At 41.0% G+C, this 72,089-nt stretch overlaps 2 protein-coding genes across 2 annotated transcripts; both read left to right on the top strand.

The window, feature by feature from the left end:
• The first annotated feature begins 28,977 nt into the window (after nt 1-28,977).
• On the top strand, nt 28,978-31,978 carry LOC137266211 (transmembrane and immunoglobulin domain-containing protein 1-like). Its single transcript, XM_067801742.1, has 5 exons — nt 28,978-29,269; nt 29,601-29,900; nt 30,941-31,204; nt 31,663-31,788; nt 31,959-31,978. Exons 1-5 carry the CDS (start codon nt 28,978-28,980, stop codon nt 31,976-31,978), a joined length of 1,002 nt encoding a protein of 333 aa, XP_067657843.1.
• A 1,026-nt stretch (nt 31,979-33,004) lies between these two features.
• On the top strand, nt 33,005-38,084 carry LOC137289314 (uncharacterized). The gene is made up of 5 exons (XM_067820853.1): nt 33,005-33,054; nt 35,555-35,599; nt 36,403-36,482; nt 37,246-37,314; nt 37,547-38,084. Exons 1-5 carry the CDS (start codon nt 33,015-33,017, stop codon nt 37,748-37,750), a joined length of 438 nt encoding a protein of 145 aa, XP_067676954.1. The 5' UTR covers nt 33,005-33,014; the 3' UTR covers nt 37,751-38,084.
• Nucleotides 38,085-72,089: the final 34,005 nt, after the last annotated feature.

The raw sequence follows: 72,089 nt of genomic DNA on the forward strand, positions 1-72,089 counted from the left end.
GTAAGGATCATGGTGGATATGAGTCTCTAGGAATGTGTTGTGGTGGTGTGCGAGGAGCATGGTGGATATGAGTCTGTAGGAATGTGTTGTGGTGTGTGAGGTGCATGGTGAATATGAGTCTGTAGGAATGTGTTGTGGTGGTGTGTGAGGAGCATGGTGGAAATCAGTCTGTAGGATTGTGTTATGGTCGTTTGTGAGGAGCATGGTGGATGTGAGTCTGTAGAAATGTGTTGTGGTGGTGTGTGAGGAGCATGGTGGATATGAGTCTGTAGGAATGGGTTGTGGTCGTGTGTGAGGTGCATGGTGGATATGAGTCTGTTGGAATGTGTTGTGGCCGTGTGCGAGGAGCATGGTGGATATGAGTCTGTAGGAATGTGTTGTGGTGGTGTGTGAGGACCATGGTGGATATGAGTCTGTAGGAATGTGTTGTGGTCGTGTGTGAGGTGCATGGTGGATATGAGTCTGTAGGATTCTGTTGTGGTGGTGTGTGAGGAACATGGTGGATATGCGTCTGTGGGAATGTGTTATGGTCGTGTGTGATGAGCATGATGGATATGAGTCTGTAGGAATGTGTTGTGGTGGTGTGTGAGGACCATGATGGATATGAGTCTGGAGGAATGTGTTGTGGTCGTGTGCGAGGAGCATGGTGGATATGAGTCTGTAGGATTGTGTTGTGGTCGTTTTTGATTTCATGGTGGACATGAGTCGGTAGGATGGTGCTATGGTGGTGTGTGAGGACCATGGTGGATATGAGTCTGCTGGATTGTGTTGTGGTGGTGTGTGAGGTGCATGGTGGACATGGGTCTGTAGGAATGTGTTGTGGTGGTGTGTGAGGAGCATGGTGGATATGATTCTGTAGGATTGTGTTGTGGTCGTGTGTGAGGTGCATGGTCGATATGAATCTGTAGGATTGTGTTGTGGTGGTGTGTGAGGACCATGGTGGATATGAGTCTGTAGGATTGTGTTGTGGTGGTGTGTGAGGATCATGGTGAAAATGAGTCTGTAGGAATGTGTTGTAGTGGTGTGTGAGGAGCATGGTGGATATGAATCTGTAGGAATGTGTTGTGGTCGAGTGTGAGGTGCATGGTGGATATGAATCTGTAGGATTGTGTTGTGGTGGTGTGTGAGGAGCATGGTGGATATGCGTCTGTTTGAATGTGTTGTGGTGGTGTGTGAGGAGCATGATGGATGTGAGTCTGTAGGAATGTGTTGTGGTGGTGTATGAGGACCATGATGGATATGAGTCTGTAGAAATGTGTTGTGGTCGTGTGTGAGGAGGATGGTGGATATGAGTCTGTAGGATTGTGTTGTGGTCGTGTGTGAGGTGCATGGTGGATACGAGTCGGTAGGATGGTGTTATGGTGGTGTGTGAGGACCATGGTGGATATGAGTCTGTAGGATTTTGTTGTGGTCGTGTGTGAGGTGCATGGTGGATATGAATCTGTAGGATTGTGTTGTGGTGGTGTGTGAGGAGCATGGTGGATATGAGTCTGTAGGATTGTGTTGTGGTCGTGTGTGAGGTGCATGGTGGATATGAATCTGTAGGATTGTGTTGTGGTGGTGTGTGAGGAGCATTTTGGATATGGATCTGTAGGAATGTGTTATGGTGGTGTGTGAGGACCATGGTGGATATGAGTCTGTAGGATTGTGTTGTGGTCGTTTGTGAGGTGCATGGTGGATATGAGTCTGTAGGAATGTGTTATGGTGGTGTGTGATTACCATGGTGGATATGAGTCTGTAGGAATGTGTTGTGGTCGTGTGTGAGGTGCATGGTGGATGTGAGTCTGTAGGATTCTGTTGTGGTGGTGTGTGAGGAATATGGTGGATATGCGTCTGTGGGAATGTGTTGTGATCGTTTGTGAGGAGCATGATGGATATGAGTCTGTAGGAATGTGTTGTGGTGGTGTGTGAGGACCATGATGGATATGAGTCTTTAGGAATGTGTTGTGGTCGTGTGCAAGGAGCATGGTGGATATGAGTCTGTTTGATTGTGTTATGGTGGTGTGTGAGGACCATGGTGGATATGAGTCTGTAGGATTGTGTTGTGGTCGTGTTTGAGGTGCATGGTGGATGTGAGTCTGTAGGAATGTGTTGTGGTCGTGTGCAAGGAGCATGGTGGATATGAGTCTGTAGGATTGTGTTATGGTGGTGTGTGAGGACCATTGTGGATATGAGTCGGTAGGATGGTGTTGTGGTCGTGTGTGAGGAGGATGGTGGATATGAGTCTGTAGGATTGTGTTGTGGTAGTGTGTGAGGTGCATGGTGGATATGAGTCGGTAGGATGGTGTTATGGTGGTGTGTGAGGACCATGGTGGATATGAGTCTGTAGGATTTTGTTGTGGTCGTGTGTGAGGTGCATGGTGGATATGAATCTGTAGGATTGTGTTGTGGTCGTGTGTGAGGAGCATGGTGGATATGAGTCTGTAGGATTTTGTTGTGGTCGTGTGTGAGGTGCATGGTGGATATGAATCTGTAGGATTGTGTTGTGGTGGTGTGTGAGGAGCATGGTGGATATGAGTCTGTAGGATTGTGTTGTGGTCGTGTGTGAGGTGCATGGTGGATATGAATCTGTAGGATTGTGTTGTGGTGGTGTGTGAGGAGCATTTTGGATATGGGTCTGTAGGAATGTGTTATGGTGGTGTGTGAGGACCATGGTGGATATGAGTCTGTAGGATTGTGTTCTGGTCGTTTGTGAGGTGCATGGTGGATATGAGTCTGTAGGAATGTGTTATGGTGGTGTGTGAGGACCATGGTGGACATGAGTCTGTAGGAATGTGTTGTGGTCGTGTGTGAGGTGTATGGTGGATGTGAGTCTGTAGGATTCTGTTGTGGTGGTGTGTGAGGAACATGGTGGATATGCGTCTGTGGGAATGTGTTATGATCGTTTGTGAGGAGCATGATGGATATGAGTCTGTAGGAATGTGTTGTGGTGGTGTGTGAGGACCATGATGGACATGAGTCTTTAGGAATGTGTTGTGGTCGTGTGCAAGGAGCATGGTGGATATGAGTCTGTTTGATTGTGTTATGGTGGTGTGTGAGGACCATGGTGGATATGAGTCTGTGGGATTGTGTTGTGGTCGTGTGTGAGGAGGATGGTGGATATGAGTCTGTAGGATTGTGTTGTGGTCGTGTTTGAGGTGCATGGTGGATGTGAGTCTGTAGGAATGTGTTGTGGTCGTGTGCGAGGAGCATGGTGGATATGAGTCTGTAGGATTGTGTTATGGTGGTGTGTGAGGACCATTGTGGATATAAGTCGGTTGGATTGTGTTGTGGTCGTGTGTGAGGAGGATGGTGGATATGAGTCTGTAGGATTGTGTTGTGGTCGTGTGTGAGGTGCATGGTGGATATGAGTCGGTAGGATGGTGTTATGGTGGTGTGTAAGGATCATGGTGGATATGAGTCTCTAGGAATGTGTTGTGGTGGTGTGCGAGGAGCATGGTGGATATGAGTCTGTAGGAATGTGTTGTGGTGTGTGAGGTGCATGGTGAATATGAGTCTGTAGGAATGTGTTGTGGTGGTGTGTGAGGAGCATGGTGGAAATCAGTCTGTAGGATTGTGTTATGGTCGTTTGTGAGGAGCATGGTGGATGTGAGTCTGTAGAAATGTGTTGTGGTGGTGTGTGAGGAGCATGGTGGATATGAGTCTGTAGGAATGGGTTGTGGTCGTGTGTGAGGTGCATGGTGGATATGAGTCTGTTGGAATGTGTTGTGGCCGTGTGCGAGGAGCATGGTGGATATGAGTCTGTAGGAATGTGTTGTGGTGGTGTGTGAGGACCATGGTGGATATGAGTCTGTAGGAATGTGTTGTGGTCGTGTGTGAGGTGCATGGTGGATATGAGTCTGTAGGATTCTGTTGTGGTGGTGTGTGAGGAACATGGTGGATATGCGTCTGTGGGAATGTGTTATGGTCGTGTGTGAGGAGCATGATGGATATGAGTCTGTAGGAATGTGTTGTGGTGGTGTGTGAGGACCATGATGGATATGAGTCTGGAGGAATGTGTTGTGGTCGTGTGCGAGGAGCATGGTGGATATGAGTCTGTAGGATTGTGTTATGGTGGTGTGTGAGGACCATGGTGGACATGAGTCTGTGGGATTGTGTTGTGGTCGTGTGTGAGGAGGATGGTGGATATGAGTCTGTAGGTTTGTGTTGTGGTCGTGTTTGAGGTCCATGGTGGACATGAGTCTGTAGGATGGTGCTATGGTGGTGTGTGAGGACCATGGTGGATATGAGTCTGCTGGATTGTGTTGTGGTCGTGTGTGAGGTGCATGGTGGATATGAATCTGTAGGATTGTGTTGTGGTGGTGTGTGAGGACCATGGTTGATATGAGTCTGTAGGATTGTGTTGTGGTGGTGTGTGAGGATCATGGTGAAAATGAGTCTGTAGGAATGTGTTATGGTGGTGTGTGAGGAGCATGATGGATATGAATCTGTAGGAATGTGTTGTGGTCGAGTGTGAGGTGCATGGTGGATATGAATCTGTAGGATTGTGTTGTGGTGGTGTGTGAGGAGCATGGTGGAAATGCGTCTGTTTGAATGTGTTGTGGTGGTGTGTGAGGACCATGGTGGATATGAGTCTGTAGGATTGTGTTGTGGTGGTGTGTGAGGACCATGGTGGAAATGATTCTGTAGGATTGTGTTGTGGTCGTGTGTGAGGTGCATGGTGGATATGAATCTGTAGGATTGTGTTGTGGTGGTGTATGAGGACCCTGGTGGATATGAGTCTGTAGGATTGTGTTGTGGTGGTGTGTGACTATCATGGTGAAAATGAGTCTGTAGGAATGTGTTATGGTGGTGTGTGAGGAGCATGATGGATATGAATCTGTAGGAATGTGTTGTGGTCGAGTGTGATCTGCATGGTGGATATGAATCTGTAGGATTGTGTTGTGGTGGTGTGTGAGGAGCATGGTGGATGTGCGTCTGTTTGAATGTGTTGTGGTGGTGTGTGAGGACCATGGTGGATATGAGTCTGTAGGATTGTGTTGTGGTCGTGTGTGAGGAGGATGGTGGATATGAGTCTGTAGGATTGTGTTGTGGTGGTGTGTGAGGACCATGATGGATATGATTCTTTAGGAATGTGTTGTGGTCGTGTGCAAGGAGCATGGTGGATATGAGTCTGTTGGATTGTGTTATGGTGGTGTGTGAGGACCATGGTGCAGATGAGTCTGTGAGATTGTGTTGTGGTCGTGTGTGAGGAGGATGGTGGATATGAGTCTGTAGGATTGTGTTGTGCTCGTGTTTGAGGTGCATGGTGGATATGAGTCTGTGGGATTGTGTTGTGGTGGTGTGTGAGGTGCATGGTGGATATGAATCTGTAGGATTGTGTTGTGGTGGTGTGTGAGGACCATGGTGGATAAGAGTCTGTAGGATTGTGTTGTGGTGGTGTGTGAGGATCATGGTGAATATGAGTCTGTAGGAATGTGTTCTGGTGGTGTGTGAGGAGCATGGTGGATATGCGTCTGTGGGAATGTGTTATGGTGGTGTGTGAGGAGCATGATGGATATGAGTCTGTAGGAATGTGTTGTGATGGTGTGTGAGGACCATGATGGATATGAGTCTGTAGGAATGTGTTGTGGTCGTGTGCGAGTAGCATGGTGGATATGAGTCTGCAGGATTGTGTTTTGGTGGTGTGTGAGGACCATGGTGGATATGAGTCTGTAGGATTGTGTTGTGATCGTGTGTGAGGACCATGGTGGATATGAGTCGGTGGGATGGTGTTATGGTGGTGTGTGAGGACCATGGTGGATATGAGTCTGTAGGATTGTGTTGTGGTCGTGTGTGAGGTGCATGGTGGATATGAATCTGTAGGATTGTGTTGTGGTGGTGTGTGAGGAGCATGGTGGATATGAGTCTGTAGGATTGTGTTGTGGTCGTGTGTGAGGTGCATTTTGGATATGAATCTGTAGGATTGTGTTGTGGTCGTGTGTGAGGTGCATGGTGGATATGAATCTGTAGGATTGTTTTGTGGTGGTGTGTGAGGAGCATGGCGGATGTGTGTCAGTAGGACTGTGTTGTGGATGTGTGTATGGATCATGGTTGATTAAGTCAGTAGGACTCTGTTGTTGTGGTGTGTGTGGTGTGTGTGTGTGGGGGGGCATGGTGGATGTGAGTCTGTAGGACTGTGTTGTGGTGATGTACGGGGAGCATGGTGGGTGTGAGTCTGTAGGACTGGTATGTTGTAGTGGTGCATTTGAAAAGTGATGGATGTTTGTATGTAGGTTCTGTGTTATGGTGGTGTATGTGGAGAGTGATGGATAGAAGTGTAGGACTGTGTTGTGGTGATGTGTGTGAGGCATGGTGAATGTGAGTCTTTAAGACCGTGTTGCAGTGGTGTATTTGGAATGTGATGAATGTGAGTAGGACTGTGGTGTGGTGATGAGTGTGGAGTGTGATGGATGCAAGAGTAGGACTGTGTTGTGGTGATGTATGTGGGGCATGGAGAATGTGAGTCTTTAGGACCGTGTTGTAGTGGTGTATGTAGAGTGTGATGGATGTGAGTAGGACTGTGTTGTGGTGGTGTGTGTGTGTGGGGGGGGGGGGGTTGGGGGCATGTTGGATGTGAGTCTTTAGGACTGTGTTGAATGAATGAATGAATGTCTTTATTTTCTCCAAAATACATTCGAAGATTAAGCATTTATGATATCAGTTACATATATGCATATGATATTAACAAAGCACGGATATTAACAACGGATGGATATGAGTGACAGTTTAGAAAGTATATATCAAAGAGTCTTTCAAGGAACTGATATAGTGTGAAAAGTGTAATTTGATGGTTTGTCATGCTGCTTCTTCAAGGCCAGGGATCTGAAGTTTGGCACCACAAAAGAGCACAAGGGCATCTTCGTCATCCAGCATTTCAGTTAATACATATACATCTATATCCAGTATGTCAAGTAGTGTCATATACAAATGATTTTATATGTATAATGAATCTTGCAGTCCATACGGGGTGGTACTTAACAGTGACGTGTCATCGGCTAACAGGCTTGATGGCACGTCAATACCATATGCACATATAACATTGTTACTGAGTCTTAATTCAGGTAATAAAATCATTAATAAGACGAGAGAAAAACATGCAGACAAGATTCTACCTTGCCCTACACCTTGTTTTACTCCAAATGATATCTGAGCTGTTTCCGTTGTACATTACAAAAGCTATGGTAGCTATGATACAGCAGCTTCCACGTTTTCCCCGTTATACCCAACTTGTACAGTTTTAGGAATAGACCGTTATGTCAAATGCGATCAAAAGGTTTTCTCAATATCGAGGAATGCTGAAAAGACTTGTGAGCCACGTTCAACATAATATGTTACGCAATCATTGAGCATGAACGTTGACATAATGGCACCATGGTCTTTTCTAAATCCAAATTGTAAAGGGTCTGGAAAGTAAGGATTAATATCATTGTCTTATATAACATTGTAGACGTGAGAGAAATAGTTTTTCAAATAGTTTTCCTACACAGGAAGTAAGGATGATACATCTGTAGTTTTTGGGATCGTATTGTGAACCTTTTCCTGTATAAAGTGGAACAATCATACCCAATCTAAAGATACTGGGAAAGTAGACAGCTTTCATAATTGCGTTATAGAAGACGCCAAGCTTTTCGACCAGCGCGTCACCTCCATAGATAAAGTGTTCGTTGTTTACATGATCTGGTCCAGGGGATTTGTTACGATTTAGATTGACCAGATGTTGTTTTAACTCTGAAGACTGGATATCGGTATATAGTACAGCGTCAGCATGAGTAGAATCATTAGGTTGTGAAATTATATCTGCGAGTTTGTTATCTACAGATGCTTTAAATTCAGCATCAAACGTTTCAGCGTGGTGTTGTAAGGCAAGGTTAGCATAGTAAGCACCTCACAGGTTACAAATGGCCTCTGGTGTATCCGCATGGGTATTGTTAAACACTTATTGGTTAACCGTTGACCGCGGACTGGAGCATGGTGGAGCTGATTCTGTATGACTGTGTTGTGGTGGTGTATATGAAGTATGGTGGATGCGAGCATCTAGGACTGTGTTTTGGTGGTGTATGTGGGGCATGGTGGAGCTGAGTCTGTAGGACTGTGTTGTGGTGGTGTATGTAGGGCATGGTGGAGTTGAGTCTCTAGGGCTGTGTTGTGCTCGTGCACGTGGAGCATGGTGGAGTTGAGTCTGTAGGACTGTGTTGTGGTGGTGTATGTAGGGCATGGTGGAGTTGAGTCTCTAGGACTGTGTTGTGCTCGTGCACGTGGAGCATGGTGGAGTTGAGTCTGTAGGACTGTGTTGCAGTATGTATGTGGAGCATGGTGGATGTGAGTCTGTAGGTTCTGTGTTGTGGTGGTGTGAATGGAGCATGGTGGATGTGAGTCTGTAGGTTCTGTGTCGTGGTGTATGTGGAGTGTGATGGATGTGAATGTAGGACTATGTTGTGTAGGTGTGTGTTGAGCATGGTGAATATGAGTCTGTCGGTTCTGTGTTGGGGTGGTGTGTGTGGACCATGGTGGATGTGAGTCTGTAGGACTGTGTTGTGGTGGTGTCACTGTAGGAATGTGTAAGTAGTGACTGTGTACCAAGTGGAATATGAGGGGACATGCTTCTGGAGTCAGGATTCTCCTGATCCACCCCACCCACCACCCCACCACCCCCCTCTACACACGCATCTCTAGGTGGAAATAATTTGTAAACGTTATTGACAAAGACAAGCCAAGTAGTCATGTAGCTCATATTTCATGCTACTCTGTTTGTCAAGCTGCTAAATAAACATCTGCTCTCTTGGGGAACATGGCAACAAACTACAACAGGCCTAAGTAATCCAGATTGTGACAATGCCATATTCACATGAATTCACAGCAGTGTTTTAAATAATGCCACACTCATAAGTCATGGATTTGTCAGTTCATGTCTGCAGCTGCAAGGTTCGCTCCTTGTATCACTTCCTTTGTGACTTTATGGTGCGGAATTATTGACTCTCGGTTAAAGAGGGTTCTCTTGACACGCAACAATATCTCAAAAAGTTCAGGTCCCACAGTACTTTGTAATTGAAAGAGACTTCACTCCATTGTTATGGTCTCACCATCGGTAAAATGGAAGTATCGGGTTTCACCCTGTTGTCAAGCTGCCACCATAATGAGAAGAAGTAAAGTAAACAGTGTCCTGGTGAGATAAAGGTCTTCCACACTCAGAAGGCAAATAACAGGTGACATTATGAGAAAGATGCCTCACCATACTGAAAGGCAAATAACAGGTGTCATCATGAGGTAGAGATCTCCCCATACTCAGAAAGCAAATAAGAAGTGTCATTATGAGGAAGAGGTCTCACCACTTTGAGAAGGCAAATAACAGGTTTTACTGCATAGACAACGTCTAAATAAACTGAGAAGGGAAATAATAGGTTTTACTACATAGACAAGATCTCACCAAATTAACGAGTGAAATAACAGGTTTTACCACATAGACAGGATCACAATATATTGAGAAAGGAAATAACAGCTGATGCTGCAAAAGCAATGTCGCATTATAGTGAGAAGGGAAATAACAGACTGTACTATGCAGACAAGATCTTACCCATTGAGAAGGGAAATATCAGATTTTATTATCTAGACAAGGTCTCACTACACCGAGAAAGGAAAAATAGGTTTTCCTGTCTAGATAGGCTCTCACCAAACAGAAGGAAATAACAGATTTTACTGTCAAGGCAAGTTCTCACCACTCCAAGAAGCAAAGTAACAGGTTTTACTGTCAAGACAAGGTCTTACCACACTGAGAATGGAAATCAAAGCGTTTCCCATCACACTAAGATGGGAAATAAGGGGTTCTATTTCATAGACGAGATCTAACCATCGGGAAGTAATGGGATTCATGAATAAATAAAAATTCAGGGACACAAGAAATGTGCTTCACACATTACACCATTGTGGGGAACTGAATGTGAGTCTCTGTCGCAACCAACTCATGCTTTAACTATTAGGCTACCCCACCGCTCCTATATTTGTTGAAGCCATTGTTCAGTTGACATCTCAAGTGCAGAATGGCTATTCACATGCGATTTGCCAAGGGTTTTGCTGAATGTATTCCACCATTATATCAAATGAATAAAATTGAGTTTGTAAAGAGAGCACACCATGAAAAGCCACTCTGAAATCGCATTGGCCTTCATACATAGTGCTCTGAAAGCTGAGGAAATACTAGTGCCAGTTTAATGAATTTACGTGACAGTATCATCAAAATACGTTTTACATTTTCATACCACCAACTGAGAAATACTTTCTGATATAAAATCAAGTTAAGCTTCAACCTGTCGTTTTGTACTAACACAGTGCAGTATAACAAACTTCTAGAAATGACTTTCATAATATAGCCTGGATAATGGGTGCATGCACATGGTTTTCTGTTCAAGTTACTGCAGAAAGCTATATGTAGTGGATGAAACCAACTTTAAGCTTCATGACCCAAAATATCCTGTCTCTTAAAGAAATAACGGCAGGTGATAACTGATGAAAGGAACGTCTTGAGCAACTTTCAATACGTTATATCAATGTTTCATAAATAAATCCCACAGGTAGCCTAATGACTTTTATGCTACTACGGTTAAGAGGGTTCAAGCTAGTCAGTTGGCAAAAACAGTATGTCTCACAAACAATACCTCGTTATGAATGATCATTGAGAACATGAAGAAACATCGCTTCGATAAAATGATCAATAATATAAGTATATGACAAATCATATCGTATGACACAACATAGCTGGGTTGAGAAGACTATATACCTTGTGAAAAAGTGAATAATTTGATTTTGTGTTAAACCCAGACCCCTTTTGTTGGCCCAGTCTTATTATTATCGACAAAAAAATCCATAAAATCTTTCCTGCTCAAAAATATAATCCTAATGTTACGATATATGGGTGCAAGACTTCAACTATGCAAGGGCACTTTGTTCAAACTAAAACATCGGTATCTATTCTCAGAGACCTCAAACGATATTTGCATTAGAAATCAATGCTTCACGCACCATGGTGAATGTAAACTTGAAAAACAATGTCTTTGAAAAATGCTTTGACTGGTGATTTTACCCATCCACCCCCATGCCTTTAGGTTTTCTGAGGACAAAAACCTGTAAAACAGAAATTGTAATTGGTTTGGCCCAACGTACAGAAATTGTGCATTTGTGAAACCATTCCTTAAAGACATTTAACTTTACCTTACCCCGATAACAATTCATATACACCTATAGGGAGAAGCACTTTGTTCTTTTATCTGTTTTGCAAGGATTATTGCACCTGCCTGGTTAAAGCAGGTAATACTGCACAGGTAAGTGATCACTGTCACACTGCTACGCTGCACCACTACTGCCGCGGGCGGCGGAGCCGTGAGTGGCGGGTGACTGACATGAGTCTGAATTAGTGTGAGTGAAAGAATGGTGACCCGATTCATGATAACCCATGAAAACACCCCGACTAGTATACGTTACCACATACCATCATTAGCGCATGATGTTAGCACGAACAGCAGTAATAGTATCCAAACTGCAACACAACCAGTGAAAGACCGTCAATCACAAGACATCTGTTAGCTTTGTAAAGCAAAATAATTGCAAAGTCATATTTCATCGCATACCTAGCATGGGAAATAGAACTTTAAAAAGCTTTATGATAAAAAGCAGGTTTTCATTGCTGGAAAAGGCTATTTTCACACTCGACTTCGATGGCACTAATGATTGATGTCTATGTGGATATTGGGTGGTTACACATGTAAACGTAGGAAGGGATGATTGACAAGGTATCATTGATCAATTTAGTCGATCCGTTTTATTAGCCCACTCAAGTCCAGTGAGTAATGCATTCCCTATCAGTTAAGCTGTGTGAACAGCAACTGCTAGAAATCGGACCAAATCCGTTAAACAGCTCAGAGTATTACATAAAAATACATCTCAAAGTACAGGATAAAAAAAGGTCTGAAAATATTGAATAAGTATCAACCTCAAAGTGTCAGTTGAGGAAACATTTCAGACACATTCATCTTTAATATGAAAAACAATGTATGGCCATTTTGAGTTTTTATGTGGTCATTTTGACTTTTTGATACGGCCATTTTGACAAAGGGTTGTGGTCATTTTGACGTATTTATGTGGCCTGTTTGGGGGTTTTGTCCAGAAGGTCCTCATTTGAGGTAAGGGGTTTTTGTCCTAGGGCGCTTTGTCAACAGGGTGATTGTCATACAATTCGTTTAACAACTTAACCACTTGGGAATCTAGTAAGTATCACCTAATATTGTCACAAAACATGTACCAGTGTTGGAAAATGAAAGTGTTCATATTATAATGAAAATTTGTGTTATTTGTGATCAATCTTCCAAACATTATATGATAATGTAATTAACAACATGTCACGTGGAAACTATCCATATGAATAACACAACCATTCCACAATATAAACACCAATCATGAACAGCTAAACGATTTAAACCATTGCTGCATATCATTTCAACTTACGGTAATGTAAATTAACCTTTTTCGTCAGATGTATTACGCAAACAAAATGTAAGAAACAACTTTTCTAAATATAGTGAAACTAACATAACCGGCCTAAATCGAATTCGTTAAGTGCGGAAACCAATTTGTATTCGTGATGCTACCAATAATCCATAATCATGTGATTACGTAGATGCCTTACAGAGTCTTGTTACACATTTTAGATCTTCTGCTGTGAACTAGAATGAACAGCAATACCTCCCCACGTGTTTGGGATCAGACAACACACAGAGGATGTCTAAAAATGAAACCCAGATGGCATCTTCTTTTCTTGGCCACTTGAACTGATGGGCAACCTTGAAAGACGTCTTTTCCATGAAGGAGATTAAACAGTCACATTCAGATAGGTCCACGTTTGGTTTGGCCAGTATACCATTTCTGTTGGTATAGAGCTGCGACATAACTGGCCTCGTTGACAGTAAGGGTCATCTCCTTTCGTGTTTTCAGGATCAGCAGGTAGATTAGAGGCAGAATCTGATCCAGAGGTTCCAAGAGTAACATCTTTGGAGTGTATCTCAGCTTCATGTACATCATGTGTGGATTTGCTGGATGCCGTGCCTTTTCCAGTCAGCGTGATACTTGCTATCTAAGAACAGCATGCAATAACATGATGTTGTTCTAGAAAGGATAACTCCCGAAGATACGCCAACAACTGCATGGACATGTTACTTTTAAGGTGTTGACAGTCTTTGTGAGATCCTGAAGTTCTTCCCTTATTGGAGCAACGTCCTCAGCATTCAGGAAGTCGGAGTTATGGGATGAGCCTCTTGAAAGCATAAACTGTTCTAGCGTTGTGAAATCCATCATCAGACGCGAAGACATAGTTCTGGTGGGCCAGATCACAATCAGAAATGCAGCATGCTACAATGGGATGGAGAGTCACCATATCTGCATTCCAGTAGGCCTTTTGAACCTCATCGGCACATGAACAAGTAAAAGTTTGAGAAAGGTCCATATGAATGCTTTGTACTGGTCCCATAGCTTTCGGCCGTGGGAGCCGTGCCAATTTACACTCGTCAGAGGGGTACACAAAGTAAGCAGTCTAGACTACCAGTTGTCCGACTTTCATTTTGTGGAAGTCGCGGTGGCTGAGCGGGCTAGGCGGCTGACTTTGTGTGCTGGCGATTAGGTGCCTGACTCTGGGGGTGCGGGTTCGAATCCCGGATGGGAATCAACCGAAAAAAGTACTAGAATTTGTACTTTACTAAGAAAGTGAAATCCCAAATATGACATATGTTGCACTATACTAACTGACGAGGATATTCTTCAGGATTCAAGGAGACAAAAGATCCATGCAGTTCCACGAGGTTCAACAACAAGGTCATGTTTTGATGACTGACAGAGGCATTTGTTCCTTGGAAGAAATTTGTCAGTGAAATGTTCTTTTGGCGCAGTGACAAGAGAGACACTTTAAGCAAGGGATTTTCCTCTTCGACTTCAGAATAAGAGACCCGTGAAGGTCCCGGGGTAGAATAGGCCTTCAGCAACCCATGCTTGCCATAAAAGGTGACTATGCTTGTCGTAAGAGGCGACTAACGGGATCGGGTGGTCAGACTAGCTGACTTGGTTGACACACGTCATCGGTTCCCCATTGCGCAGATCGATGCTCATGTTGTTGATCACTGGATTGTCTGGTCCAGACTCGATTATTTACAGACCGTCGCCATATAGCTGGAATATTGCTAAGCGCGACGTAAAACTAAACTCACTCACTCACTCACTCAGAATAAGTTCTTCAAACTGTCATTGAGAATCCTCTTCTGGAGATGTTCACCCTGCAAAAGTTCTGAATCTTCTTTCCTAGGCATCTGATGACATGATATACAGATAAACATGATATACATAAACAGATGATTTCACTTGAATTATTTGTCTTCATTTCATGACAACCGAGCAGTCTTTTGAATATGAAAACAATGTTCTTCTATCCGTACCACAACCCCTACCCAGAGCTCTACGAAGTCTGTATTTTTTGGTAATTGATAGATAAACTTTTTGATTTAATATAAACGTTTTGCTCTGTCTATATCGCGTGCAGATTTCATTTCGTCTGACATGACGTTGGCAAGCAGCAATTTCTTCATCAGCCTTTTCGATGTTTTGGACGGGGAAATTCCACCATAACAAAGATCTCTAACAGTTCTTTTACTTGGTGTCAGTGTGTCGGTGTCATTTCGTGAACTAGAGGCATACTTTGTCTTATAAATCTGAATTTGTTTCACAGATCGTCAGTTTCGCTTGCAGTTCCTATTCAGTTTCAAATATTCGGGTGTCAGCTTCTCGATCTGCCTCCTTTGTTTACCAGTTATTCTGCTGTTCTTCTCATCCATTCAAATCATGAAGGTCAAAATGGGAACTTAACCACGAGTGAACTGCTGGTACTTCCAACATCTCCTAATGTGCTAAAGGCTCCATTGTTTTCCTCTGTTACTTCATCATCCAGACGTTTCTTCATCTGATTTTTCCTATCCCTTTTTTCTTCTCCGTGCTTGGCACCCGTTGTCGAACGTTTTCTTTTCTGACTCTGGCATCTCTTGGGTCTATCAACAATAGGCACGTAATATCAATTCAATCTCTGCCACTCCATTTCAAGAAACATTTCAGCTTCTTCTATTAGTTTTTTCGCCCGATAGTCTCTTTGTAAGTCTGCCCTGGTTTTTCCCCTAATTGTGATCTGAAAAGAAGCAGAAGGATGACTAATGGAAGTCTCTGGCATTTATCATCAGCATGTAATTTACGTTACTTGATGTGTTATCGACGTTACCAAATAAAACCAAGTTTTGAGTGAATTCTTTGATGAAAATTCAAGGGATGGATGGGCCAGAACAATGGGCAACAACCAAGATATTGTATCTAAAGAGGGCTAGCGATGATTTGTTCAGGTTTAACATTCTGCACTTGATTTAACTGCCCAAAATTCTGAACTCGTAATCTATGTTGCCAAAACATTTGATGCTCAAATCACAGAAATGTAAATAATTCCATAGATATGTATCAAACAAACACTTAATTAAGATCAGAAGACTCATTTAATCATACAAAACCGTGATCCGTTTAAAAATCTAAAGTTTTATTATGGTATGTAATTACGTTACTAAATCTCTACTACACTTAAATTCTGTCAAGGGCTCCATATCATAAAAACGTTGCAGGCAAATATTTGGAATAATGAGTGGTTGACTTTAGGAAGTCAAAAAACTTTACCTGCAGTGGGTTTCGACTCCAAAACTCATCCACAATATGTGAACTTCCTTTGCTTCAGTTTTGCATACAGACAATCGAATATAGCAGAAATTGGCACAAATATAAACGGATCATCTACAACTAACATTGTAAAGGGGAAAGAATTAATGCAAACCACCGAAAATACTGACATGAATTTATTTCATGGTATTGTAGGCTGCAGAATGTAAACCACATCAAACGGTTTGAATATGAACGTTTATTTCATTATAGACATTAGAGTGAATGGTTAGTCAGTATGCTACTACATTGCAACAATATGAGTTTCACTTGAAGTTGTGAATTAGTGACAACTGTTATGGTTAAGAAAGGTGTAAGAAATCCCCTGTGAACCAGCAAAACAGAACAAAAACAAGTCTATAGCATTCAAACATTGTATTATTTAGCAACGAGAGACAGTAAGTTATACAAAGTCAAACGTCAACTTCACAATGCTGATTACAAAATTCAATACAAATGAGACAAAATCTAAGGCAATGGGTCACAAGATATTATATAGCAAACTCACCAAAGTCTTAGTGTGAGAGAGAAATCAACTATGCAGAATGTAAACAGCAGATAATGTAGATTCAGGCGTTGACAGATTTTGATGATCAAGTGTTGGCAGTGATATCCTCCAGTTATGTGTGTCTGTGTGTGTCAACCCACGGCAACTTGCCTTTATATATACTTTTAGTCATTTCCCGAAAGTTCGGGCACTACTGCCATCTCCAACACCGTAGAATGGTCTTGAAACAGTCTCCCGGAAGTAAACAAACAGAAAACCAAGAGCAGATATTTTCCGGAAAACACTAAACATTGTGACCCAATAATAATTATTTCTTAGTTAACAACAAAATAGACAGAAAATACATACTCGTAGCACAACTAATATATACACCTGGACTTTAATTAAACACACACACACACACACACACACACACATCATATTTTCCTAATGATGAGAAACAAAACTTGGTATAACTTTTGTACTATTTTGTTGACAATGAAAAATCATTGACTGTGAATTGTGAATTGTACCATCTTTTGGCAAATGAAAAAGAGGAAAATTGAGTGAATTCCTGTAATGAAAAAGTATGGTTTAGCCAACATCAATGGTCAACTGTCTGACAAATTAACAATAAGGAAAGGCCATTTGTTGCCATCTCAAAAGTTTAGCTTCAGTATTGTGTGTATCCACCAGGTGCTCGGATGACAGTTTGCACTCTTCTCCTCATACTGTTGGTAAACCTCCTGATGTGATCACGTGGCAATCGCCGCCATTCATCATGTAAAGCAGCTTCCAAATGTGCAAGAGTCTGTTCAGGAGGTTCCCTCAACCTCACAAGACATCCAAGAAAGTCCCAGATATGCTCTAAAGGATTCAAATCCGGGCTCATAGTTGGCCATGGTAATGTGGTGATTCTGAAGATATGCCGTCACTGCACGTGAACGATGTTGCCTGGCATTGTCATGTCTGACTAACGGGCGTGTCGGCAACGGTTGATTATCAAAATGAGGTACAACAACTGAACGGAAAATATCCTGGATGTACTGTTGACATTGAGATTTCCATGGACAGTCACCATTTGCAATTTACAGTCATGGGAGAGGCAACCCCAGACCATAACTGATCCTTCACCATAAGGAACAGCAGGATGAACATTTCTGGGCACGTAATCTGTGTTACTATGCCTCCAGACTCTCATCTGTGACCATCTGTGACGTGGAGGAGGAACCTGCTCTCGTCTGAACAGTGAACCCTCCTCCATGACCTCAAGTTCCACTGTTGACGAGCCATACACCACTGCAGACGATGTCGTTTATGACGATCAGATAGAGTAGGACGTTTGATTACTCTTTTGGACCTCATACCAAGTGCCCTAAGACGTCTTTTGACTGTTCGGGTGGATAGAAGTCTGTGGTGTAACCATAGGTGTTTCAAAACCGTACTTGTTGCAAAGGGTTCTCGCCTTACCAGACGTGCCAGATTGTGGTTATTTCGAGGTGTTGTCTTTCTGGGTTGTCCAGACCTTGGACGATCTTTTACATGTCTAGTAGCTTGATGTTTTCGAACAAGCCGACTGATTACTGAGTGACAATACCCCAGTTGTCGTCCAATGGCTTTGAAGGACATGCCTGTTGCGTGCATGCCAATAATCTGCCACCTCAGGGATTTTTGTCACATTGAGGCAGTAACAGATTTCTTTTCTTGTACACAGAAAGTGTATCACAGAGAAAGTGGATTTTGAGAAAAGTGAGGGTTGCATGCTTCATGTGCCCAAAGCATGCTTTACATGGAAAGCAAAGGAACTTAATGACCTTTTTCGACTACTAGAGATGTGTCCTTATACAGATGTATGATAGATTTTTAACTTTATCTAACAATTGTGTTTTTATCATGATATATATTAGGGGGTGCTTAATTAAAGTCCAGGTGTATATATTGTTACGGGTAATAAATTGCAGTGACAAAATGGATCAGAAATCCCCTTTGAACCATCACATTATAACATGGAAAAGTCTAAAACATTCAATAACATACTGAGCAAACACTGAGACAGTTACAGTGAATCACAATACACATTTCTAGATGCAATGTAACTGAGTCACGAGCCTTCTACAAATGGGTCACAAATATTAAATGTTAATTCACCAGAATCTCCCCATTTTGCAGTTAGATCAGATATATTAACTGAAGTTTGCTTCCACATTGGGCAGTCAGGCATGCAAGGTCAGTTTTGAATATGATGCTGTTGGCAATAAGACGTTGATAGGCCAAGAAAAAACCCAAAAAAACCAGTAATTCCGAGTGTGTCCCTCAACGCTACAACCATCCTTTATATAAACCGACGTAGCGTCGGGAACATTCGGGCACAGCGTAGCGCTATCAGTATTCAGTGAGAATGTTCACAAACTGGAAATAAACAATAGATCGCCAAGGGCAGGTAACTGGAGCGCTATCAAATAGGCCCGCCGCTAAAAGTTCCATTGCCATTGAACATAAATTTAGCTGATAATAAAAGTGACTCACAATCCATATCTGAAACTCTAAACATTGAGACCCAATGATAACTTACACTTAATCAATGATAATACAGATTACAGAAAACATACAGACACACACAGACACAGACACAGAGATAGATAGATAGATAGATAGATAGATAGATAGATAGATAGATAGATAGATAGAGAGAGAGAGAGAGAGAGAGAGAGAGAGGTGGGGTGGGGTGGGGTGAGGGGTTGTTGCACATTGTTTCTGGAATGTTTTAGAAGATCATGCATGACCAAACGCAACCAGAATCTGTGTTATCAATCAGGATTGTCATGATGTGCGTGGATGCCATGCAGTACGAATATCAGGCACAATGATTCTTTCCACGTGCAGAGAATGAGTACAGCATGTGACTATAAAAAACCCTAGTGAATCTCACAATTTCATCGACGATCTTTGCAAGTACTGTACACCGCTGCCTGTCGAAATCATGCAACTGGACGATTGCAAGCTGGCGAATCAAAGAATGAGGTGGCAAGGATCTTCAACGTTCATCCCAGCACAATAACTCGATATTGGGATCGATTTCGTCAAACAAATTCGACAAATGACCTTCCACGATCAGGAAGACCTAGAGTCTCCACACCTGCCCAAGATCGGAACATCCGGGTAACCCACCTACGTGACCGCCATCGTACCGCCCGGAACACAGCACGAGAACAGTTCGAGAAGTAGGAATAGGTGCCAAACGTCCAAAAGTTGCCCCCTCCATGACACGACTACATCGACGTCGACGAGTGAGAGGGTGTAACACAGTGCTGCCATGGAACCTGGCAAACTGGAGGCACATATGGTTTAGCAGAATTTTCACCAGTTGCTCCACATGCTGTAGGAAGAATGGAGAAGGATTCCACAACAACACATCCAACGACTGATTCGATCTGTACCCAGGAGATGTCGGTCTGTCGAAGCAGCTGGAGGTGGTCATATGAGGTACTGACTTCAACACCACTTGGTGGGCAGCAGTAATGACTGTGATGACTGTTATTCTTATGAAATATGGACAAGATAGCAATGCATTGCTCCACAGAATTGTATTGATATATCATTGTTTTCCGTTGATGTACTAGCAAATAACACCAACTTTTCATTGATATTTTGGTTTTGGATTTCAATTTTTCGAGGAGTGTAACTTTGAAACCAGTTCAAATGTGACCCATCCTGTATGTATGTACGTACGTATGTATGCATGTGTGTGTGTGTGCTGCTACGAGAGTGTATTTTCCGTGATTTGAATTGTTATTAATTATTTTTGCGGTAGTTGTAATTGGGTCACAATATTAAAGGTTTTAGTGTTCGTTATTGTGGGTTACATTTCCTTCGGAAAATTATTTAAGTGATACGCCTCTAAGGTAGTATTTTAGAGGCAACACCATTGTTCTGGAAATTGTTCCATTGTCTGTGAAATGACTGAAGGGTATATATATGGGCTGCTTTCTGTGTTGGGATGGACACAGACACATTACTGGAGTTTACACCATCATCAATCGCTGCCAACGCTTCATCTTCATAGCCGCCGTCAGACCGCTTACTGTGTTATATTCTGCATGACTGTTTCTCTCTTGCACTAAGGCTTTGGTGTGTTTACTATACATCTTGTGACCCATTGCCTTAGATTTTGTCTCATTTATTGTATTTGAAATCGATATTGTATAATTGAATTGTGACTTTGTATAACTTGCTGTCTTTACAAAATCATACAAAATTTGAATGGTTTACACATGTCTTTGTTCTGTTTTGCTGGTTCACAGGGGATTTCTTACATCGTTTGTCACGGCAAATTCTTGACCGTAACAAAATTGGGGGCTCGTCCGGGAGAGAATTCATTTGACATTTGAGACCATTTGTGAAATTTATTTCAAATTTCTGCAATTTTGCAACAAGTTAATTTTGTATTGTCCCCTGACACTGAGACAATTGGTCAGTTGCGGAAATCAGATTTATTGCAAATTTCTTCACGTCTCAAACTTGATGCCAAACCTGCAATGAGGAAATTTCAGATTTTGAAAATTGTGTTGAATCACAATATTGATGAGGGAGGTTTTAAAGATGATGTTTTTAGAAATGGTCCAAGAGGAAGGTTCAGATCAATTGGAAACAAAGAAATTTCAAATTCAAAAAGAGGAAAACAAAAAACAAGAAGAACAGAAAAGGTTGGATATAGATAAAGTAAACGAAATGGAAATGAAAAAGTTTGAAATGGAGAAAGAAATACAATTGAAGATATTGCAAGTTTTCAAAACCGTTTTCAGCCCTCAGATTCTTCCTCTTTTGATGTTGCAAGGCATGCTAAACTGGTACCCCAATTTCATTAGAAAGGAGTAGACAAGTATTGTCTACATTTTGAGAGTTGCTGCAAATTGCAAGTGACCTAGGGAGTCTTGGACTATATTACTGCAAACTGTTTTGAAGAGAAAAGCTCAGGATGCTTATTCAGCTTTGTAGATACAGCAAGAGTACACTTTTGAAAGCTTATGAGTTAGTGCCTGAGGTTTATCGTCAGAAATTCAGAAATGCTCACAAAAGGGACAATGAGACCTCTGTTTGCTAGAGAAAAGGAGACATTGTTTGACAGGTGGTGTGGGTCAAAAGGAGGTCACAGATTTTGGTTTGAGTGTTCATTCTGACCTTAGGACTTATTTGGATGAACGAAAGGTTGATGACTTACATAAAGCAGCAATGTTGGCAGATGGTTATTGTTTGACTCAGAAGAGTTCTTTTAGGTTTCTGGGCAAAGTTTTCTGGCCAAAAGGACTTTACCCCGGTTAAGACTTCAGGACATGAAGGTTACAGTGGTGTTAGAACAGGTTCAAATTCTAGTGGCAAGCAGTCACATAATTTTCAGTCTAAGCCTAAGATTACCAGTGGTTCTGATCCTGTTTGTGTGTATTGTAAGAAGTCAGGTCTTTGGATTTCTGCATGTTACAAACTCCAGTTTAGAAATCAGGCTACAGGTTCCCTAAGTGCTTTTGTGTCCATCGCACCTAAGCCTTTCTTTCCAGGTGGTTCTGATTAGAGTTTTGTTTGGGAGAGTAAGTCTCCAGATTCTGTAGTTCAGAGGGAGTTTTTGCCCTTTGTTTACAAGGGAGATAAATCTACCCTACGACCCGTTATTATCTTGAGGGATACTGGAGCTCTTCAATCTCTGATTTTGAAGGATATTTTGCCTTTTTCTGATGAGCCTTCAGATGTTTTGCTTCAGGGTATAGGTGGTAATTCTTCTGCTCCTCTCCATTTTGTGAATTTGACTTCAGATCTGATTTCAGTTGAGGTGAAAGTTGGTGTTCTTGATTCTGTCCCAGTTCGGGGTGTCACTTTGTTGATCGATAATGATCTAATGGGGGCCAGAGATGGTGCTGATCCTATTGTCACTGTTTCGGAGGAGAGTTCAGTTAGAACAGAAAAGGTGGAGGATGAATTTCCAGGTATTTTTGCCATCTTGTGCAGTGACTCGTTCAATTATCTTCAAAGAGGACTTCTTGATAAGTCAGATAGTTTGTCAGGTGGTGAACACATTCTTTCCTGAAAGCAGTTTATTAATTCACAGGGTGAGGATGTTGAAGTGCAGAAGTTGGCTAGTAAGGTTGTTTCTTTTGAGGAGGTTGGCAAGGTTCCAGTTTGTTATTACTACAAGGACGGTGTTCTGATAGGAAAGATAGGTTGCCAGATGTTCCTGCAGAGGATGAATGGAAATTGTACCATCAAATTGTGGTATCAAAATTATTTCAAAAACATGTACTTTCACTGGCACATGAAAGTCCCATGGCAAGTCATCTAGGTGTAAACAAAACTTTAAAGAAAAGAAAATTTTGGCACATTTCTTTCGGCTCAGTTTGAGACAAGAAATTTTGCAAGACCTTTCATGCATGTCAAATTGTTGGAAAACCAAACCAGAAAATTCCTTCCGCTCCCTTGAAACCTATACCAGCTTTTGAGGAACCTTTCAGTAGAGTTATTATTGATTGTGTTGGTCCACTACCTAAGACTAAGTCTGGTATTTGCTCAGTATCATGTGTGCTTCTACCAGATTTCCTGAAGCAATTCCGCTTCATGGGATTGGTGCTCCTGTGACTGTCAAGGTTTTCACCTTTGTTGGTTTGCCAGATGTTGTTCAGTCTGATCAGGTCTCAAATTTTATGTCTAAGGTGTTTCAACAGGCTATGTACCGATTTGGTATTAAGCAAGTTAAGTCTAGTGCTTATCATCCAGAGTCACAGAGGGCGTATGGGGAGGTTTCATCAAACTTTGAAAAATATGATCAAGACTTATTGTTTTGAGACCGAGAAAGATTGGGATGAGGGTGTGCATTTGTTGTTTGCTGTCAGAGAGTCAGTTCAGGAAAGTTTAGGGTTTAGCCCCTTTGAACTTGTATTTGGTCACAGAGTGTGTGGACCACTAAAACACTTAAAAGAACAATGGCTCAATGACAGACCTGAGATCAATCTCTTAGACTATGTGTCTACATTTAATGACAGACTATCAAAAGCAAGTGAGTTGGCCAGAAAAACCTCGCAAGTTTCATAAGAAAAAAAGAAGCTAAACTATGACAGAAAGTCAAAAGAGAGAAATTTTACTTGTGGTGAGAGAGTGTTAGTTTTGCTTCCCATTCCTGGTCAGCCACTGAGAGCAAGATATCATGGTCCATATGTTGTTGACAAAAAGTTTAGCAACACAGACTATGTCGTCCTGAGGCCTGGTCGTGGTAAACAAAAGAGATTGTGTCATGTCAACATGATTAAGAAATATCATGACAGGTTAGAAAACAAACATGTCAATAGTATTGCCACACTCTCCCCAGTTACTGATTGTACTAAAGACAACTGCGAAAATGTTGACAACATTGGTAATTGTGTTAACAATGTGAAGTTTGATTATCTTAGTGATAATGTTTCACCAAAGTTGAAAAATTCTGATGTGTTAACTCACCTTGATGAGAAACTATCACATTTATCCTGAGCAGAGAGTTCAAATGTCAGATTTGCTTTATGAGTTCAAGTCAAGTCTTTTATTTCGTATGAAGGCCATCGACCCATATACAGTTATACAGATACATACATATATATGTTGAATGATACACAAGTACACCTGATATATGCTGTAGATCTTCAATCTGGGCCGGAGTTCTGTCACTTACTTCTTGATGTGCCTGGTCGAACTGATGTTGTTAGCCATGATATATATGTAGGTGATGCTCTGCCTGTAAAACAACACCCATATCGGATGAATCCAGTGAAGCGTGAAATTCTGCGGAAAGAGGTGCAATACATGCTGGACATTGACATCACTGAACCCAGTGACAGTCCGTGGAGTTCACCATGTGTTCTTGTGCCGAAGAGTGGAGGTGGTTGGCGCTGCTGTGCTGACATGAAAGCTGTCAATGCTCTCTCACGAACTGATTCGTATTCTATTCCGAGAATGGACGATTACATTGATCGCATTGGTCAAGCTAGGTAAATAAGTAAATGTAATAGGACGGGTCTGGCCATCAATGGACTTTGCGTTGTGTATTTTTATTAAAAGGTGTTCCATGGAAACTTTGATGGCCAAGCTCGTACTACTAACCCTGGTTCTTTCCACTTTTTGTTGCGGGGTGAATGACAACTGAACTCAATATAGTTTTAACAAAGATTATTTATTACAATAACATAGTGTAAATAATTGCACCTATAAGAACCTTAAAGCTTTATGAAAACATAACACAGAGGCAAGTCAGAAGCATTTCCCACAACTAATACCAACCTGACTAAGTTCTGCAATAAATACAATGTCTCACAGAAAACATTCACGAGTCAGGTCTGGTGCCCGCTCGATTCAACAGTAACATGCATCAACAACCCGCAACGTCTACATGCCACTTACTTAGAAGTAACCAACTAACTGCTATAACTCAATGTGAGACAACAACTCACGACTGCTACAAACTGTAACACGACTGATGCGAACTCAGCTAGGTTCTGCAGTAAACATCTAACTGCTACAAGTCAACGTGGGACAACAACTCACGACTTCTACAAACTGTGTCACAACTGATGCTAACTCAACTAGATTCTGCAGTAAACTTGCAATGCACCATGTTAACAAGAATAAAGGTGCTTAAAATCCTCCCGCAAAAACCCAACTAAATCAGACTCTACATACGACTTTTACTTTCCTACTTGCTCTAACCTCTACTATTTTATAACTAAAACGGAGTACATGGAGTCACTAAGCTGTCATTAATGAATCCATTCACTCTGTTGGCACTACATTATCTCTAACAATTACAACTTTATTGTTAATCAAACATATTAAGAGGGGGTGGGGAAAGGGTTTCGTTCTGATGCAGAACGTACGGAGTGGGGAGCTCTCACCTCCAACCAGTTACTGGTCGTCACGGACTCATTAGTGACAGGCGCTCCAGCGCTTATATACCCGGTCCGAGCGACTACCCGGATGAAGAAAGTTTGGCTATCAGTGATTGGCCTGGATAACTAAAACATGTGGCATTTAGCCACAACAGACGAACTGACGGACTGACCGACGGACTGACTGACTGAACTAGGAAAACATTCGAAGCACTCAACAACGCTACCGGAATACACGCGAGCTGCAACTCTCATCAGTGCCTGTAAGCATTGACGAGTTACAGAAGCCATAAAACCCTTTTTTATCGCATACGTTTTACTGAAGGACTTCTGGCAGATTCCACTCACAGACCGTGCAAGGAAAACATCGGCATTCGCTTCTCCAGATGGACTGTATCAATACAAAGTGATGCCGTTTGGTCTGAAGAACGCTCCACCAACGTTCCAGAGACTTGTCAACAATGTCACATCAGGCCTTGCCTGTGTCGAGCCTTACATGTATGATGTCATCGATTATTACGACATGGAGTGGGATGACCATCTGAAAAGTACTCGTGCTTTCTTCCAAAGACTGTCTCATGCGAAGTTAACTGTGAATCTCACCAGGTGTGAATTTTGAAGGCACAAGTTGAATTTTAGGGCATGTTGTAGGGCACGGCCAGGTACAACCAGTTCATGCTAAAGTTGAAGCAATTGTACATTTTCCAGTGCCTCAATCCAAGAGAGAAGTCATGAAATTCTTGGGTATGGCTGGCTATTACAGAAAGTTTTGTCAAAACGTCTCAGATGTTGTATCACCACTTACCAACCTTTTTGGGGAAAAGGTAAAATTTCAGTGGGATGGCAGTTGTCAGACTGCTTTTGAAAAAGTCAAAGCCATACTCATGAATTCTCCAGTATTACAGGCACCAATTTTTGAGAAAGTATTTAAGTTGCGAGTTGATGCCAGTGGTGTAGGTGCAGGTGCTGTTCAAGAGGATGATTCAGGAACTGAACATCCAGTTTGTTATTTTTGAAAGAAATTTGACGAGTAACATATGTCATATGTGGGATTTCACTTTCTCAGTAAAGTACAAATTCTAGTCCTTTTTTGGTTGAGTCCCATCCGGGATTCGAACCCGCACACAAAGTCAGCCGCCTAACCGGCTCAGCCACCGCCACTTCCACTGAGCGGGTTAGGCGGCTGACTTTGTGTGCTGGCGAGTAGGTGCCTGACTCTGAGGGTGCGGGTTCGAATTTGTACTTTACTGAGAAAGTGAAATCCCAAATATGACATATGTTGCATTTGACCACTTTCTAAATGGCATCGTGTAATCAAATTTGCCGAGGACCAAAGAAATTATTTTACCATTGAGAAAGAGACATTTTGAAGTGCACCTTGGTACCACCACTTTGCCAATTGAAGTGTTTTACTAATCACCATTCCTTGACTTTTCTTCACAAAATGAAGAACAAGAACCAAAGACTTATGAGGTGGAGTTTGACCTTGCAAGGGTTCAATCTTGCGATCCAACACATTAAAGGCAAAGACAATGTTTGTGCTGATGCACTTTCCAGGGTATAAATGTATGATGACTTGATGATGCTGTATGTATGTACATTATGTCACAGTAATTCTGCAAGAAGTGTTTCATATTACTCACATTATTATATGTCATGTTATTATATTATTATTGCTATGATTGTAACAGAAAGTTTCTACGAAACTTTTTTTCCTCAAGAGGGAGTGTGTTAGGAGAGTGTGTTTTCCGTGATTTGAGTAGTTATTAATTATTATTGCGGTACTTGTTATTGGGTTACAGTATTAAAGGTTTTACTGTTCGTTATTATGGGTCACATTTCCTACTGAAAATTATTTAAGTGGTACGCCTCAAAGGCAGTATTTTAGAGTTACCTCTCTTTTGTAAAACAAATAAACACGAAGCGACGACATTGTTCTATATGTCTCCACGTTGGTGGCGATGGTTATGTGCTCGAAATGACTGAAGGTATATGTATGGGATGGTTGCCGTGTTGGGACGGACGCAGTCACATTACGTTACACCATCATCAACATGATCGCTGCCAACACTTCATCTCCATAGCCACCGTCAGACTGCTTACTGTGTTGCATTCTGTATGACTGTTTCTCTCCCGCTAAGACTTTCGTGTGTTTACTACATATCTTGTGACACATTGCCTTAGATTTTGTCTCATTTGTATTGTATTTGAAATCGATATTGTATAATTGAATTGTGACTTTGTTTAACCTGCTCTCTTTACTAAATAATACAAACTTTGAATGTTTTAGACTTGTCTTTGCTCTGTTTTGCTGGTTCACAAGGGGTTTGTCTGGGAAAATTCTTAACCGTAACAGTGTGTGTGTGTGTGTGTGTGTGTGTGTGTGTGTGTGTGTGTGTGTGTGTGTGTGTGTGTGTGTGTGTGTGTGTGTGTGTGTGTGTGTGTCCACAAGATCTTCGCCGTTCCACGACTCTTCAGGTGGTTAATGAAAACTAAGTGTCGTCATAGGCGCCGCACAGCTGTAATAGATAGGTCGACATCATGAGTATGACGTTACAGTTAGTGACAACAGCAACCCTGCTGTTACCCATGACTACGTTTTACGTCTCCCGCTAATATGCGGATCAAATGCCGGTAATAAACAATCAAGAGGTAAATTCAGTATTTTTACTTTTTCAGCAGGCTATTCATAGCCTTTTGACGCGTTTTCACTCATGCTAGTAACCGTTTTGCTTCTGTGTAGTTGTATACCTAGATATACATTTCTCCCCAAATGTAAATATCATTTTTCGATTTAACCTGGGCCTGAACCAAATACTATGAATTTTGTGTTTTATACATTTACGTTGAGTTGTCAATTAGTGCAATATTCATAAAAGGAATCAAGAGACTTTGGCAGGGCATTAGGAGTAAGTCTGGGCATCACGTGTCATGGTATCTCGCGTGTTTGTCTTTTGTCGGGTAAGTCTGACCATGTTGATTGGCCTTTATGAATCTGAAAGACTGAGTGACAACTAAAACGTGAGTGAGTGAGTTAAGATTTACTGTCACATCGGCAATATTTCAGTCACAACGTAGACGGACAGAACAATCGGGGTTTCTATTCATTCCAACGATTTCCTTTGAAAAACAACCGCTTAAATGTGATTAGAAAGGTGATGCGTTTTCAAGGTCACTATTATCAGCAGAATTGACATGAAATAATTGTGACCGTATGACAAAAAAAACAAACAAAAACAAAGTGGACGAAAGTCTCCTGGGACCAAAAAATCCCTTAGGACAAAACCCATAAGGACCAAACACCCATATGAGGATCCTTGGACAAAACCCTCAAACATGTTTTAACCACTGAGTGATTACCTGAAGTGACGTGTTTTAATTGATATTATCCTCTATATATCAACCAAATCTATGAAACGACCATAATGATACACTGTGGGCTTTAAGGGAGGACATATTCACACAAGAGTATATAATATCGTAGCATAACGTCAGGTTCACCGGGAAATGTTTATAGGGAAGTATCATCTAGTGAAACTACATAATGTGACACATAATATCAGAAACTGTACCTGTCAGTTTTTACTCGCCACAGTGGTGACTATGTTTCTGTTTTCCTCTGTGGCCGTTACACTATGTGGTTTTGGTATGTATCTGTCTTCGAAAACTGGCATATATTTTGAATCTGTGGTAGAGTTAATTTACGTATTATTTTTCTGCATTTGCTTTTGCATCCATTGTTATCGACTTCTGATTCTATTTACCGTTTCGTATACAGCTCTTGCCTCCATGACAACTGGATACCCACACACTGTTACACGTGTTGGTGAAGATGTTACCATGACCATGAACCCAGAGAATGTCAGCTTCATCTATTGTGTATGGGTGAATGGTTCGGTATCTGAGAGACTGTTAGTGCTCCAGCCCAAGTCACACCGTGTAGAGGTATCCAACAACAGTCACACCGACTACAGGACCAGGATCAGATACACCGGGGAGGACTCACCATCACAGACCGGACAGCTGAGGTTTACCATCTACAATGTTACTGTACAGGACGCTGGTACTTACTACTGTCAGGGAACCAATGGAGAGGAAGTTACTGGATGTAGACAGGTCCTGGTTGTAGCACGTCAGTATTAAAAAATACATTCTGAATATTGGCATGTCGCTGGCCTATATCTTATGGGCAACAACGGTGAATTCTTCAAATGTCCAAACACTTAGTAAAATCGTTTTATTGGCATTGAGAATGTTCCTGGATGTAGACAGGTCGTCGTTGTAGCACGTAAGTATTTAACTATAAATTCCGAATATTAACATGTCACTAGCCTATATGTTATGGGCAATAACGATGAATTCTTCAAATGTAAAAACAGTTCGTAAAATCGGGGGGTGGGGTGGCGGGAGGGGGGGTTGGCACTCGCATTATTGTATCAATGGATTTACTCATTTGTTCACAGAAAAGCCAGCCACACCTACCATCACCGGACCTGACTCACCTGTATCAGGTGAGAATGTCACCCTCACATGCTCCTCCTCCTCCCGGAGTCTATCCCCGGACCACCACCCACTGACCATGACCTACATCTGGAGGAGGGACGGGGCGCTGCTAGAATCTGGTGATGAGTCTCCTACAGGTGGAGATGAGATGACAATAAGCCACGTCAAGAGAGAGAACCAGGGAGACAACTACAGCTGTCAGGTTGTGGAGGAGGGGCTGGAGTCTGACTGGAGTCTCGGACATGTACTGGATGTCCTACGTGAGTAAGAACTACCTTGTTTACGGTACAGGAACCTCGCATATCTTTGCAACTACGGCTCTGAGTATAGCACCGTCATAGAACCCTCATGTCCTGAATCATTATTATAACAGTACTTTGGTGGTTCGGATCGGAATTAACGACAACATAGCCAAAATCTGTGATGAAAGTTTTCAGCTTCAAAGGTTTAACGAAATACTTCAAATACTTCAAACACGAATACTTCAAAATTATGTCACATCACTGTTGTTAATCTGGATGTGAGCTCAGATCAGCACAATACATGATATAGATTGAATGAATCTGTTGCTACGACAACGAATGCAGTTTTTGTTCCTCGGTCTCGCAAATCGAGCCTCAGATTTCAGAAAATATAAATGCTCGGTGACACACAAAGGCCAAAACAAGAATATTTAAAATATTAGGAAAATAAGGAACACAAGAGACTCACTACCAACCACGCATGGCAAAATTCAAGACATTTAGAGTATATTTAGAGTATCTTCTACTATTCTGTATTCTATATTGTACGCAAATGTTTACACAAGACAAGCTTTCTCTCATTAACTTTTCATTTACCTTCTGAAGTACCTAAATCATCTGTTAAAAATCTCCCCAGACACGACCACAATACGACCTGAAACAAGCCGTGAAGCGTCACTGAATATGTGACGCCAGTGTCATCTATCGGAACAATTGCGTCGTGACATTTGTATGTAACTTGGCGGCGCTCAACTGGCACTGACACGATACATTTCAATGTTCAGATTATTACTCATGGTTCAACTATAGCTTTAAAATCGTAACTATGTGTCGTCACAGTACATCACCGTGTTTATTCCAAATGACTGTCACGGCATAAAATGGGTTGACTGTGATGATCAAGGTCGCGATTGATTAATGATTATTGATCGTGCAAACTGTGCATAACATCAGTATTGCACTATTTGGTGTTCCTTAATTAGTGTAACTGACGCCAAATGACGAGGGAAGTATCTTAGATGTGTTTTCCCCTCACCATCGCACATCAATTATTCCAGATGGACCTGACCAGATACTGTTTGAAGGCACAAGGGACAAGCTGGAGGTAGAAGAGGGGAAACCTCTAACAGTGAGATGTTCCGCTGACTGTAACCCTGCCTGCACTGTAACCTGGTGGGACACATCCACACAGATGGCGATCACAGGACACAGGAAGGCTGTGTTGTCTATATATGTAGATGTGTCTCTGTCTGGACAGTACACGTGTCACGTCAACAACAGCCATGGGAGTTCATCAAGGAACCTGACACTGGAGGTCCTCCGTAAGGCCTCCACAGATTCCGGAAACATATATTAGTAACATAATATGTGACATTTAAAATTATATTTGAATGAGACATGTAATGACTGTTTAAGTTTCTACTCCCTTCAAATTTCTCAAAACACACAGAGATTTTGAACAGGTATCTACCAAAATGTGGATTAGGAGGTCAATCTTGACTATTAATCTGATGATATGACATCAAGTCAGTGTGATTCGTCACTCTCAGATTCCCCAAAAGCAAAAAAATCAGATCTGAACCGAGGGGAACAAAAACATTATATATTTACTCTATTACATACATCATTTATATAATTCGACAAACAAACCAGTTCCAGTAAATCCTGACATTTGCGACTCTTGCTTCCATTTGAACACATTTCAATGTGATCTTACGCCATATGTTGTATGTATATTGAATCAAAGGAAAGCTTCTATTTGGTATGGTGAATGTTGCAGCACGTAAGTTAATTGAATCTGGTGTAGACCCCATCGTACCTGTGACTGCCGCCTGTTCTGTCCTCATTGTCGTCATCGCTTTCGTCATCGTCGCCGTCGTTTTCCGAAGAAACAGGACCAAGAAAGGTACTGTCTTTGTGGTGATACGAGAAAATATTAATTATGCTGCTATCGTATATCCTGTCATGCATCTCTTCAATTTTATTACTTCAATTACAGCAGACGCATTTGAATCCTTTCTGAATGATAATTTGCATTAGAAGTGATTACACCAGGGTATGTTTTATCTATTTCAGGAGGTAAAGTGTACAGGTGAGGACTCTCAATAGCAGATATCTGTTGTCAGTATATCATTTCAAGAACAATGAGAAGACCACAGCGTTTACATACGAGTTAAGGTACAGGTTTAGCCCTACGAGTTCGGTGTACTCATACAGGTTACGATATAGGGTCACTCACATATGTTACGGTACAGTTACTCCTACAAGTTAAGGTATAGAGTTTCTCCTATACGTTAAGGTATAGAGTTTCTCCTACAGGTTAAGATATAGTTTTACTCCTACATGTTAAGGTACATTTTTACTCCTACAAGCTAAGCTGGAGAGTTACTCCTGCAAGTTAATGTACACAGTTACTGATACAAGTTATTATTGGATATTTATATAGCGCACATATCCATGCAACTAGTGCTTGCTCAAGGCCCTGGTATTTGTTACCCTCGACCATTGGATGTCCGTCTCAGCATCACATCGTATTATCAATCTCAACTCCCTGGGGAGTATACAACTCTTGCTGCCTCTAGGCGCACTGAGTTTATTGTACAAGCTAAGGTGCAAAGTTACTCCTACAAGTTACGATACAGTTTTACTCCTACAAGTTAAGGTACAGTTTAACTTCCACAAGTTAAGGTTCAGAGCTACTCCTACAAGTTGAGGTACAGTTATACTCCTACAAGTTAAGGTGAAGTTTTACTCTTACAAGTTGAGGTACACTTTTACTCCTACCAGTTAAGGTACAGTTTTACTCCTACAAGATAAGGTACAGAGTTACTCCAACAAAATACGTTTCAGTGTTTGTCTCATAAGTTAAGGTACTGAAAAGAAAGAAAAGGATACAGGATTAGCATTGTCGTTTGTACTTTCGAGGTGAGCATTATGACTTCAAGATAATCACAGAAGTGGTTGGTGCCAGGTAGGCTCAGGTAGGTAATATCTAATATCAGCATTTGCAGCTAACTAATTAAAGGTTGATTTTTTCGAAGTTTAACTTTGCAGTCTGATGTGTGCCGTGTCATGATATGAATTGCTTACTCCTTCACCTCATGCATGTCTTTTAGGGCTGGAGACCGCAGTATGGCTGACAACGAAGCACAATTTCAACAAGATCCAAGTGGTAAGTGTTTGAAATCTTGCAAAAGCGTGTCGGCGCATTCGATCAGCAGACTTATTCGTATACCGTGCGGACTGTATGAATGCACTGCACATCATTCATTGTTCGGAGGGGCGTGGGATAGTCCAGAGATTTTTCGTCAGGCGGAGGAAAGTGAGTTTAGTTATACGTCGTTTGTAGCGATTCCAACAATATCTGGACTACACCAGAAATGGATTTCACAAATTGTACTCAAGTGAGGGATCAAATCCGCATTTTCGCCGAAAGGGGCGAACGCAGTTACCACAAGCTAGTAGCTACCCCACTGTCCCGTTATGCCGAGCGCAACATGTCGCAACAAACAAACGAACAACTGAAAGTAGTGCTTATGACACCTTGATAGGATATGTCTAGTAATAGTGACACAGTCAGTGGTCACATAAAACGTGATGTATGTAATTTAAGTATTGTATCGGCAGATGGCGCGAACGCCACTGTACATCAGGTCGCACAAAAAGAAGCAGGGGAATTCGGGATTTTTATTAAACTTAATAGGGCATGCTCATAGATTTCATTTGAAACTTTTCTTCGTCATTACTCAAGGTCAGTTTATTGAACATGTGTGCAGCAACACCCCACAAGTAATAGAACTCCCGACCCCCACTCCAACCCAAGTGCCACACGACGCTCCAACCTCTACCTCCACCCAACCGCCACACGCCATCCGAAACCCTACCCCAACCCCTACCTCCATCCAACCGCCAAGCGCCATCCCAATCCCAACCCAATCACCACACGCCCCCCCCCCCCCCCTCCTTCCTAACCCCAACCCCTGCCTAACCGCCACACGCCACGTACTTGTATTTGTATCAAATTCCTTGTACTTGATGTTTGTTTCTAATCAACTTGATCATTTGGAAATCATTCATGGAATATTGTTATCTTCCGGCTTGTCCGGAACATAGGACCTGTAATCAAGGAAGATGAATGATGTTCCAATATTAGAAACAAGATAAACCCCCAGGATATATAAAGTGACCTTGAACTAAATGTTAGGAAAAACACGTGTTCGCAAACAAGCACTGTGTTCAGACGAAGCAACTGAAAAGCCGCTATAGTTAATCAGCCACACATGACCCGAGTAATACCAAGGTCCTTGTGCTGTGAAGGAGAGGTAGGGTGGCCCAGTGGCTAAAGCGTTCTTTCTTCAAGCCGAAAGCCAGGGTTCCATTCCCTACTTTGGTCCAACATGCGAAGTCCATTTCTGGTGTCCCCCACCGTAACATTGCTGAAAGAATGCTAAAAGCGGCGTAAATCCAAATTTATTTATTCATTCATCTACGTCACACACATTATTGGTAGCATGACGTTTACTGCAGAATAAATAGTTACTGGAATAACTGTAGGTTCCACAGACCGAGAAAAACACCATGCGTTGTCACATATTATCTAACAAGCCACTGCTTGTGATAAATATTAAGCAAAATTTCATATACATGTACACACAAATGCTTCACTGACCTACCATGTAATATTGATTATACAGTTGTTGATTGCAGAGTGCAATGGATGACAAGCAGTGTTTAGGATTGGGAGACAAGCAGTGTTTAGGATTGGGTGTTTAGGATTGGGTGACAAGCAGTGTTTAGGATTGGGTGACAAGCAGTGCTTAGGATTGGGTGACAAGCAGTGTTTAGGATTGGGTGTTTAGGATTGGATGACAAGCAGTGTTTAGGATTGGGTGACAAGCAGTGTTTAGGATTGGGAGACAAGCAGTGTTTATGATTGGGTGACAAGCAATGTTTAGGATTGGGTGACAAGCAGTGTTTAGGATTGGGTGACAAGCAGTGTTTAGGATTGGGTGACAAGCAGTGTTTAGGATTGGGAGACAAGCAGTGTTTAGGATTGGGTGTTTAGGATTGGGTGACAAGCAGTGTTTAGGATTGGGTGACAAGCAGTGTTTAGGATTGGGTGACAAGCAGTGTTTAGGATTGGGTGACAAGCAGTGTTTAGGATTGGGTGACAAGCAGTGCTTAGGATTGGGTGACAAGCAGTGTTTAGGATTGGATGACAAGCAGTGTTTAGGATTGGGTGTTTAGGATTGGGTGACAAGCAGTGTTTAGGATTGGGTGACAAGCAGTGTTTAGGATTGGGTGACAAGCAGTGTTTAGGATTGGGTGACAGGCAGTGTTTAGTATTGGGTGACAAGCAGTGTATAGGATTGGGTGACTGAATGATAAGCTGTTACGTAATAGATACGTTTTCAAGTAGATCTTTAAGAATCTACCCCGTGAAAATCTAGGTTTGAAATGCTCTTCACAAATTATTAACGGTTAGACTGTCTGCTTCATTTATGCCTGGCATCATGTCCCAGCGGCTGAAATCAATCGAGGCTCCATGTGACAACCCGCTGCCATAGCTGGGATATTGCTGAGTGCGGTGTACACACCTATAGAACCATTGGTATTATTTCTTCTTGTAATACTTAGTTTAATAGTTTCTGACTAAACACTTCTACCTACAGACTTGTATGCCAAGGTGAACAAAAAGAGAAGGCGCAGGAGAGAAGGTATAGCCCATCTTTCTATCCTTGTGGTCAGTGAGTCTCACCTTAGGTGAGGGGCGGTAGGGGTAGCCTAGTGGATAAAGCGTTCGCTCGTCATGCTGAAGATATGGATTCGATTCTCCATATGGGTTCAATGAAGCCCATTTCCGGTGTCCCCGCCGTGATGTTGATGAAATATTGCTAAAAGCGGCGTAAAGCAAATCTCACTTGAGGTGACGCTATACATGACGTCATCTATACCTCATGACGTCATCTTAGCCCCTGACTATTTACCTCAGGGGTGTGTCCGTGTGTCTTTGTTGTGACAATGTGTGGATGTAGCTGCCGTCTAGAGCATTGACATTCACCGTGTTTGATGGTTTTCCTTTGTCATGAAAGAAACTATGGTTATGGGTGCTAATCCCCAAATATGGTTCTTTGTTTGTCAGCATCAGACCATGGGTGTTTAACACAAGCTGTAGTCAGTGTCACTGGCGGATGTACAAAAAACCCCACTTTAACAAAGATTTCAACGAAACCCGCACAGACACTTGCTGTTTTTGACATCTTCTCATCAGGTGTCTTTGTTGTAAGAGATTACTGTAAGTGTGACATCCTACAGAAGTTTGACACCCATCCTATAGCAGCCTGTTTGGCCATTTTTCATTAATTTCCAAATGTACATGTTGAATTATTAAGTTACAAACTTGAAACTTCAACAAAATAAGTTGAAAAAAGCGAAACCCCGAATGACCCATCAAGGCCCATTCAGTACCAATCTCACACATCTCGTCTATAGTTCGTCTACTTTGTTCTCTTTTCCACAGTCTCTGATGTTTATGCCACGGTACAGAAGGCTCAATGCAAACAGTTCATGAACAGAGCTTACTCCGGCGCAGGGCCATCGGTAAGTGTGTACAAGAACTGTTTTCCTACAATACAAAACTGACAGGAAGATAATTTATTATCATTCAGTCAGTGTGTCGTAAAGACGTGGATACGAAATAGGCAACGTAAGGTGATGAATGAGTGAGTGAGTGAGTTTGGTTTTACGCCGCTTTCAGCAATATTCCTGCCCCGTGAGATAATGAATGCATTTGCGAAGATCGATGCTCATTATGTACACCGTTGATTTTCTCGTTCATTCATTGACGTCAACTGGTTAGTGTTGCGTAAAGCAAACCTAACATATCATAAAAGATCTGTCAACACAGAACAGCAAAAATATATGTCATCACTTGGTTCACCAGTGGATGTAAGTTAAAGAGAAGAATTAAAAAAAACCCCTCGCAGCTGCCAAGTCGAGGCCACAGACAAAATTTTGGAACAATTATCATAATTTTTATAGTCAATGTTTTTCTTTCATTAAGAACAAACTTACGTATCACTAGCAGAAGGACAGTATTTTCTCATTACTTCTATCAATAATTTTAATGCCGATGTTGTTACATTATGTTCATATTCATTTAAGTAATGCAAAAACTTACAAAAGTTACCAATAAGTTCAGTTCCTCATAAAAAACCAAGACCTATATGGGCATTAACCTTACAAGTCTTTTCAAAAGCCTGAACAACACAATGTAATATATTGGATGTGTGAAGAGATATCATGTGTTTAATACATCATAATGATCCCCTGTTGAGATCATACATATGTTTGCTGTCTCCAGTCGGAAAATGCAGTTCTAATCGACTATGCAGGACCAGTCGCTGCCGAATACAACAACTGTGGCGAAACGGTAGGTGTATTATACATATCCTCCCAACTTCCGGGAAGAGACGTCCCTGATTGGCTGACACAATGCCGAAACGACTCTAAGTTGCAACGAACACAAAGAGAAAGCATGTTCTGCAGTAGTGAACTGCTTGGTTCAGTAAATGTACCAGGTGCAGATTTGGGTTCAGTCATGGAATAAATTCTCATGATAGAAATGTTCGACATTTGTAAGTGCAGTTGTGTTAAAATTTCAGAATGATGATGGTCTGACCTACGCCGACCTTGCCCTTGAATCGCCTACCCTGATCGACGGCAAACCAATCATACACAGAAGGGAGGAGCCTGTGGTATATGAACAGATTGACTTCGCCCTCACCCCCGGGCCACAGCTTCCGGACAAGATATGGGAGGTGGAAGTGCAGGAGGAGGAGGAGAGACGACGGTGCCTCTGGGAGTGAAGATGAATGAACCTTGAGAATCTCCAGCTGCAGGACAAGACCATGGATCTGGAGGAGCTGGCGGAGGGAGACTGTGCTTCTGGGAGTGAAGATGAAAGAACCTTGAGAATCTCCATCCGGACAAGACCTTTCGAGGTTGAAGAGCTGGAGGAGGGAGGATTTGCTTCTGGAAGTGAAGATGAAAGACACTTGAGAATCTCCAGCTTCTGGACAAGACCTGAGAGGTTGAATCTCAGAGTCTCAAGGTTACATTGCGAAACATAACTAACATTTAATGGAATCATTTAGATAAGCAAATATGCTTTGAAAGCTGAATAGAACATTGGTATAAAAAGAGAGAGTGTGTGTGTGAGAGAGAGTGGGTGGGTGCGTAACTATTGGCTTCTTTATAATGATCCACGGAAATTGAATCCAGTGGTTCCTTTGCGAATTAGGTACATCACAAGTTTTCACAACTAAGGAACGTTATATATTCCCTAAATGTACGTATTTAAACCTACATTTACACGTTCGCAATCTGCATCAAACTAGCATCTACCATTAAGGGGGTACCCCGTCGAGAGTGTATCTGTCTGTTTTCATTTCCACCGGTACTTTTATATACAAGGTTGTGCACTGACCGTAGGGAGAGAAATAACAGCTTTATAATTCACTTGCAAAGATGACCAGTTTACTTGAGCATTATCATGACATCATTTTCTTCCCTCATACGTAGTAGGGAATCTACCTCCTTTATTTTTTGTCGAAATACAAAAAGTTGTGAAAGTTAGTGTCAAACGGTTGTTGTATTTTTGGGAACTCATATAACGCTTGGCATCGTATTGTTCATATACTATAAGCATTTAGTCTTTATAGAGGCTCATACAACGTTTGGCATCTTGCTGATCATACATGTGTGGCATCTTGGTGTTTGAATAGGCATGGCGTATTGCCTCTTTGGTCGGCATGCTAGAAGTTCAGAAGATGAAGAATGAGGATATTTATTATGGAAGTACAACTTCATTATGCTTTGCTAGACAACGACATTAGAATCTATGTCGAACGTCGCCTATACATAATATAAAGAGGTTGTCTATCCATAACAACTGTCTTCATTCTTCATGGCGTATTGGTTGTTCATAAGCCAGAGAGTTTTCTTTCAAATATGTTAATATGTGTTTTGATCTTTTTTTTACTGGAAACGGCATTTCATCAGTTCTTTATTTTTGTGTTTTGTTATTCATGTACGTTATGCATGTGAGACGAACATTTTATTCAGTACCTTAGTGTGGAGCAATGCAGGGTAAATCAACCTTTATCTACGTCGACCTCTGTGATGAGGGGTTTAAATACGGTAGTACTTACAGGACTGTATGTTGTAAGATTAGTGTGCCGTGATGCAGATCTGTTCCGTTAACTTCACGGTTACTTGTATATAGATCTTTACATATTTACTCTGTAAGTAACTTAACCGTGTTTCATGTTCTCTTATGATGACATTCTCTATTTTTTTCATCACATTTCATCAAAGCAGGTGTTCGTATTCACTAAGATTACTGTTAACCGTCATGCATACGGTGTAGACAACATTTTTTTACGAATTCAGTTTTATGAAACAATTCATAAGAAGGTGTATATGGTTTGTGTTTGATTAGGTTTTAATACATAAAACGAATATTTTGGACATTCACCACTGAGCCTTTGCAAGGATTGTAAGACACCATTACAGACAGGGTAGCCGTACCCGTGGACACATGTCACTGCTGTTCACGATGACGTTGCCATGTCGTCATCTCAAATTCAGTGAGCTATAAACAAATCAAAATTGAACAACATTCTGCATGGCAGTTTGTTAGGTTCTTTATATATGTACACGTGGGCGATAAGGTATGAACGTTACGTTCACCTTAGCGCAATGTCTGTCACATGTCTCTGTTACGTAGGAATTACGGTCAGCTGAGCGTTACAACAGCCCAAGCCTTTGTTAAGGTATGTAAGCTACGATCGCCTTAGTGCTGAAGTTGTGTTACGTATTTGTAAAGGTATGAAAGTTACGGTCACCTCGGCACTATAACCGTCGTAAGTCTATGTTTAGGTATGGAAGTTACGATCGCCTTACCGCTGAGTTTGTGTTACTTCTATGTTAAGGTTTGGAAGCTGAGGTCTAAGATAGTCGGATGTCTATGTTAAGCTATGGGTGACGGTATACGTGTCACTGATGTTATGTTGACATTGGAATGTCGTCATCTCAATATGTATAAAACAATTCAAAACCGCATGGACGTTAGATATGTTCCTTTTGTGTAATGATATATACGTAAAGGAAGGCGTTATCTCCACCTTTTGAGAAATGTCGCACTGAAGAATACCTGGTGCATTCATTCTTGGCACCCGACCCAAATGTTGACCAGAGTAACGTCTAGCACTACCATTATTATATCATTATATTAATGTCAATTTGTTTCTCTCCCAGGAGAGCATGGAGAACTGGGCCTCCTTCCACGAAACTCTTAGTGATCGTAAGTCACTAAGGTTAAAGAAAGGGAGTTAAGGTTCACCTTAGTAAAAGTAGATTTGTGAAAGAAGCCCCTGTGGTATGCTGTAGTTAGTTTCCATACCTATTCTACTAGTCGTTAAACATGGAATGTGACAATCCTCAAATTATTTTTATTCTATATTTGCTATTTTGCAATAGATGTATATGGTAAATAAATGCTTGAGCAAATAGAGTTTTTGTTACACTCGGCAATGCCACCAAGAGGGTGTGTGACGCCAAGGCATTCCAGCAACAAGTTTCCCGCCTATTCGGTGATGGCGAGATGTCCTGTACGTAGTGCTCAGGTCACCATCAGTTGTAGTTAAACACCGTCGAGCTCGGACAGTCCATTGGTGGGTCACCGTGTTTGGCAATTTGACTCCTGAAAGTTCCTAAGACTTCGGTCCTGCTCCGCCACAAAGCACATGGGGAAACCATGTGGTCTCACCTTAGGCATGTGAGTTTGTTCAAATTTGCCTCTGTTCACCCAGCAGTAAATGGGTACCCGTGAGGTAATGTCCTCTCTATCTATAACCTCTATATCCTCTAATCTATAACCTTGTAGCGCCTAGGAGGCAGCTTGGGTTATCCGGGGTGATGATAATCAGATTCTGATTACAGCGTCGAGTGAGCAACGAGTCAGATGGATACTAGGCGCCATGTAAGTGAATTATTATCATTATTATCATTCTCTTTCCCTGGTACAATAATTCAAAGGGATGCCTATGCGCATACTGTTAAGTTCCAGCTGTCCGTGTGTGAGTTAGATTAGTTTTACGCAGCTATTATCAGCAATATCCCGACTGGGGGCACCAAATGGGCTTCACGCATTGCACCCATGTGCGGAATCGGCGTGACGGTCTTAGGAGTGACATTGTAACACCTATTCTGTCACCGCATGTCGGAGGGGACTATACCTGGATCCTATAGAAGGGATGTTACTTCGTGCCTATCAGTACCTAACAACTGTTTGATCGAGATATCACTCTGTAGATTAAAGACATTTTACTGCGTAAGGTATTCTTGTATTCACTGTTCATCATGGCGTGTTTTACTCAGATGTAGTCTGGGTGGGTTTGGTGTAACTTGAAGAATTATGAATTATGAATTGAATCAGTTGTAGTTTCGCGACAACACCTTCCCGGCAAGACTTTGTTCAAAAGAGCTATCTTATCACTGAAACGATCCCATACTCAAGGTCAACGCTCATAGTCCTAAGACCGATTTGCAGAAACCAGACTGGATAATGAATTTTTAGAAAGCGTGTGCGTTCATTTTGTATGAGTGTGGTAATTAATACATAGACACATAGGAATCGCATGGTTATCCTTTCCCAGACCCGTCTAGTCCGATAGTCAAAATTGGATAATTACCATGGCAGCAGACCTTATTGTCATGACAACGCATCCTGTCTCACAATAGTGTCGTCTACACCACATGACCATATTACTACACTTATCGCGGGTCATGATGACCTTAGTGATACAAAACTAATACCCTCATGCCGTCAGTGATCTGCACGCATGTAATGAGAACTCTACAAATCTAGTTGATCGTACCTTAATTATGCCTTTATTATATTGATAAGCCTAAAAATTTTAGGGTCGTGCGTTTTTATTCTTGACATTTCAGGATAATAAGTTGAAATTTCAAGATACGTATTACAGATATGTTGAAATTTCAAGATAAGAGGTTGAAATCTCGGGATTGTTATCTAGAACTTTTCATTTAATATCTTGAAATTTCAGTTTAATATGTTGATGCTGTCAAGAAAAAACTTCATATTGCCCTAAACAGCTTCCGTATAGAAGGTCTCTACAGAGAGGGCTTTGAATTTACTGATTTTCTTCAGTCGTGACTTTCAGTAATGTATGAAGACACGAATCAATTTCGTATTCATATACCCGCATGCTTCTCTACAGTTGACTCAATATTCAGTCCAAATATGGGTCAAATTTCCTTCCTTGTATCAGACCGGACAAAGCTGCCTCACACCGAATAACTCATCCCTGGGTGCCCCTTGTGGTTGACCTTACACATGTGAAACTACCCCAAACAACCCACGTCTGCTCAAAAGGAAATATGTCCTTGTTCATTATGTATCAAGGCTGCTGTCAGTTTCACATTTCTTCTTTACCACACACAAGACACCGTAATGTTGATAACAGTGGTGCGGGTGTTCGGTCGCCATGGTTACAGCGATAACCTGGACTACGAATGTCGGCATCGTGTTGATTTTGTTAGAAAGAGTAATATTACATACCAGTAACAGTTTATTCATAATTCATACCTGAATATGTTCATGAAGTGACATTGATTTCATGTCATTTAGATAATTGCTCACGTGATGAATCCCAGGAAATGAAGCTGCTGTGATTCACCAAGTCTGAAAGATAAGTAATCGCTGTCATGGACACCAGGACATTGTCATTGAGACAAAACACAATATTTTGCGTCCGTTACGAAACAATCATACACAGGTCGTATTCTGATATTCTGTAGTTTGTCCCACATGCAAAGTGCTCTTCCGTATCGAGACTGATCACACTTAGGTGACCCGATCACATCCAAGATATGGTGTTTGTGTGTGTGTGGTGGTGGGGTTATCTTGTTGTGCACTGGTTAGCCATTGTTCCAAAGTTACACCTCTTATGACAAGCACGGGTTACTGAAGACCAATTCTAACTCGGATCTTCACGGGTAGTGAAGTGTGCGTTTAGTTTTACGCCGCTTTTATTAAGGCGGACACCAGTCTTGACTCAACGTACCCATTCCTACATTTGAGAAACGAACCCGAGTCCTCAGAGAGAGGCTTTAATAACTCATAAAACGACTGACATTTACAAGTGTTCAGGTGACAAATCGGCAGTTTTGCACACTGGCTGTGACATGTGCAGCTGACACATTTCTGACTCATAAAGGTTCAAATCACATTCACGTCTAACTGACTAATGAGCCGGAAACATGCCTGACATGGAAAACATCCGTGCAAACCAGCACATGAATGTACAAACGTACATTTCAGAAATAGCAAGTTAGGTTTTACACCGCTTTTAGCGATATTCTAGCAATATTACGCGGGGAACAACAGGAATGGATTTCACACATTGTGCGCATGTAGGGAATCGAACTCAGGTCCTCAGTACCGTGACGAGCGAACGCTTTGACCACAAGACTACCCCACCGCCCCAGTTCAGATATAGAACACATGAACAGACGTGTCAAACATTCGTTATAATCACGCTCTTGTTACATCTATGCATAATTTTCTGTTGATTTATCACAGACACATGAATTCGTATGCAGGGGCAAGAGTAAAAAACATGAACACTGTTCAGCATAATATGCTTTTGAATACGTCAGCTGCACAGCAGTGTCAACCATAGCAATGGTTTCCACAAAACGATTGTGTGCAGCTGTATAAATGATCAATATTGGATAGAACTCATGTGCTCACAATTCTCAGCTGTCGGGCAGGGTTAAGTTAATGCGACAACTGTAATATGCTAGTAATTTCGTCCATATTGTAATATTAGAATTGAAAGAAAACTAATCCATCTGGGTGGTTATAATTCATATCCTCGTCTTTGATCTCGTTAGCATATCCACCTGAACGTATGCATGGGTGAGAGAGAAAATTCCCTTCACTACCACTTGCGTCTATGTTGTGTTTCAGTATATTGGTATACTGTGTTTCAGTGCATATATGTGCAACGTTTCAGGGTCTTGTCGCTGTCAGTTGGCCTGGCTACCTTTGTCGAAGCTAACCAAACCACTACAAACTACCTGAGTCTATGTTAAGAGATGGGAGTAACGGCCACCTTAACGCTGAGACTACCTGAAGTCTGTGTTAAGGTATGGGTCACCTTAGCACTAAGTTCGCTTTGCAGAACGACACCAAGGACTGAGAGTACTACTACTGCAGCCATCAAATACAATACAGCAGATGTGCGTGTGATGGAATCAGTGTATATACAGTGAGACCCGAAGCCTGGTATAGTGATTCAACTGTTTGCACCTGGTCTGGCTGTACTCAGTATCGTCCTGGGATAGTTTCCAAAGGGTGACAACACGTCCGCACTTGTAGTGATGTTAACTATTTAATCACAGTGGTTGTGGCGTTGATTGTAGTGTCGGCTCAAGGTGATGATGTAGATGTGAATGTTCGTGTGGTTGTGGCTGGGGATGTAGGGTCTATTCTTGGCTGTAGTTCTCAGTACGAATGTAATTGTTGGTTGAAACAGTGATGTTAGTTGTGGCTGGGGACGTAGGGTCTATTCTTGGCTGTAGTTATCAGCACGAATGTAATTGTTGGTTGAAACAGTGATGTTAGTTGTGGCTGGGGATGTAGGGTCTATTCTTGGCTGTAGTTATCAGTACGAATGTAATTGTTGGTTGAAACAGTGATGTTAGTTGTGGCTGGGGATGTAGGGTCTATTCTTGGCTGTAGTTCTCAGTACGAATGTAATTGTTGGTTGAAACAGTGATGTTAGTTGTGGCTGGGGACGTAGGGTCTATTCTTGGCTGTAGTTCTCAGTACGAATGTAATTGTTGGTTGAAACAGTGATGTTAGTTGTGGCTGGGGACGTAGGGTCTATTCTTGGCTGTAGTTATCAGTACGAATGTAATTGTTGGTTGAAACAGTGATGTTAGTTGTGGCTGGGGATGTAGGGTCTATTCTTGGCTGTAGTTATCAGTACGAATGTAATTGTTGGTTGAAACAGTGATGTTAGTTGTGGCTGGGGATGTAGGGTCTATTCTTGGCTGTAGTTATCAGTACGAATGTAATTGTTGGTTGAAACAGTGATGTTAGTTGTGGCTGGGGATGTAGGGTCTATTCTTGGCTGTAGTTATCAGTACGAATGTAATTGTTGGTTGAAACAGTGATGTTAGTTGTGGCTGGGGACGTAGGGTCTATTCTTGGCTGCAGTTAGCAGTACGAATGTAATTGTTGGTTGAAACAGTGATGTTAGTTGTGGCTGGGGATGTAGGGTCTATTCTTGGCTGCAGTTCTCAGTACGAATGTAATTGTTGGTTGAAACAGTGATGTTAGTTGTGGCTGGGGATGTAGGGTCTATTCTTGGCTGTAGTTAGCACTACGAATGTAATTGTTGGTTGAAACAGTGCATGTAACAGTGATGATAGTGGTGGTTGAAGAAATGTAGGAATGTTGCAGTGTTTGAAACTGAATGCTATTAGTGACTGTAACCTTGGATGTACAAACAGTTTAAATGGACCGACTTGCACAAAGCAATCTTAGCACCACAACGATTGTAACTCAAATACCCCAACATATAGGCTTAAGATAGTTGTAGCGCTAAGACTGCTTTGTGCTAGTGGATCCAGATCACTATCAGCCAACAGTCATGACGGGTCTAGCTCTTTCAGTCTACACTCATCACCTTCCAACCTCTCCCAATCTACATCATCCCTGTCCTAGCTCTCTGTCTACACTCAACAACTTCCTACCTCTGCCAATCTACAGCATCACCTTCATAGCTCTCACAGTCTACATCATCACCTTCCTACCTCTCCGAATCTATATCATCACCTTCCCACCTCTCCGAATCTATATCATCACCTTCCTAGTTCTCCAGTCTACATCCTCACCATTTTAACTCTCCCAGTCTAGATCATCACCTTCCTAGGTGAGATTTATGCAGTAACCCGTTTCAGACCTTCATTTGAAGCATCTTTCCCATGTGAAAAGCTAATAAACACAGATGACCTGGCCGGACAGCTGTATTGTTTCCTTGTGATAGAGTGCAGTGGTTTCACATGACTTGTTCTTGTTGTGAGTCGGCGGGTGCATGACTGAGTGATTGGGTGTGTGTGTGTGTGAGTGAGTGAGTTGGGGTTCTACCAGTTTTAATAGAATTGCAGTTATACCATAGCATTTGGGCATAGTCGAGAATATTTTTCGCAGATGTAAGATGTAGATCTCTTTGGTGAAACCTACCAGCACCAGGTTAGGTCTAACAAACATGACTGTTGGAAAGCAGAATTCAAACCTACAACTATCGACACAGCCCTTCATAGCAAATGGTAGCCTCTTAGATGACTGGGCCCTCTGTGTTCTACACCCATCCTACAAATCTGAAACATTTAAATAATGACAAGCAAATGCTAGTATGATCAAGGGACACAACTCAACACAATACCATCATATCGAGGAAGGTGGAAGAAATGCACTTAATTACATTCAGTTTCTCCCAAACCAACTAATCATACAAAACATTCTAACCTTCTAGCAAGTAAGACGGGTGTCATTTCGAGAGAAGACCTTTACACAGACACCACGGATAACCACTGGTTGTTGAACCACGTGATGCAGTATGAATATGTCACCATCTGCTTCTGGAATGCCAATTTATAATTACTAGTTCAACCTGTCCGAGTTATTAACTCCAGCATCAAGATATGACCACACGTCGTCTTGGCATTGTCCCTTTGGATCATGGTGGATACGAGTCTGTAGGACTGTGTTGTGGTGGTGTGTGAGGACCATGGTGGATATGAGTCTGTAGGACTGTGTTGTGGTGGTGTGTGAGGACCATGGTGGATGTGAGTCTGTAGGACTGTGTTGTGGTGGTGTGAGTGGAGCATGGTGGGTGTGAGTCTGTAGGACTGGTATGTTGTGGTGGTGCATTTGAAACGTGATGGATGTTTGTATGTAGGTTCTGTGTTATGGTGGTGTATGTGGAGAGTGATGGATGGAAGTGTAGGACTGTGTTGTGGTGATGTGTGTGAGGCGTGTGAGGAGCATGGTGGATGTGTGTCAGTAGGACTGTGTTGTGGATGTGTGTGTGGAGCATGGTGGATATAAGTCAGTAGGACTGTGTTGTTATGGTGTGTGAGGAGCATGATGGATGTGAGTCTGTAGGACTGTGTTGTGGTGATGTATGTGGAGCATGGTGGGTGTGAGTCTGTAGGACTGGTATGTTGTGGTGGTGCATTTGAAACGTGATGGATGTTTGTATATAGGTTCTGTGTTATGGTGGTGCATGTGGAGAGTGATGGATGGAAGTGTAGGACTGTGTTGTGGTGATGTGTGTATGGCATGGTGGATGTGAGTCTTTAGGACTCTGTTGTAGTGGTGTATTTGGAGTGTGATGAATGTGAGTAGGACTGTGTTGTGGTGATGTATGTGGGGCATGGTGAATGTGAGTCTTTAGGACTGTGCTGTGGTGGTGTATGTGGAGTGTGATGGATGCAAGTGCAGGACTGTGTTGTGGTGATGTGTGTGGGACATGGTGAATGTGAGCCTTTAGGACTGTGTTGTAGTGATGTATGCAGAGTGTGATGGATGTGAGTAGGACTGTGTTGTGGTGGTGTGTGGGGCGCATGGTGGATGTGAGTCTGTAGGACTGTGTTGAATGAATGAATGAATGTCTTAATTTTCTCCAAAATACATTCGAAGATTAAGTATTTATGATATCAGTCAGTTACATATATGCATATGATATTAACAAAGCACGGATATTAACAACGGGTGGGTGTTTACATGAGTGACAGTTTAGAAAGTATATATCAAAGAGTCTTTCAAGGAACTGACATAGTGTGAAAAGTGTAATTTGATGGTTTGTCATGCTGCTTCTTCAAGGCCAGGGATCTGAAGTTTGGCACCACAAAAGAGCACAAGGGCATCTTCGTCATCCAGCATTTCAGTTAATACATATAGATCTAGATCTATATCCAGTATGTCAAGTAGTGTCATATACAAATGATTTTATATTTGTAATGAATCCTGCAGCCCATACGGGGTAGTACTTAACAGTGACGTGTCATCGGCTAACAGGATTGATGGCACGTCAATACCATATGCACATATACCATTGTTACTGAGTCTTAATTCAGGTAATAAAATCATTAATAAGACAAGAAAAAAAACATGCAGACAGGATTCTACCTTGCCCTACACCTTGTTTTACTCCAAATGATATCTGAGCTATTTCCGTTGTACATTACAAAAGCTATGGTAGCTATGATACAGCAACTTCCACGTTTTCCCCATTATACCCAACTTGTACAGTTTTAGGAATAGAGCGCTATGTCAAATGCCATCAAAGGTTTTCTCAATATCGAGAAACGCTGAAAAGACTTGTGAGCCACGCTCAACATAATATGTTAGGCAATCATTGAGCATGAACGTTGACATAATGGCACCATGTTCTTTTCTAAATCCAAATTGTAAAGGGTCTGGAAAGTAAGGATTAATATCATTGTCTTATATAACATTGTAGACGTGAGAAAAATAGTTTTGCAAATAGTTTTCCTACACGGGAAGTAAGAGTGATACATCTGTAGTTTTTGGGATCGTATTTTGAACCTTTTCCTGTATAAATTGGAACAATCATACCCAATCTAAAGATACTGGGAAAGTAGACAACTTTCATAATTGCGTTATAGAAGACGCCAAGCTTTTCGACCAGCGCGTCACCTCCATAGATAAGGTGTTCATTGTTTACATGATCTGGTCCAGGGGATTTGTTACGATTTAGATTGACCAGATGTTGTTTTAACTCTGAAGGCTGGATATCGGTATATAGTACAGCGTCAGCATGAGAAGAATCATTAGGTTGTGAAATTATATCTGCGAGTTTGTTATCTACAGATGCTTTAATTTCAGCATCAAACGTTTCAGCGTGGTGTTGTAAGGCAAGGTTAGCATAGTAAGCACCTCACAGGTTACAAATGGCCTCTGGTGTATCCGCATGGGTTTTGTTAAACACTAATTGGTTAACCGTTGACCGCGGGCTGGAGCATGGTGGAGCTGATTCTGTATGACTGTGTTGTGGTGGTGTATATGAAGCATGGTGGATGCGAGCCTCTAGGACTGTGTTTTGGTGGTGTATGTGGGACATGGTGGAGTTGAGTCTCTGGGACTGTGTTGTGGTAGTGTATGTAGGGCATGGTGGAGTTGAGTCTCTAGGACTGTGTTGTGCTCGTGCACGTGGAGCATTGTGGAGTTGAGTCTGTAGGACTGTGTTGTGGTGGTATATGTAGGGCATGGTGGAGTTGAGTCTCTAGGACTGTGTTGTGCTCGTGCACGTGAAGCATTGTGGAGTTGAGTCTGTAGGACTGTGTTGTGGTGGTATATGTAGGGCATGGTGGAGTTGAGTCTCTAGGACTGTGTTGTGCTCGTGCACGTGGAGCATGGTGGAGTTGAGTCTGTAGGTCTCTGTTGTGCTCGTGCACGTGGAGCATGGTGGATGAGAGTCTGTAGGACTGTTGTTGTGGTGGTGTATGTAGGGCATGGTGGAGTTCAGTCTCTAGGACTGTGTTGTGGTAGTATATGTAGGGCATGGTGGAGTTGAGTCTCTGGGACTGTGTTGTGGTAGTGTATGTAGGGCATGGTGGAGTTGAATCTCTAGGACTGTGTTGTGGTAGTGTATGTAGGGCATGGTGGAGTTGAGTCTCTAGGACTGTGTTGTGGTGGTGTATGTAGGGCATGGTGGAGTTGAGTCTCTGGGACTGTGTTGTGGTAGTGTATTTGGAGCATGGTGGAGTTGAATCTCTAGGACTGTGTTGTGGTAGTGTATGTAGGGCATGGTGGAGTTGAGTCTCTAGGACTGTGTTGTGGTGGTGTATGTAGGGCATGGTGGAGTTCAGTCTCTGGGACTGTGTTGCAGTATGTATGTGGAGCATGGTAAATGTGAGCCTGTAGGTTCTGTGTTGTGTAGGTGTGTGTTGAGCATGGTGGATGTGAGTCTGTAGGTTCTGTGTTGTTGTGGTGTATTTGGAGCATGGTGGACGTGAGTCTGTAGGACTGTGTTGTGGTGGTGTATTAGGAGTGTGATTGATGTGAGTTTCTATAACTGTGTTGTTGTGGTGTATTTGGAGCATGGTGGAGTTGAGTATGTAGGACTGTGTTGTTGTGGTGTGTGGGTGGTATGGTGGAGTTGAGTCTCTAGGACTGTGTTGACAGAGTTGAGTCACTGTAGGAATGTGTACGTAGTGATTGTGTATCAAATGGAATATGTGGGGACATGCTTCTGGAGTCAGGACTCTCCTGATTTCTACCCCCACCCCATACCGCCATCCCCTACACACGCATCTCTAGGTGGAAGTAATTTGTACAAGTTATTGACAAGGACAAGCCAAGGGGCCACTTGGCTCATATTTCATGCTACTCTGTTTGTCAAGCTGCTAAATAAACATCTGCTCTCTTAGGGAACATGGCTACAAGCTACAACAGGCCTAAGTAATCCCCATTGAGACAATGCCATATTCATATGAATTCACAGTAGTGTTTTAAATAATGCCACACTCATAAGTCATGGATTTGTCAGTTCATGTCTGAAGCTGCAAGGTTCGCTCCTTGTATCACTTCCTTTGTGACTTTATGGTGCGGAATTATTGACTCTCGGTTAAAGAGGGTTCTCTTTACACGCAACAATATCTCAAAAAGTTCAGGTCCCACAGTACTTTGTAATTGAAAGAGACTTCACTCCATTGTCATGGTCACACCATCGGTAAAATGGAAGTATCCGGTTTCACCCTGTTGTCAAGCTGCCACCATAATGAGAAGTAAAGTAAACAGTGTCCTGGTGAGGTAAAGGTCTTCCACACTCAGAAGGCAAATAACAGGTGACATTATGAGAAAGATGCCTCACCATACTCAAAGGCAAATAACAGGTGTCATCATGAGGTAGAGATCTCCCCATACTCAGAAAGCAAATAACAAGTGTCATTATGAGGAAGAGGTCTCACCACTTTGAGAAGGCAAATAACAGGTTTTACTGCATAGACAACGTCTAAATAAACTGAGAAGGGAAATAATAGGTTTTACTACATAGACAAGATCTCACCTAATTAACGAGTGAAATAACAGGTTTTACCACATAGACAAGATCACAATATATTGAGAAGGAAGGGAAATAACAGGTTTTACTACATAGACAGGGTCTCACTATACTGAGAAAGGAAATAACAGGTGATGCTGCAAAAACAACGTCGCATTATAGTGAGAAGGGAAATAACAGGTTATACTATGCAGACAAGATCTTACCCACTGAGAAGGGAAATAACACATTTTACTATCTAGACAAGGTCTCACTACACCGAGAAAGGAACTAATAGGTTTTACTGTCTAGATAGGCTCTCACCAAACAGAAGGAAATAACAGATTGTGCTGTCAAGGCAAGTTCTCACAACTCCAAGAAGCAAAGTAACAGGATTTACTGTCAAGACAAGGTCTTACCACACTGAGAATGGAAATAAAAGCGTTTCCCACCACACTAAGATGGGAAATAAGGGGATCTATTGCATAGACGAGATCTCACCATTGGGAAGTAATGAGATTCATGAATAAATAAAAATTCAACACTGTCATCATCCAGTGCATGTTTTATTTGTTAAAGTGAGTGAGTTTTCATATGCCAAACTTTGCAATATTCCAGCAATACTAAATCAGGGACACCAGAAATGTGCTTCACACATTACACCATTGTGGGGAATTGAATGTGATTTTCTGTCGCAACCAACTCATGCTTTAACTACTAGGCTACCCCACGGCTCCTATATTTGTTGAAGCCATTGTTCAGTTGACATCTCAAGTGCAGAACGGCTATTCACATGCGATTTGCCAAGGGTTTTGCTGAATGTATTCCACCATTATATCAAATGAATAAAATTGAGTTTCTAAAGAAGGTGGAGAGCACACCATGAAAAGCCACTCTGAAATCGCATTGGCCTTCATACATAGTGCTCTGAAAGCTTAGGAAATACTAATGTCAGCTTGATGAATTTACATGACAGTATCATCAAAATACGTTTTACATTTTCATACCACCAACTGAGAAATACTTTCTGATATAAAATCAAGTTAAGCTTCAACCTGTCGTTTTGTACTAACACAGTGCAGTATAACAAACTTCTAGAAATGACTTTCATAATATAGCCTGGATAATGTGTGCATGCACATGGTTTTCTGTTCAAGTTATTGCAGAAAGCTATATGTAGTGGATGAAACCAACTTTAAGCTACATGACCCAAAATATCCTGTCTCTTAAAGAAAGAACGGCAGGTGATAACTGATGAAAGGGACGTCTTGAGCAACTTTCAATACGTTACCTTGACCTTTCAGCATTCAATGAAACATTTCCCATCAACAACCCATGCTCTCAGGTAGAAATTTGTGAACTGCCTTTCATTTCCTAACAAGGAAACATTGTATTACTTTAAACAGTGTTTGTATGGTTTGGAGGCATTTAGTCCTATCATGTTAAACCGGGGATGTCAAAAGAAATTGGTGGAATAGAGCATTATAACCTCTGTAGCATTCACTAGCAGGTAAGATATTCATTAGCAGGTACTTGCAGATCATATTTTGTGTATCAGCTGACATTAATTAAAATTTAGATTTTGTAAAATTGTGCGGTTATATCAATGTTTCATAAATAAATCCCACAGGTAGCCTAATGACTTTTATGCTACTACGGTTAAGAGGGTTCAAGTTAGTCAGTTGGCAAAAACAGTATGTCTCACAAACAATACCTCGTTATGAATGATCATTGAGAACATGAAGAAACATCGCTTCGATAAAATGATCAATAATATAAGTATATGACAAATCATATCGTATGACACAACATAGCTGGGTTGTGAAGACTATATACCTTGTGAAATAGTGAATAATTTGATTTTGTGTTAAACCCAGACCCCTTTTGTTGGCCCAGTCTTATTATTATCGACAAAAAAATCCATAAAAGTTTTCCTGCTCAAAAATATAATCCTAATGTTACGATATATGGGTGCAAGACTTCAACTATGCAAGGGCACTTTGTTCAAACTAAAACATCGGTATCTATTCTCAGAGACCTCAAACGATATTTGCATTAGAAATCAATGCTTCACGCACCATGGTGAATGTAAACTTGAAAAACAATGTCTTTGAAAAATGCTTTGACTGGTGATTTTACCCATCCACCCCCATGCCTTTAGGTTTTCTGAGGACAAAAAACTGTAAAACAGAAATTGTAATTGGTTTGGCCCAACGTACAGAAATTGTGCATTTGTGAAACCATTCCTTAAAGACATTTAACTTTACCTTACCCCGATAACAGTTCATATACACCTATAGGGAGAAGCACTTTGTTCTTTTATCTGTTTTGCAAGGATTATTGCACCTGCCTGGTTAAAGCAGGTAATACTGCACAGGTAAGTGATCACTGTCACACTGCTACGCTGCACCACTACTGCCGCCATATGCAAAAAAATATACAGCCTACAAACCTGATGTTGTATACAGGTGATATCAGCTGAAATTCTGAAAAATGTTTCTGATATATAAGAATTGATAATCTAAAAAACTGGTCAGATGACAATGGGGTAAACGAAATGCACTTTTCAATAGGTTAACAAAATGAATTTCCAGCTCTTTACTTGTTAAACATGCCAGTGTGATATGAAGGACTTCATTCTGATTAAACAGCAGACCAGAACACGCAGGTAACGCTAGGTAACAGTTGGGTAAAACATAGTGTAGGCAGGTACAGTCAGGTTAAAGGAAGTAAGGTTATCAGTTATCAGTTTATTCAGTTTTCCAAGCTATTCGGACCTACAGTACAGTTGTGTTCTTATATTTTCACATTGCAGAACCACATGGATATCTATCTATCTATCTATCTATCTATCTATCTATCTATCTATCTATCTATCTATCTATCTATCTATCTATCTATCTACCTATCTACCTACCTACCTACCTACCTACCTACATACATACATACATACATACATACATACATACATACATACATACATACATACATACATACATACATACATACATACATACATACATACATACATACATACATACATACATACATACATACATACATACATACATACATATATACATATATATATATATATCCCTGACTGACTAATTTCAAAAATCCTTTTTAGAGATATTAGAAATATGTTGATAGTTCTTGAGTTGAACAGGTTTTTTCATTTGTTGTTCATCTTTGTGCACAGTTGAGATCATAGGGAGATGCCTGTTCCTCAGAAACTGCTAATGTTTACAAATGAAAACTCGTCCTCGACATGGCCTTCATTGCAAAAATGAAATAAACGAACATTTTTATCATGTACATTTTTCTTTCTAAGGTTATTAACATTAAAATTGTGTAGTGATATTCGTAATTTACAAGAAGCGCCTCTTAAACTCCTATTCTGTTGTTTGGATACATACATTTAGGAGCAAATAATGATTTTGTATTTACATTTTGACACAGAAATCTTGTGGATGATATTTGACAGTGCCAGTTTTGTAACAATATGTCATTTATTCATTAATTAAGGATTAAAGTAAATTAAATTTCCAACATCTTGAAATATCCAAGCAAGGGTAAAAACAGACATCTAAAGGATGTTTCTTATATCAGACACCCAACAGTCTTCCCCACTTACATCATCCAATCTTGCAGTTGTTAACTGTTGTCAGGCAGCAGTGTTAGATTGGGAGATGAATGATGGTTGGCGATCAGTGTGCATGCCAAGAGCAGGTAGCAAAATATGTCACAGCACTGCGTTCCAAGTAGGGTGGGGACGGGTAACACTGATACCTGGGACGTGTAGGCAACTAGATGGACCCTGTCTCAGTACCCGGACCCGTTATGATCATGTGACTATTAGGTTAAACAATGTAATATGTTATTCTTTCATGATTGAAAGCTTGTTCTTTCTCTGAAGATTAAGACGTCATTTACAGTCACCTGTTTTGAACATAATTCTTAATTAAGATACTGAAAATTTGAAATTATAGCCTCCGAGGTGAAGAATATATTGCCACTTCCTACACATTTGATGTCATGAATTATTCATCGGGTGTCCAGGTAGGGTTGGGTAATATGGGTTGGGGTACCTGGGTACAAAATTTGGACCCATATATGCTCTAGTTCCAAGAATATATTACACAATCAATCTCTAATATTTAGCAGTGTTTCAGAAATATCAGGGCAACACCAGAAATGGGCTTCACTCAATGTACCTATGTGGGGAATTTAACCCCACTACAATTTGGTGCTATGTGTGAAGCCTCTTTCTAGTATCCCCTCTGGTACCAGATCTTAGCTACTACTACTGTCATATTTCAAATTTGAAAACAGTTTATCACATTGTTACATCATCCTATCTACAGAAACTGGCCAGATGTTTCATTCTCACCTGTCATCATCACACCCCACGTCACCCCAACCACACTAATGACAATAATCTTTTCAACATTATGAATTTGTTTTACAATACATCAGTTCATGTGTGAACAGTACCTGTACACAGTATGGCATATTTAGCAAAATTTAATTTTACAAGGGTTGTCCTGAAGTAAGAAGCTATATTTACACTTGTGAGTATTTTCATGGGAAGTATATATACTATATCATTTCTCTTTTCATATGTGATAGGTTGTGATGGGGATACTCTCGCTATTTGTTTGCATGCACCATTTATTTTGTTTATTTACTACAGTTCATGACAGTGATACTTCTATTTTTTTTGCTTACATCTGTAATATTTGTAGTTCTTATTTTTTTACTACAGATTATGATGATCATGATTCTTTGTTTACTATAGCTGATAGCAAATGCTTCATAACTTCTCTGTATAGTTAGTACAGTTCATGATGGTGACATTACTATAGTTTCCTTGTTTCCTATAACGGTACATTTACTACTTCTTGGTTCACTACTGTCCTACAGCTCACTGCTGCAATTACAAAACACACGCTTGTATGGGGGCTAAATCTAAAAGAGGCTAAATTTACAGAAAGGTGATAACTGGTTTCAAATAAAAGAAATTTATTCAACTATGTTGACATAACTTTTGTTTAACTGAACAATGTGTCTAGGAGATTGATTCTTCTTACTTAAGCTAGTAACTAGAAAACTTCTTAAAAAGATGAATACCAAATGGGGCTTATCCTACTATATGATTGGTTGATTTCTTTACCTACAACCTATCACTGAGATGAATATCTAATTTGTATTTTCATTGTACTTGAATAATAGTAATATATCACCTGTTGGGGATCTATAATAGAGACTGAAAATGTATATTTGTATATATGTATGTGATGTGAAATACACGCACATGTTCACACATGCCTGCTGTATCAGTGAAATAATCTAACACTAAATCACCTAATACTCTGATGCAGGTAAAACATGTTCCCGCAACAACTACAACATACTAAATTTGCATCACTTCATGATGTAATTAATGAGTAATTCCAACCCGAAGCTATTGCTGTGACTCAGACTGTGGGAGCAGGTAAATCTAGCATGTCTAATGAGACCATGCGTGGGGTAATTTTGAAATTCATTACCCAGACTCTCCACACAGACCAGACAATCAGCAGACATGAAGTTGCATGTGGCGTCAGGTTCCAATTGCCAATTATGACGCACAGCATTAAAAATAACCCTAACCCTTGCCCTTGACATTCATTTGCAAGCAATCAATGTATGCAATGTTGAGATCAACTACTTCAGACAGGAACAGGCTGAGATATGTCACTGTAAATATCCTGTTCAGGAAATTCTGTAAACTATAAATACACCCCAGCTTAGCTTCCCTATTTAGGGCAACTTCTTGTAATCATCATTACCAGCTAATGTATTGTAGCATATGGACAATATCACACAAGCCAGCTATACGGATCACAGCTTGTATAGGGAGTCTAATTCAAGTATTAGCATATTGTCATTTGGATAAGGGTGATGGCAGCTTTATAAACATAAAACAGTTTACGGCAAAATATAAACTATCATCATCATCATCATATCATCATCATCACCATCACTGACTTCCTTACATCTGATCTGTGCTGTTTTGAACTGAAGCATCACTCACAATTAAAAGTTGTAATAATATCTCTGCTAACATTCTCTTTATTAAGTCATCATATGTTCTGAAAGATAATATGTTAATAATAGTGAAAATATGCGGAAGTCATCCAGGACATGTCATAATTATTGTTGCTGTCCTCTTCCTCCTCATCATCATCGTCAACACTGATTTCTTTACATATCATGATTTTCCCTTTTGAATTGAACTATCATCATACATAACAATACAATAATATCTCTGCTAAAATTCTCTTTATTGAGTCATCAGATGTTCTGGCACCTACGTAGGGCGACAACAACATGAAGACGGATGAAAGTCATCTCCGAACAGGAACTGTTACATGTGCCTACTTCACTCATGCAGCCTTCAGCCAGCATGTTCACTCAAACTGTATGTCACCATTTTCCTCAGTCATTCGTCTTCTTTCAGGTCTCACTTGAAATGTTTCTGTCAAGGAGAATTCGAAATAGCTAAATATTTTGTCTCACTACAAAGTAGGGTGCATGTTTGTTGAGGAATAGCAGTTCATAATGAAAGCATCCAGGATTCTGAGCATTGAACAATACCTGTAGTTTCCAGCTAAAGTTCATCCTCCACTGACTGAGTGTCTGACAACAGGTGTTTGTCATAATCAATGGTTGACAGTCGCAAACATGTAATCCTACTTTCACAGCAGATGCACAATGATGCACACACCCTTTTTCAGGATGGGATGCACACATTCTATTTCAGGATGTAATTAGAATACACATGTTCACATAGGAAATAGCTTGCATGACTTGTTTTCTCTCTAAAATAAAATACAAAAAATGACTATCTATTAGTTTACTGCACAAAGGCCTTTGTTCAACTAGTCAGCTAAATAGTCCCTAATTTGAGGACCATTTCCTCTACCTAAAGAAGCCTTTTATGTCTTTATAATCAAGAACTGTTTGACTGTAGTCGTACTTTATGAACATGAAAATATAAGTGATTGAGCATCCTTGTTGTGACAAGCAAACACTTTAACAGCATATATTTCTGTGTCTACATTCCTTCAACATGTTGACAAGGGACTCAAACCTGCACTTAAACAACAGTGAACAAATGAACAAAATTCAAGCATTCTAAGGTTACGGAACTAAAAACAAAACAATACTTTTTCTTCCTGTTAGAAGAGCATGCCAGGAAAGATAGCATTTTGATAACATTGTGCAGAATTTTTCTCGTTTGTTTCCTTGTAAATATTAAAATAGAGCGTTGATGACTTATCCTATCTTTTGTTGACTATTTACAGCCTGGAATAACTTTGTCAGTCTGATGACTGGTCACCCTTAAAACCTTCATACTATACCCAGGAAGGGAATTAGCCCCTGACTTTGGCCCGACAAGCAAGTGCTTTAACCACCTACCTACCTCCTGAGAAACTACCTTATTTTGAACACATGGACACCAATATCTATGCAAATCTTATTGAATAAGGCCGAAGAAAGCGAAAATGCTATCAGGGTTGATTTGACATGAAATTCAGAAGAAACAAACAAAAATGGTTCAAAAATGATGAAAAAGGAGTGCTAAATGAGTGTCACCATGGTATTTCAGTCAGTGTTCCATGACGGCCGGAGTGTTGACAGTGATATCTAACACCTCATAACCATGCTGGGAATCAAACCTGGATGAGCAGCTGGACAAGCCAAGCTCTTACCACAACACCACAGAATTGTCTGCACTTACAGGTGATACCCTCCTGAGTTTGTCACTGTTGCCTAGTCATTTCATATTAGTTTGAACCACTGGATTCTCAATATTTGTATTCTTATGTGGCATATAAATGTAATCATTTATCTCAGATCCACATCCAACTACTTTAGTTTGTCTCGCACTTTTCCCCCACTCCCTTGCCCTCCCTGCTATAAGCCCTAAATGAAGCAAGTCTAGATTTCCTGTGAATTTCCCATCTCACTGGGTCTCTTTTTCTATTCAAACGGGAATATTTGTTTCCAGCAAAATCTTATTCAGAGACTAACCATTAGTCAGTATGTGCACCAATGAATGAGATACACTGCAGGAAAGGGGAGACAGCTGAAAATAATGCCATTTTTACATCACATAAGTTGTCTAACGTGATCAGTGTTCATCTGACATGATGACGTGGTTTATGCAACAGGATCAATATACAGGGAAGTTCAAATCAACAGGATGAAACTGAGATCAGAGTGACCTTCGATAATCTCAACGGTTGATGGTGTTGACATAGATGGTGTCCTCCAACCACACAGTCTCAAACCTGGTCTGACACAGTCCCAGAAAAAAACCCATTTCATTTCATAACTATATACCTGTAACAAAATATATGTAAAAATACAGAGTAAGATTCAAAGCATGCTAAAAAGACTTTGTAATTACAGCTGCTGGTAACTATGGTAACCAATACAGTGCTGAGCTGATCAATAAAAATCTAGGCTATCAGTCAGGTCACCCTGACCAAATGTTCAGGCAAATGCAACATTATGGCATGTATCCCTTTACCTGGCAGCTGCTGCTAAAACAGCTCATGATCTACTAACGCACGTTAAGGAACAAATGGATGAGGAGAAGGGCAGAGAAATAAGTCACATTATGCACTAGTGCTGCCACAGTCGGTTTGTTTGTTCTTTGTCACTGCACTCACCTATACCCCCGCGCCATCACGCGTTTGTTTCTTTTCCTTTCCACGGAATGGTCTAGTTCACCATTCCTAGTTTTGGCTCGTCTTGGTTATGGTTGCCGAATAAACCGCATGGTGTTAAGAGATCGGTGTTGTGTACTGGCGCAGCTATATGACAAGTAGTCTGGACCAGACAATCCAATGATCAGCAGCATCAGTGTAGATCTGCACAACTGGGATAAGATGCCAAGTGTCAAGCAAACTTAGTGAGCCTGGTGGTTGTCGAGTTTCAAAACTCTCACGCAGTAAAAGACCTTATCCATAAAGGTTGTTCAATACTGAACTACAAACTACAATATGATGTACCATTAAAATAAAGTAGGGGATATTCCATTTTGTGAGCATACCACTAGTCAATGTCAATGCATATGAGAAAAAGTAATATCCATACAGATGTAACATTAACAAATTTCTCTTCATCATGTGTTTCCTCCTCGGCTTTATTAATGTCCCCTCCTTGTTTTTGAATGGTGTAAGATAAACAAAGCTAACACCATAAGACGTGCTGGTAAACTCCAAGTACTACATTAAGTAAAAACCAAGAACCAGAGAAAAATTCAATAATTATTACTGGATATTTATACAAGACACATATCCACGCACTAGTGCAGGCTCAAAGCGCCGGGCAATAATACTGAAATATAAGAGCAGTTGGTGGGAATCGATTTTTGATACAGATTCTTCACAATGGCACAAGAATCAATATCGAAATGTTACACACGAAATAAAAGAAGTTGTAATCTATAAAGTTTGTCAATATTGCATGTTGTATTGACCTGTCCTTGTTGTTGAGGTGTCAAGTGGATGCCTGGAGTCTGGTTTGCTGAACAACCTCCACATCAACCAAGCCATGGAAGATGTTGCTGGCTTCAATACTTCAATACAAGTTAGAATTGCTTTTCTGCAATGACTAACAGGATTGGGCAGTCAGGTAGACACATCGAGTTGTGTGGATGGATGGACATGATGATGATGCAGCTGTATCCTGACTATTAGGGGGCTGTGCTGAGATTCATATGAAGTGCTGGTCGGCCATGTTTCACAGACAGTTTGTCACCCCTCGGTGTGAAGAATGAAAGTAGAACTATGTAACATGATAGCAGTGTTTGAAACAGGCCAAAACCCCAACTAGACATCATAGCTGGTTTCCTTCAAAACTTCAAAAGGTTTCCTGCCCCAAATGAACAACCAGAACAGTCAATCCAATGAAATTATCTCAGGTTTTTGTTGAAATGAATAATTGAATGAACCTGAGAATTGTATTTTGTGCTTTTTGATTCATTTCGCTGTTTTAGTAATAATATATGTCAAGCCTGTGACATGAAAATTCAGTGTTCACACAGTAATTGTCAAGTCTAAATGTAATGCTCAATTTGAAAAACACATTTTAAGACAGAGTGGAACATTTAAAACTTTTACCAGACCATTGGGCTGGCTAGCCGTAATTGGTCAGAGGGACCTGATTCATACACAGATCATTTCATACACTGAGTAGTTTCTTAAACAACTATTTTTATTGATTGATCAGCAAAAGTCAGATCTCAGATCATGTTGGCTACAGAGATGTCTGCTTTACCTTCTGTGCTCTTACCCTTATTTCGAGTTACTTATTCATTCATCGTTCTCATTTGAACCCAAACGGACTGTAGTGCAATATGAAGGGTACACTCAGTTTATGAATTAAGGCCTGTCTGACCGCTGAGACAGGCAAGATGACTGACAGATGGTGTAAAGTTACAAGAGCAGTGAGCTTGGTAAATTCTTTACATGGCATATTCCATACATATGAGTAAGTTCACCTTACCTAAAAATCTATTGTTTTTTCAAATCAAACATTATATTCAGATTTGGTGGTTACGTTTTGAACACTGCAGCGCTGCACTGACAGATATGATCACTAAAACAGTGATCTCTCCGTTCCAAAAAAAAATTAGTTATTTTCTTTTGATTGTCTGGTCTGGTTAAATCCATTTGGGGCTGGTAGCATTTTGATGTAGGCAGGCTGATGTCTGGCTGGGTCTTTGGCCTATATCATACACTGGCGCTCTACTTTTCAAACTTTAGCACATACAGTCTTTCAAGGAATTAGCAAATCAGATTCTGTAGGTCAACAATCAGTGAAGACTGAATAATCTGACAGCTGTGACTGGATGAAATGTGAGCCAGATTTTTGTGGGTTTTTTGTATTAATGCACATCCAGTGAATACTAACCATACTTTTCGACATTCACTGTTGTATATTTAAACATGATGACAAGGGGTGAAACAGTCAGCTCTTACCATGGTATGGTACGTATTGTTATACAAGGACTTTGCTTCCGTCCCCTTTGTTTTTGTATATGAGATTTGATCATAATGCAGAAAATGGACACGAGCCAAATCTAACAGAAATGCATAGATGTTGACAAAATAATTCAATTCTTTAACACTTTAACACTTTAACACTCTAATGACTTATACTGAATGTTTACACCCCTTTTGACAATATTCCAGAAATATAACAGCGGAGGGACACCAGAAATAGACTTTACACGTTGTAACAATGTGGGAATCGAACCTGGGTCCTCGGCATGACAAGCCAACACTTTAATCATCAGGCTACCCCACCACACACGAATGTGATCATAGGTGTTTTCAAGTCTTGTGTTAACCCGCACGTCTGATTTGCTTCTTGTACTTAGCTGTACTGAATGCTAAACCCACTGATACGGAGTTATCTTTGCTTCATGGCAAGTCCGAATTAGCAGACAGAAAGGATGCTGTGAGTAGGAGGGACACTGTGTCAGTTTTATTTTTTGTTTTAAGGAAACATCTTCTAAACTAATAATTATTACATTACAGACCTGTCCAAGTCTGTTGGAAAAGGAATTGGTAGAGGTAGTCATTTTACCCATGAAGATCCGGGTTAGAACTTGTCTTCAGCAACAATTGCTTGTCATCATGGCGACTATCTTCAGGCTCCCTTCTTAAAAAATTATAACATTACTATTGAAGTCAGTGGGGAAATATTACCTTTACCATCAGTGTGTACAGTGGGTAAGGGGGAGGTAATCTGATAAATAACTTACTTAGTTGTCTCCCTTGTCTTCATGATACTCCATGCTACAAGTAAAGTAAACTTGTTACACAGGACTCATATCATGTAATAAAACAAAAAATTGTCAGGTGTAATTGGAGGAATGTATGTTTAATTAATTCATACACTATACTGTCCAATCACAGCTGAAAAGATTTCTCAATCTGTGTTTAACGTCCTCAGCAATAGTGGTTCAAATTCCAACATATGATGGACTGACTCAGTGTAAAATTTAGTGTAAAATATTGTAAAGTATTGACCTGCTGTTTTTGTTCAAGAATGTGAATGCAATATGCATGTAGGTGTTTGAAAGGAAAAATAAGCAACAAAATTTACCTTCAAACTCTTTTAGAGTCTCAGAAACTAAATATACATAATAAATATACAATAGGGTGCAATTGCAGACGTTCTGCACATTTTAAAGCACAAACGTTTATACAGTTGTTTGGCCAGACACTATCACAGATGAGTGAGTGAGTGAGTGAGTGAAAATGGTTTTAATGTGCTTGTAGTAGTATGCCAGTAACATCAAGAAATGGACTTCATAAAAACTGAAACTGGGTGTTTGGCTACCCCAAACCCCACTAAAATATTTAGTAGTTATGGAATTTTCTCTCAAAATGGTAAAAGGATGGATACGTGAAGGTTTCACAACTGGAAAAACAATACTAAAAACAGACAAGATTATTCAGTTACATTCAGTTTGTAATTTTACTAAAGACAAATTTGTATAACCAATAATCAAACTGAATACTAGTTACTGATGAAATACACTCCAAATAAACATCTTGACCAGGGGCCATCAGTAATTCATAAAGTGTGCGTGCGTGCGTGCGTGTGTGTGTGTGTTTGTGTGTGTGTATGTGTGTGTGTGTGTTTGTGTGTGTGTATGTGTGTGCATGCGTGCGCTAGTTATGGAGAAGCATGTACAATGTGAATTAACCCTAAGATTTATGTACTGAGTAAGTGACCCCCTGACAAGTGACAATTAACTCCATCCCCCTCCCATCATAATCAAGCATATCTGCTTATTATTACCGTACAAAAAATTGCTGACTACTTCTAGTACATATATACAAAATTGCTACCCCACATCCCCAATCCCATCCAACCCACCCCAGCCTGAAACATTCATTATCACCCTCCCTAGCCACTGATTATGGATGGTCCCTCACAATTAAATCAGCAAATGTTTCAACAACATTTGAAACACATTCTTAAAATAAACAAATTCTCCATCAACATTTGAAACACATTCACAAAATCTAATCTGCGAATCTTTCACCAACATTTCAAATACATCAGCAAATATTGTATCAACATTGGAACAAATTGTCAAATAAGCCATTTCCTCAAAAACAAGCAAAATCCTTTCATCTAATCAATGATAAAAACTTCTCAAATGTAACGAAATATCCTACTACATGTACCTCAGTCAACAGCACAAAACACTGACCAGTGAGTCATTTCATCGACAGTTTGTGTGAGTATCATTTACACTACTTTTAGCAATATTCCAGCAACATCACATCTGGGGACACCAAAAAAAGGCTTCACAGATTGTACCCATGACAGGTATTCGGTGTGACGAGCAGATGCTCTAACCATTGCTGATCGAGATAAATACTCGAAATGACAGAATGATATTTTCTGGAAAATATCACTTGTAACTATATGATGCTACAAACTGTCGGACATACAGACCTGCAGAAAACAAAAGCTGTAGGTCTGCGTGGTTTTCAGTAAGTCCGGTCCTGAGGATGTGTTTATACATGCAGACATGTTGGAATTTAGATGGATCGAATGTTCCCGGAAAACATATGTCAGCAATGCAACAAACCTCACTGAAACAGTCACACTCGTGATACAGAGATTAAAGGTACCTTATAGACATCGAGCTGACCATTCTTACACAATAACCTAACATTTGGGAAATGAATTTCCAGTTTTAGACAGTATCCTAACATTTGTGATATGAACCAAACTCATGGCCCATTAAGAGAGGGGCGCTGGGGTAGCCTAGTGGTTAAGCGTTCGCTCGTCACGCCGAAGACCCGGGTTCGATTCCCCACATGGGTACAATATGTGAGGACTATATTCTGGTGTCCCCCGCCGTGATATCGCTGGAATATTGCTAAAAGTGGCGTAAAGCCAAACTCACTCACTCACCCATTAAGATAGAGCTCATTGTCCGTGAAAATTTCAGTTGAACACAGTATTTTAACAATTGTGATTAAAAACAAAGAAAGAGTCCATTAGAGTACTCCTTGATAATCCTTGAAAGTGTACTCCTTGATAATTTCCAGTTGAACACAATGTCCCATTTAGGATTTGAACAAAAATAGTTATCAATTTAGCAAAAGCCAGTTGAACAAATATACCAATTTATGTGATTTGAAGAAAATTACTTAGCAAGAGGTCCAATGTACATAGCATTCTAACATTTGTGATTTGAAAAACAGTGAGTAGCTGTCTGGCTAAAGCATTGTCAACAAGGCTTGATTACAATGTGCTACAAAATATTGTAAAGGTTGTACTTTGAAAAATAATGATAATTTGCCTGGCTAAAATATGACAAGACTTGATGTATCATCAATGTATGAGAGATTTGGTTGTAGTACTTCCTCCCTCGTTGTGGATCTGACGCACATATACTGCATTACGACTGACGTCATGACCAACGAATCAAGCCATGAATTACTTCCTCTGACAGGAACGCCTGCAGGTGCTTGGAGCAATGAACACTCACAGTCAAGCACAGAAATAGTCATATTTCTTATGTTGATGTGCTATAGCATCTTTTCTCATAATAGTTTTCATATAAGGCATTGGTAGTGTTCACACAATATCAATGCAAAAGTTGCAAGAACGTGGGCCTGTGAATTACTATATCACACAGCGACACAAAAGACACATACACCCATGTATCTCATGACCACAGCCTTAAAGACGTCCACAGTTGTAATTCATAGGAACTGTATATATTGCCCATGTCTATAACACAGATGAAGTGAAGGATGAGGACTATTTTTATGGACATACAACTTCTTCATTCTGTAAAGGTGACATTTTGACATAAATTCTGTCAGTGTCAAGCACAGTGACACAGTGTGTCGAACCGCCGCCTTTACAGAATGAAGATTAAAATAGTCCATTAAAATAGTCCTCATCCTTCATCTACCCAACTTCTAGAATGCCAATCGAAGAAGACCCATGAAGTGTGCGTGGATAAGAGCATACCAAAGTTGCACAGAAAATATTCTGTGTAGCATGTATTACCCTCCTCCCCATCACGTATGCCTCACATCAACTGTTTGCCTGAGACAAGAGCAGCTGAGCTACGATGCCAGATGTGGTTGGGGATTTGTTCATAATGGCTCCAGTTTCCGACTTCCGTGGGGAAGTGGCGGGTCTTGTCACTGGCTCCTTTGCTTCTTATTGACACAAGGTGGAGTCACTTCACTAGGGGGCAATTGGCTAGGCTGCGTGCGTAAACTGTTGAAGCCTGAACATGTTGCTTTCGTGAGCCAGCTTTAGCAGACTTCACAAGTTCACATAACTGAAGCATAACACTACCGAGATTGCCTTTGACTGGATTCATGTGGGCATCAGAATTTGAATCTTGTGAGCTCAGCTGAACAGAAATCTTTTGATCATCCTCGTATTCAAGGCTCAATCCATCAGTGAATGCTGTACTTGAAGCATATGACACATTTGATTTAGTATCTTGGGGTTTAAACTGAGCAGGGGTTGTCACATCAGCACCTGTCCATAGACTGGAACCACTGGCTATTGCTGTTCTTGACGCCCCAGTCCCTGCAGACACCACAGCTGATCCATCAGCCTTGGAGCTAATAATGATAGTTTCAGTTCTTGTTTGGCGTCTTCAACTTTGCTTTTATCTGGTACTCCCTGTGTTTGCAACAAGGACGTTTTCAGACCCGATGACAGCATAAATGGAACAAGCTTCCCCTCAAGATCACCTTCATCTTCGGAGTCGATGGGTGTGACCTCCTGCTTGATATCTAAGACCTCAGGAATGTCCTCCTGTTCATCTTCCTCCTCACTGCACTTCCACTCCTCATGTGTACGAATATGGCGGTAATGGCTGCCGTTGTTGTTGAACTGTCTTTCACAGAATGTGCACTTGCAAGGGTTCTCCCCAGTGTGGATTCGCATGTGAACACGATAGTGACATGACGCTGTAGACGTCTTTCCGCAGATGTTACAGGCGCATGGACGGTCACCTGTGTGAGTCCTCATGTGCACTGTGAGTGAGTTGGAATATAGGAAACTTTTACCACAGATGTCACACTTAAACATTCGTTTACCAACATGCTTGAGCTTGTGTCGTCCAAGTATTGATGACGATGAATATGCTTTGCAACATATAGAACATTTAAATGGCCGTTCCCCTGTATGGGATCGCAGGTGATCCTTTAATGTGGTAGAAAGAGCGAAGGTTTTCCCGCACTGATCACATGCAAATGGTTTCTTCCCTGTGTGTGTCCTCATGTGTCGTTCCAACTCCGATGGCGAATAAAACGTCTTCTCACAAAGTGTACACTTATTTGGTGCCATTTGCTTATGAACATAACGAACATGGACAGCCTTCCGATTCTTGGAACGAAACACCAATCCACACTTCTCACAAGGGTAACTCTCTGCGACTGGCATTTACACAGAGTCAACTGTGGCCACCAGCTCCGTAAAAGCCTTCCCCGACTCCCACATGTGACAGTGCATGTGTTTGCGCAGACTCAAGGCCTGGTTGAATTGTGAACCACAGACATATGGACATTACCCTGTTTCTGTGCTTGGTGTGTCTGCAGGTGGCCTAAGAGTTGGGTGGATTGTGGAAAGGTCTCTTTGCATACAGGACAACCATATGATTTGTCTGTAGGACTGGCCTGAAGAGCATCTGCACGTTCCAAAGCCACCTTAAGAGAGAAGGACACGTTGCCTCCATTGAGGCTGTTCAATTCAAGCATCTTCTTAGAGTGAGTTTTCACATGAGCAATGAGTTCTTCAGGGCTTTTAAGTGTATTGTTACATATACCACACTCATACAGCGAAGGTGCTTCACACTGGGGCATGGTCACTTCCTGTTGCGGCAATCTCTTTTTAGCTTTCTTCACTTGTGGCTGTTCTGTCACCACATGAAACCTGAATAATTGTTTCTGCTGTGCCCCTGTCTGCTCTTGTATCAGTGATTGCAATTTTACCACTGACTGCTGATTCACCACTTTTTCCAGTTTCAACATTGGTTGCGGTCCTATTGCTGCTTGAAGTTTCAGGAATTGTTTCTGTGATGCCAGACTTTTTAGTTTCACCTTTGGTTGCTGTTGGGTTGCTGCTCGAAACTGAAGCTCTTTCCTCTCTGTTGATTCTTTTTCCGGGTACAAGATCATGCCTATATTTTACTGTTTTTCTCAAATCAATATCAAGGTCATTGTGTATATTTTAATGCATTAGTGTCTGGGTATACCCAGAAACCTCATCGACTATCATACTTTCAGATGTGTCGGTTTCTGTTCTGATTCGTTCTGTTAGAGCCACAAGGTGTTTCTTCTGAACATGTCTCTTGAAATCCAGAATGTCAACAAATAAAGAATAACAAACACACTTGTTGCTTGTGAACGTGATGCTACAGATCTTACAGCGGAAGAAGGATGTACAGCAATCATTTGGGGAATCCACATCTTGGTGGAGGCTAATGTGAGCACTGAGATTATCCTCCCCTAAAACATGAACGCCACAGACATTACACAGGTGGAAGTCCAGAGGGAGCTCTTTCATGGATACAACCTGGTTATGTTCTTTGATGTGATCCCTGAACATGGAAAATGATGAAAAAGATTTAAGGCAGTTCAAACAAGGGAACCCTTTATCTTCCAGCAAGTCTGGGTCATTCTCAACGCCAACTGCTGAAGGGATGATGTAAATCCAGCTAGGGTCTATGCAGGTAGCAAAAGTAATGTAACTTCCCACAGACCCTAGTATGGCGATCTACCTTCAGTTGTTGGCGACAAATAACCCATTATTATATTGTATTGTCCAAACAAATTGTTGTCTACTAAACATATTTGCTTGCTAGTTTTAAATCATAATTTAATCAATTGATACTCTAGTGCTTTTACTGCAGGGTTTTAGATATTATAAATATGTATTTCAAATTTAGCACCAGTTTTAACCATGTTATGGCTGAAATATTGCCGATGTGTCTTTAAACTTTAACTCATTCACTCACCCGTCCAGAGTCTATAGGTGAACATGGAGACCGTATACGACTTCCAATAATGTCCAACGCATGTTAAGTGGTATTAAAATCAGGTGCAGGCCAGCCCATATGTGTGATATTGTTGATCTAAACAACATCATTAATAACTCGTCCTCGCCTATTATCGTCCATGGACGGGCTTCTTGTGTCAAAGGAATAATTACAGGTAGGTTTTAACCGATCAGACGGATTGGGTGAAATGTGAACATTCATGCCACACAATTTCCATGTTGTTACTGTGGGCAGTAATGGTCGGGTGATGTTATCAATGCTATCAGATAATTCCGTTTAGTTTCACAGTCACTAAATGTTATGTATTCTTCGAATATTTACCTTTCAGTAACATGCCAGCAAACATCGCTATCGAGATTGATGAAGTTATTACACTGAAAATACTCATTGCCCATTTTTGTGAGGAGTATATTTTAAATGCTGTAGCAAGATATGAAAAGATACTACAGATTTTGGAATCCAGGGTGCGATGTAAAAGTCGACACTGTGGACACAGCAACAAAGACACATCTCCCCTTCAAGCAAACCCACCCTTCCTGTGACGTCTACGTTTTGGTATATTTGATGGTGTGCGGTGAATCCTTCGAGTCTGTCGTAGAGAGATCAGGACTTATCGTCCCAACTATGCTTGTGGCAAACACGATGGACATTGCTGACTCTTTTGACAAGATAGAAAGAATGTGCCGAGATCTGAACATCAGCTGCGAGTGAACATCAGCTGCGACTGAATTTAAACAACACAAGACACAAGACTATTTTCAAAAATAGAAAGAGGATGGAATAGTTATTAAACTGATCACATTCTTCTTTACATTTTCACCTTGGTTCTTCCGACGTGCATAAAGGCTGGTAGTTTTAACATCTGAGTGAAAGAATATGTACCAACTCAACGGCGATGTTTCAAACGTCAAAGCTTTGTTCATAGAGCCAAAGTCTGCCGCAATTACATGGTGATCTCCCTTTGTAGTGATGCTTTTGACCTAACTGAATGCACGAATAGCATCAAGTGTGCTAAATGGCATGTAGCCGCATCAAAATGTCGCCTCTTATATTACAAATAATAATGAAACCCTCCAATTTACTACCAATATTTCATATTTCGAAGGTAAAAAGCTGGTACCTCTTCCTACCAGGTAACTACGGCACATTCCCATGGTCTGGATCTCAGGTGGAAATTCTGACAGAAAAAAAATGCAAACAAACACAAATCAAAACATCTGACACATTAGCTTCACAACCAGTCTCAGATAAGTCTAAGAAGATGAAAAGGGAAAGCATCAACAGAGACAAGCCTCCTACAGTCCCTTTACCGTTACAGATTCCTCAAGAGACCCAATGTGGACCTCTGGACACGGAGGTCACACTGTCCTCTCAGGACAGGCGGCGGAGGGGTTTATCCTTCACGCATTCCAGTGAAACATCTCCGATTGAAGCACCGTGACTCAATTGCCCACTATAATGCAATAGAGTTGTAGAGGACGCACAAATAACTAGAACGAGATACAGCTGTTGTTACAATGTATCCACCCGTCAGCAATGTGTCTTCTAGAGACATATCTCAAAGATACCGATAACTTTAATCAAAGACGATACAGTGATTACCTTTCCTGTTCTCTTCCAGGAGATAAAGCAACAGGAGTTGCTTCCATTTTGTGTCATACATAGGCTGTCCTACTCAATACACATCTCTAAACCGTGGCTACTCGTCTTATTCTGCATATTGCATTGACTCTATGCAGTTTGCATAAACCTCCTTCCTCTAATATTCAACAGTCTAATCTTCAGAATTTGTACGATCAGCTACCAAAGTAATGTATTACCATGGGCGATATGAGCGGACACAAACCACTTTGACGGAGTTTCTATATTACTGATAAAGGTAACATTTTCAGGAATATATTTCAGACAGCAATCTCTGTATATTTAATGATGACACAGACACCTGTCTACATCTAGCTACTGGAACATGTTCTGCCCTAGATTTGACACTCATCAGTTCTCCCTCATTTAATGAATTTGAATGGTTGGTCAATGATGACCTATGCTGGAGTTATCACTTCCCCACCATTCTAAAAACAATCAAGTTTGGTGATCATGCACGTTTATCACGACGGAATTTCCCCAGAGCTGTCTGGTCATTACAGAACACACTATGTACTGATCACTTAAAGCATGACATTTTGTGAACAGCGAAGATTGGTTATATATTTTCATATACACTGAACAAAATTGCTCACCACACATAAATGTCGCTGTCTGATTGGCCGAGCGCTCTTCTGTTATTTTCAACGTACCCAGTGTACAAGCGAGGTGTATTGCAATACATCATTCAGTACATCGTGGTAGTTACGTTTTCTTCTTATCTCGAACAACATTAAATGACGCATGAGGCACGGAAGTTAGCGATGTTTTGCGAATGGAAATCGATGGAAGGGAGATAACTCTAAATCTGTTTTTCTTGCATCGTCCGCAAAATCTAGGGATGGTTGCTTAAACATTTGACTCTCTGTCAAATAAATAAATTTTGACAAAACGTTCGAATGTAGTCACTGTGAATATTAAGAAGGGGAACGACATCGCGGCGACTTACTAAGACGCCAAAAAGCAGCAAGATGCACGATTCGAATCGTTTGATTCACACAGGTTGGCTGAAGTGTACGATCCGGTACCCGTGGTTCAAAAAGTTGAAAATTATCATTGATTTGTTCCGTAAGATACATACGTTGTTCCCCATACCCCCGGTGACCATTGGCTGAGGTACTCTCATGACAAGTGAGACAACTTATATTGTCTCCCAGAGAGGGTATGTAAATCCCATTTCATTCGCAGTATTCTTCATTGTCCTTGATTTTAATCTTAGTATATGGTTTTAATGCACGGCTAAATTGTTACAATTATTACAACATTATA

Source organism: Haliotis asinina, chromosome 1 (assembly GCF_037392515.1).
Source record: "Haliotis asinina isolate JCU_RB_2024 chromosome 1, JCU_Hal_asi_v2, whole genome shotgun sequence".
In the NCBI taxonomy this organism is placed as follows: domain Eukaryota; kingdom Metazoa; phylum Mollusca; class Gastropoda; order Lepetellida; family Haliotidae; genus Haliotis; species Haliotis asinina.

Coding starts and splice junctions, on each gene's coding strand:
- LOC137266211 (XM_067801742.1), top strand. CDS start 28,978: ATGACCATGAACCCAGAGAATGTCAGCTTCATCTATTGTGTATGGGTG. Junction 29,270..29,600: donor ACAGGTCCTGGTTGTAGCAC/GTCAGTATTAAA, acceptor ATTTGTTCACAG/AAAAGCCAGCCACACCTACC. Junction 31,205..31,662: donor CCTGACACTGGAGGTCCTCC/GTAAGGCCTCCA, acceptor TGAATGTTGCAG/CACGTAAGTTAATTGAATCT.
- LOC137289314 (XM_067820853.1), top strand. CDS start 33,015: ATGGCTGACAACGAAGCACAATTTCAACAAGATCCAAGTG. Junction 33,055..35,554: donor ATTTCAACAAGATCCAAGTG/GTAAGTGTTTGA, acceptor TTCTACCTACAG/ACTTGTATGCCAAGGTGAAC. Junction 35,600..36,402: donor GAGAAGGCGCAGGAGAGAAG/GTATAGCCCATC, acceptor TCTTTTCCACAG/TCTCTGATGTTTATGCCACG.